This window comes from Lactuca saligna, chromosome 9, assembly GCF_052625555.1.
Source record: "Lactuca saligna cultivar CGN05327 chromosome 9, ASM5262555v1, whole genome shotgun sequence".
Classification (NCBI taxonomy): domain Eukaryota; kingdom Viridiplantae; phylum Streptophyta; class Magnoliopsida; order Asterales; family Asteraceae; genus Lactuca; species Lactuca saligna.
The window spans coordinates 144550260-144622348 of record NC_136425.1 but is presented as its reverse complement, the minus strand read 5'-3'; the positions used below and the strand labels follow the sequence as shown (position 1 = coordinate 144622348).

Here is a 72089-nt window from a genome sequence, read left to right as displayed (position 1 = left end):
TCTTTAGGCCCAAAGGATACTTGCTTACATGTAGTTGGGTCCAATACGACTTAACCGCGTGTAAAAGGACTTTCAATGGCAAACGTGCTGCTGGTTCCCAAGGGTCCTTCGGTGCTGCTAGTAAAGTCGGGAACTCACGATTGCGGGTTGGGCTTCGGGCCCTTCGCAATTGCAATGGTCTTGAACGACGTAGGGAAATACCAAGGGTTTCGCACCTTCTCTTTTTCTCTTCGGTCGTGGGACTACACAAGTTCAGGAGGGTTGAGTTATGTGAATAAGTGCGAGCGACGCCTAAGGGATCGCTAGTACGGTTGTCAATTGGACGTTTTCATTAACGTACGTTACAACAATTCACAACCCACTGTATACTCAATGCCTCCGGAGCTCAACGAATACCTCTAATGTAACAACAACAACACATAAACTAATTAAAGCAAAGTGATAGGAAAACGTCGGGTTTTCCTAGGGTTTTCAACTATTACACTTACGAATTACATGCGGAATTTTACAACTCGTACGCTTACATCTATAGAAAACAAACAAGCATACTCACGGATCTTCACATTTTTTTTACGCTATACTATTTTCAGAAAAATATCGGATTTTCTGGTGGTTTTCGAAACAATACAAACATTGGATTTCAAACATTACTTATGAACTCACCAACATTTCATATGTTGACGTTTTTCAAAATACTTGTATTCTCAGGTAACAAATAAAACGAAGGGATAAGTGTACTCAGTGACGTTTTGCTGCTTGTTTAATTAGCACCGAACAATCTACTTTTTGGGCATGTAATGTTAGGGAACAATGTGATGGGTTTTGGTCATAAGACATCCTATGTGCTCATACAAACCCTAATGCTTGGATCTAGGTTTCTCTATTGTACATGCTTTGAATCCAAGACTATAAACCCTAATTCTAGCATTCAAGTAATCATATTAACATGTAATTAGGTTTAAGAACATACCTTGATTGTTATATAGCAATAACAATCACAACTCCACCTTGGATTGACTTTGGAATTCTTAGAGTCACAAGTGTCACTCCTCTAATGGCTTACAAACACCATAAGCAAATGGAGAAGGTATAAAGAGAGAGGTGAGAGGTTAGAATTCGTATCTAGGACCTCTTGGGAAGGGATACACGAATTCATGACCCTAGGGGTGTTTATATAGGTGTAGAGATAGGGTTTCAGTCATTATCCTTATTTAGTTGATTATCCATTAAGCAACCAATAAGATAATCCTTGAATCCTTATCATACTCGAATTCTAAGGCTTTCCAACCTTAAATTCGTCCACCATATAAATAAGATAATCCTTACCTTATTTTGTAACTATCACATAATTACAAATCAGCCCCTCCTGTTTAATTAATTACATTTGATCACAAAACTAATTCTTAATTAATTATTGACCAATATTAATTAAACAAATATGATTTCTCCTTTAATATATTATTCTTATAACATATTAATAAATCATATTATCCTCTCTCTCTTTATTCATTTCTCCAATCAAGTTGCTTTGGTGAAGGCAACCCAAAAGGACCATGCACCATCAGGTCAAGTACATACCAAAATAGTTATGGACTTAGACACTAATCCAACAGTCTCCCACTTGGATAAGTCTAACAACTATTCTGCGTATGACTTCAGATCCTGATCTGCAATCGTAGCTTTCCAAAGCCGTTGTCAACTCTGATCATATCAGATACGCGTGTCCTTAGATAAGGGATCATATATTCCTCCATTCTAGATATCGTATGAGATATGATTTCAAATCATTCTCTTTGTACTATATCTCGATTTCCGATTTATGACGACAGACTAATTGAACAAATCAAATTAGCCCTAGCCCGGCCGACCATTTACGTATGTCATCACTAAACCATCGAGGGGCCCAAAGATATCGCTTTTATTCTTTGAATAAAAGGAACGGATAAACTTTGATACAATGCTCGCTTGCACTCACTCACCGAATTACACACAACAATATATTTTATAACACCAAGTTACTGGTGCGTTTACATATTATCAATGTGCAACCGATCAGCAAGATACAACTCACACATCTCGGTTTCAAGAATATAAGATGTTATCATCTCACTAATCACTCGAGATAGTGATCCAAGTGAGCGTGGGTTTAATCCAATGCTCAAATCATATTCGTAAGCACTCATGAACATTGCAGCAAACATTTGCTTATGTCTAATACTCTTTTAGACAATCCACACACCAATTCACGACAGTCTTCATTCATATCTACTTCCAACATATGAACGACTGTGGCCCGTTTGAATAATTCGATTATTCTTAATAAACTCAATTATTCTGGAAGTCAAAACATGCAAGGTGAAACACAAGAATAATACTAATCCCATATGGCCTCAACCCTTTGAGTATAAACAAAACACATTTTATTTATCACCATATCGATTACTCATTATTTGTCGTTTCGGGTAATCAACTTCTTACTTGAATTCCAACACTTGTCCCATGCTCCTAGCATGCACACAATGTTTACCTATGGTTCTTACTTTTGTGAAATAGACAAATTGAACACATTTCCAATCATTCTCATTTTACAACTCCAAATCCATTTTCTTAAGTGTAAGAATATCAAATTCTTGTTACTTATAGAATATACTAGATTCTAACACTTTATGGAACGATCCTTTTGTAATGTCACTGCACCAAAATCTCAAAGACTATTGCCAATGATATTACAAAGTCCTCTAACGTAGATTGTTAGAAGACAATTCCTTAGATATGATGTCTCTCACTCAAAGTACATTCCTTTTAACATCCTTTTGCATAAAAGTTTCTAATCTAGACATAGATTTTCAATATTCAATTCCCAATATAGATACATTTCCATATTTTCCATATGACAACTTATTTTTAATAGAATCTTATCTATTCCTTATAATATCGATATGGTCCATCCAATATGGAAACATTTCCATAATTTCCAATACTATACTTCCAACTACTCACAAGCGACCAATCCTCGTCGAACTTTGGATTGTCCTTTGATAGTTGTTTAATTATTTTAGTCAAAACCGATTCTAGTCCCTTTTCCCTTTCAATGCGCTAGACATTTGGAAAATTTTAGAATGGTCAAACATTAAGGCATTTGCAATCGATCCTATACCCGAAGCGTATGGGACACGACGCATAATGTTTTATTTGCTATGTTCTCAAAATTCGAATTGTGAAGAGGAATGCCGTAATCATAATCGAAATTTTAAGAACACACTATGTACCCTTGACTAAGTTTATTAACATTTCTCAACCTAATCCTTTAGATTTGAAATGAAGCATAATATTCTCTCCCTTAATTATAGCAAAACAACCTTTCAACTCTTACAACTTTGCAAAGTATGACTCTTGTTTTCTATAATTAATATTGCCAACTATGCAATACGTGCCTTAATAATCATACAATCATAACATTTATGCTCCCACTATCATGATGATTATTATAAAACATAACACTTATGCTCCCACTAGCGTCGACATGTATTCATAAACATCTTAACTTTCAGAAAAACAATACTTATTGAATTTCATGTTTCTAATACTTAGTGCTTTGATAATCTTTTATCAAGGCTTATTGAACTTATACACTTTTGCCTTAGATAGTTCATATGTGTGTCTTAACAATTAAGACTAATTGCCAAACCTCACAATTCAAATTATGGAAAGGGATGCCGTAACCATGATCGAATTCGAGAATGCAATTTTACAATCACTATCTTTTAAAATCTTTCTTAGTGAAAGCATTTTCTCACAATCATTTTCATGAAGGAGGAAATCTTATGACACTTAGATTTAAATGGTGTATGTGTTCCTATCCATGTGAATTTGTTAAAACCAAAGTTTACGACAAATTCAAACTCATATGGATCGAACTTTCTTAATCTTGATTTCTTGCCTTATGGTAGCACAGCTGCCCACCACGTCTTCCAAGTAGTTAAGCAGCTCACCTTTTTCCTATCAATGTACTTTCCATTGATCAAGGTCCTTGCCTTTTATGAATTCAAATGAGAACTCATAGGACTCATATGCATAATTAACTCGATTGGATTGGCACGGAAACAAAATAATGTCTTCACGATAGGTTGTAAACCTCAACTCGTGTGCTAGTGATGATCGATAAGGTTTATTTGATTTGTTCTTGAAACTTTTCAAGACTATTAAGACTCCCACTGACTCCTTGACATATACGATTCTCTTATCAAAACATTTCTTGACAAACAAATATTCAAGAGTTAGTGTAGCTTTTATCAAAACAAAACACTTCATAATTTTAGTCTTAGTTGGTCTTTGTCTTATCCAAGACATCACAACTTTCCACAATTGATGAATGTTATAAACCTTCTTAATACTATTCACTCAATGTCACAATCTTGACTTTAAGACTTGTTTTGGAACGAAGCATGATTGACTTCTTGATTTGACAATTTCTTCAATCTTTGATTCCTCTTCTTGGACATACAATTGTACCAAGACTCATTAGATGATCAATTGAGATATGGTTCTTAATCATTAGGACCTATCATAAAGCATAAAAGCTACTATCCCTTCTTCTTAGAATGGAGAAACTCTTATCTTTCTGCCTACTTGATTCTTCTTATTCGTTTTGCTATTGATCTAAACCCTTTAATCAATTCAAAATTCCACTTAATCTTATAAGTATAATCATATTTACTAAACCTTTAGTAAATCATGACGAATATCTTTGTTACTCTTATGGTGAACTTGATCAACACACAACTTTGTGTACTCGATCTCCTAGTCTTTCACTTGACACTTTGTCAACGAATTAGTCTAATTATCAAATATGAAATTTCTCATTCATCATGCAACCAAGTTGCATGATTCCAAGTTTCTGTCCAATTGAAACTTGGGCGATGAGAAACTCTCCCTATTTGGTAAATTCTTGACTTTCCATAACACAATAAGAAACAAATCCATTATTGCTAATAATTTTAACATCAATTTTTCATACACACCATTGTAAGGATAAATAAATAAAATTTAAAATCAAAAATTTATTTTATTGCGGAAAAATTTGTCCTTACAATGCAACTCATTGAAAAACTTATGCTAATACATCTTTCTTAGCAATCTAATTCTAACTTTAAGTAGTAGCTCAAGAATCTAATCTTCGAGAAACGCGATCGAAATCCATTCCTTCACGGTTAGATTCTACTCACTTCTTCCCTTAAGCTTCTTTTCTTTTCTTTGATCCTTCTAAACATCAATTGTAATCTTATCACATTATGTATTCAGAATCTAGAATAAAGCTTAAAAGAGTTAGTCAATGGATTTTACCTAAATTAGAGCCATACGTTTCGACTCTCCCATCTCTTAGATCTCTTAGGTAAATAGGGCAGCTTCGTCTCCAATGCCCCTTCTCTTGGCAATAAAAGCAAATTGACTCTTTTTGGAATAGGACATGGAACTACTTCAGACATCGCCTTTCTCTTATGATAAATCTTTTCAATCATAGCATGTCTTTCGTTGCCATTGTCTATATCCATAGAGGTCTCGAAGGTAGATTCACCAATCAACTTTGCTTTTCTATTGCGCCAAAACATTGTTGATTCAGCAGCAATAAGCATATAGGTGAGATCTATAAGGGTCACGTCGCGGTTCATCATATAGTATTCTCTTACGAACTCACTATATGAGTTAGGAAGTGATTGAAGAACCCAATCAACAGCCATCTCTTCACCGACAACGGATCCCATCATTCTTAACCTATCAATGTGTGACTTCATCCCTAAGACGTGTGCACACACCGACTTGCCCTCTTTATGTTTACTTAACAAAAGGGCTTGAGTGATATTGAACTTTTCAATTTTACAATCTTGTGGGTTAGGGAGAATAATTGGAGGAGGAGGAGGAAGTGAAGCATGATTTCTTGTTCCTCGATCGAATCGTGGAATATCATCTTCATGTGGAATGCTTGTTCCACGGGATTTGAGAAGACCATAGTTGTCGAACTTTGACATCGGGAGAAAAATGAATTCAAGTTAGTTGATTGATTGAGTCCTTGGTAAATCACCCAAATGAAATTCCAAGGCTAGGACCAAACACAATATCCTACAACTCGGGAGAGGGATGCCGTAACCCAAATTGCAGAACATTTGAAGGTAAGTGAATGACGATTCACTAATTTCCACCATGAAAAACGAAAAAGAAATTTAAGTTTTAAATTTATGAAAACTCCTAGATCCTTTGAGATTCATTGAACATTTCAATGGCATGTTTAAATCTCGATATGCCCCTCTTGTTTGTGACTGGGATGCCGAGGATCACAAAGCGGGTGTGAATAACCATACAAACTACATGGTGCCCTCACATGTTACAATCACCTATTCGATGTGCCGGTAAACCACACACGCTCCACCGAACTATGACAAACATTGAGTCACCCTTTGCTACCTTTGCTTAGAACCATTTAGTGTGCCGGTAAACCACACACGCTCCACTAACGTCTTCGCAAGGGCACAAAGTGTAATTTCATGGAATTGCATCAATTCACTTTTGCCTAAGTAACTAAGATTGGGAATTTGAAAAACATTTAGTTACTTTGTATTTCATTATACTTATAATGGAAGGTTTCGTCCTATCTTACCTGTTCGGCTAACGACCCTCCACTAGTCAAGAGTGCGGTGGGTAAGAGTGGATACCCATTCAATCGCCATTTTATAGGCAATTTCCTTAAACACCCCTTATAGACCAGTTTCGTGAATGAGGCCTACTAACGGTAAGACTGACTTTTACTCATACATATATATAATGTTAGACTTTTAATGTTATATATAGTATAGAGTGTATTTTATACTTTTAAAATACTATATGGTTAACTTTAACAATTACACTTTTAATTCAATTAAAAGGTTAACCTAAACTTTTATGGATTTATTAAACCTCTTTTAATTATACTCCTTAATTAATTAATAAAACCATAAGGGTGTGATTTGAACTTTTCAAAACATTACTAGAGTTTTAGAATTTAACATTTCTAATTAAACCTTTTAATCAACTTTTAAATTCCAAACTTGAGGGCAAGTTTTGAAACCTTTTTCAAAACATTAGGGTTTTAACTATTTAAATTTCAAAACTCCAAAACTTTTGGGTTCAAATTTAAACTATAAAACCTAAAGGGGAAAATATGAAACTTTTCATAACAACAAGGATCAAATAACAAATAATCTAAACTAACATTTAGTTACATAATTATCCATATTTGATTTGTTTAATGATTTCTTGCAAAACAATTTATCAATTTACTCAAAATAATTAATCAATTATCTTATAAGGAAACAATTATCTTGTTAATTGATAATTATCTTTAATTAGATCAAGAATATAGTCATATATATATCATAAAATCGGATTTATATTGATCTAACATGATAAGGTAACTATCCATATGCAAAAATAGCAAGAAATCCCGAGATAAGCATTATCTGACGAGTTGACTCATCGAGTCAAGCATGGACTCGTCGAGTCTGCATGGACTCGGCGAGTTCAGCCATGGACTCGGCGAGTCCAGCCTCCACAATCCAAAAAATCGAATTTTTTAGTTATACAATGCATCAATACAATTGAAACCAAGCTAGGCTCTGATACCACTGATGGGTTTTGGTCATAAGACATCCTATGTGCTCATACAAACCCTAATGCTTGGATCTAAGTTTCTCTATTGTACATGCTTTGAATCCAAGACTATAAACCCTAATTCTAGCATTCAAGTAATCATATTAACATGTAATTAGGTTTAAGAACATACCTTGATTGTTATATAGCAATAACAATCACAACTTCACCTAGGATTGACTTTGGAATGCTTAGAGTCACAAGTATCACTCCTCTAATGGCTTACAAACACCATAAGCAAATGGAGAAGGTATAAAGAGAGAGGTGAGAGGTTAGAATTCGTATCTAGGACCTCTTGGGAAGGGATACACGAATTCATGACCCTAGGGGTGTTTATATAGGTGTAGAGATAGGGTTTCAGTCATTATCCTTATCTAGTTGATTATCCATTAAGCAACCAATAAGATAATCCTTGAATCCTTATCATACTCGAATTCTAAGGCTTTCCAACCTTAAATTCGTCCACCATATAAATAAGATAATCCTTACCTTATTTTGTAACTATCACATAATTACAAATCAGCCCCTCTAGTTTAATTAATTACATTTGATCACAAAACTAATTCTTAATTAATTATTGACCAATATTAATTAAACAAATATGTTTTCTCCTTTAATATATTATTCTTATAACATATTAATAAATCATATTATCCTCTCTCTCTTTATTCATTTCTCCAATCAAGTTGCTTTGGTGAAGGCAACCCAAAAGGACCATGCACCATCGGGTCAAGTACATACCAAAATAGTTATGGACTTAGACACTAATCCAACACAATGTACTAAATGTAAACGCTACCAGTTGTATTATTCCAATGCTTGGTGATGATTGATGTTATGTTTCATGTATATTCATTGTGATGGTATTCGATTGAGTCACGACAGCCCCCGGACGTTTCTGCCGACTGGTTCGGGGGTGTGACAGGTTGGTATCAGAGCTTTGTTTATAGTGAACTAGCATATCTAGCCACACATTGATATGCAACTATAAACCAAAAGAGGGACTAACATAACTCTGAACAAAACAAGTAAAACATAACAATAAAACACCCTTGCTTGTATTAGGAACGAGAACCTAACCCCGAACCAAACAAGATAATGCTAGTATCTCGGTTAATCCAGGACTGTCCTCGGTTGTATCAAGGAGCGGATGTAGCCTGATCAACTACATTCCCTCCAAGGTACAACCATCACATGTCTGGAAGAAATCGTGATAGCTAGGGAATCTAAAAATATACCCCTTAATCTCCAAAAAGGGAACCCCAACTAAATCTATGCAATAGTTGTAGGATTATAGGAGTAATTGGTATGCTATTTGATTCTAGTATTCATAGTCCTTCGTGCAATACGCTATAGACAAGTATCATTAGTCAGGAAAACCCTATCTCCCTAGTCAATGAACAGTAGGGTGGCTCGATCCAGAGGAAGAACCGCAGGAGGTACACGAAGTAGAACTGGCCGGTGAACCCGCCAAGTCAATAAGTGGATCTCGAGGAGGAAGAGCCCAAGGGCAGAGATGATGATGATTCGGATGCAGAATCTGATGTCATCAACCATCCATGAAAAGCCATAGTACCGACTTATCGTGTGGGCCCCAGTGGCCCCATGTCCCCTTGGGCATACGAAATTTGGAAATAGAGTCACCAGCAGGGGATACGACCACTCTAGGGCAGGAACCGAGGTTTCTCTAACCATTAGCCATAAAGGACCCGCTGACCAGGCTCTCCCAGTCATGGCCCGATGCACCTGAGGTATTGATAACCAAGCTCAGGACACCCCAATTCGAACGGAACAACTGCGATTTGCTATTGAAAGATGAGAGGCAAACATTGGAAGTGAGTGGAGATTCCCGAGTGAGACAGTTAGTGTGAGAAGTATGCCTACGAGGTATCGGGCAACAAGTAGCTCGTCTCCAAGGTGCATCCACTTCACCAGCACCACCACCAGACACTTCCCGCGACGATTAGGATCAGCCTTTTCAAGTTTCCCCCCTACTATCCGACATGACTCTCTTTCGTGTACTGAGATGGTACTTACCCCTGAAACAATTTGGTGCTATATTGATTTCACATTACTGCAAAGACTCAATAATATGCACAAGCGAACCCTCGAGACCGCTAGACACTCAAGGATCTCAAAACCAGAACAACCTATATACTCTAAGGATAGACGCAACGATCATGCCAAATATGTGATTACGTACTACCGCAAATACATCATAGCGATGTAGATGGAAACACAGGAAAATACCATCCTGCAAGGATAACAAGCGCGCCCGCGAGACACCGCTCCTGCAGATGGTGTAACATCCGGATTTTTACCAGGTATCTCGTAAATCTAATTTTGTCATATTGTGAGAGGGACTCGGCGAGTTGGAGCTCAGACTCGCCGAGTAGAGACGCGGAATTGAACATTGGTGCGCGCCTAGACTCGGCGAGTCTGCGCTGTGTAATGAAACCCTAAATCTCCGGGTTTGAGGCCTATTTAAAGGACCTTATGGTCGTCATTTGTGCTCACCCAACCCTCAGTGAGTGACCCTTGTGTTCTTGAGCTATTTGTGAAGAGAAAGGAGCCATTCTTGATCTTGTGTGTGTTATTTAGCAAGAAGAAGGAGACCCTAGGCAAGAGGAAGCAAAGGAGGTTGCTATTTCGTGGATTTGGAGCTTAGATCATCACTCTAGAGGTATTATCTCGGACCATTTTCTGTTTAGTGAAGCATGATGCAATTTAGGGCTTGTGGTGGTCATTTATGGGATGATTTGATGCCCATTGGTTCCCTCTTTGAGTTGAGGCCATGGATCTGGATCCATAGAGGTCCAGAGAGCCTCACTCATCAAGCTTTATGAGTGACAATAGAGTCTTTGACCTTGTGTTGTAGTATTTGAGTCATAAACATCATATATGGTCATATAGAGGTTGTATGTGCATCAAGATTGTAACTTTACGTGCTAAATGAGCTTGGAGGGACTGGATCTATGGATTAATGAACTGGATCTGACCTTTAGAGCAAGATTGAGTCAGTGCATGGCATGGACTCGCCGAGTCCGAAGAACAGACTCGGCGAGTAGCATGAATGTTGCCCGACCACACTGTGAGTGGCCTCGCCGAGTTGGGAAAGGTGGACTCAGTGAGTCAAGGGGGAGTCAGAATGGACAGGTGGACTGAGTCTAACTGGACTCGCCGAGTTGTTCTTGAGACTCGGCGAGTTGAGTCGTGGTGGCCCCACAACTCGTGCCAGGTGGAACTCGTCGAGTTGAGGGAATGCTCGACGTGTCAATGGAGGATTCCAGGGAAATTGGTGTACACGCCCAGACTCGCCGAGTTGCCTGGGTACTCGCCGAGTCCGGTCAAAGTTGACTGTTGACCGTTGACCAGCGTTGACCTAGATTGACTTGTTATAGTGTGGTCAACCCTAGTTGGGAAAATGTTAATTAGAGATGTATTGTGCTATAGGGGGACGACAGCTCGACAGGTCGAGTGATTAGCGATTTCAGGTTTACGATTTACCGAGACACGCGAGGTGAGTCTTCTCACTATACTTTACCCTGAGTAGGTAACCAGAGTTATGTGATAGAGTATTTGTATGCTATGTATGTTATGTGTTGTACTGCATTACTTTTATGTGATTGATGCTGTGCATGTTTACAGAGTTAGAACCGGAAGGTTCACAGAGTTAGAACCTGAGGGTTCACAGAGTTTGGGTGCACGGACCCACAGAGTTATAGCCTCGAGTGGCTAATATGTGTTATATGTAGTATTTTGGGGAACTCACTAAGCCTTGTGCTTACAGTGTTGATGTTATTGTTTCAGGTACTAGTGACGACCGCGGGAAGGCACCGGCTTGATCCGTACACACACACATTAAGAGCTTGATGTCATGATCTTGGGATTTTTGTATTGTCTTGTTTGGATAATTAAAATGGTTGTTTTATGAATATCAATGGAATTATGTTTTATAAAAATTGAAAATTTTCGGTGTTACAGATGGACTCTGCTACATTTCAAGCTGTTGTAATGGCGGCAGTAACCGCTACTATGGCACAAATCGATGCAAACAACCCAAATAGAGGCGGGAATAGCATTGACAACTCCAGCCAAAGGGAGGAACATGGAAACCAACAAGTGACAACCTGTCAAGGAACTCCAAACCCCAAACTTAAGAGCAAGAAGCTGAGGTCTGGAAGTAAGAGAAAGGGACATCCCACTCAAGGGTTCTCAAGGAAGCAACATGTTGTTGCTATTCATGAGACCATGACCCCTATTACACCAACAACCAGGAGACCATATGTTGGAATCCTTCCAAAATACAACCAGTGCAAATTCCATCATAATGGAGCCTGCTGGGAGATGCACTGTGACAAATGCAACCGAAAGGATCACCCCGCCAAATTCTGTAGAACTTATCCATGCCAGAAGTGTCAGCCAAATGAAAACGACAAAATCGCAACGACCCTAACAACAACACCAATAATGAGACCATTCACACCTGCTATGAGTGTGGAGTAACCGGTCACTTCTGGCGTAGTTGCCCCAAGGATAACAATCAAGGTGCAGAAAGATCAGAAATGGTCCTGGCCTGGGGTCAAGGCGAAGCAGTCCAAGACCCAACGGTTGTTATTGGTATGATCCCACTTGACAACTCTTTCGCTTACCTCTTTTTCAATGGTAAACCCGAGCAAAGCTTCGATTAGTAACATATTCAAACACTTACTAAAACAACATTCCCAAAGCTAAGCTAAGCCTTTTCAATGGACATGGCCAACTGGGAAAAACCGATTTAACCTAGGGTACTTATGTGGAGTACACCTTAACACTAAACAACCATTCATGACGAATAAATTTCATGCCAGTAAAGATTAGGAGTTTTAATGCGATAATCGTCATGGTTGGGTTAAGCCCCCACCGTGCCGATACTATGTGTTGCGAGAAGGTCGTTTGCCTTCACCTTCCTAATCACGAAAACTCTAATAATCCATGGTGATAAACCTAGCGCCAATCCTCTTCCTATCTCGTGCATCAAGGCGCAGAAGTGCCTGCACCAGAAGAACTACGTTCAACTCACTCAGGTTGTGGACAAGACCAAAGAAGAGGTAGGCATACAAGGTATTCCAGTAGCATGTGATTTTTACAAATGTGTTTCAGGAATATCCCAGAGAGACAGGTCGAATTTCGAATCAACCTCATATCGGGAACCACATCAATTGCCAATTCACCCTATAGGTTGACTCCCGCCAAAAATTCACAAGTTATCCTGTCAACTGAGTAGAATTGTTGCGCAAAGGATTCATTAGACCAAGCTTCTCATCCTAGAGAGCTCCGGTCTTGTTCTTCAAGAAGACGGATCCTTCCGAAGGTACATCAATTTTAGGAAATGGAATAAACTCCCTATTAAAATCGATACCTACTTCCACGGACTGACGATCTATTTGGCCAGCTCCAAGGAGCTTGTTACTTCTTTAAAATAGATTTAAGAATCGGTTATCATCAACTCTGAGTCCGAGAAGGCGACATTCCAAAAACTGCATTCCGAACTCGTCGCGACAATTTCAAATTCATTGTGATACCCTTCAGTCCAACGAATACCCCCACGGTATTCATGGACCCTACAAACCGAGTTTTCCCAACCATGCCTAGTCGTCCTTTTCATTATTTTCATCAATAACATACTCATCTACTCACGAGGAAAGAACAAAACGCTGTCAACATCTACGACCAGCCTTGAAAGCATCAAAGCTGGAGAATATCGTAATGAAAGCACTGCAGGGATGGATAAAACCCTCGAAGTCAAAAGACAAAGCTTATTATTATAAGAGTTGAGATGGGCGCTATCCGGGTGATCGTCGATAGGTTAACCCGATCTGCCCATTTCCTGCCAATACAGATCATGAGACTCCATGAAGTATCAGTAACTACCATCTCGGACCGAGATAACATGATTACATCAAGACTTTGACAGTCATTCCAGAAGGCTATGGGAACATAGCTAAATATGAGCATTGTTTGCTACTCTCAAACCGCTAGCCAAAGCGAACAAACCATTCAACCACTCGAAGTCATGCTATCAGTCTGGGTGTTTGAATTCAACAAGTCAGGGGATACCCAGTTTCCCTTGACTAAATCCTCATACAATAACAATTATCGCACAAGCATCAAGATTGTTCGTTTCGAAAATATTTATAGTCATGAATACATATCACTCGCCAGTACTCTCATGAGACTAGAAACCATTTGCAAAACAACAGAGAAGTTAATCCAAATCAAAGCCTGACTTCAAGCATCGCGAGACCGACAGAAGAGCTATTCCGACAAGCAGCATAAGCCAATAGGATGTCAAGTCAGGGATCGCATGTTATTAAAGGAATCTCCTTGGAAAGGAATGATTCTCCTTAGAAAACAAGAAAAAAAAAACAAACCCACGATACGTCGGGCTGTTCGAGATTCTTGCTCAGATTGGTCCAAAGACTTACAGGCTGCAACTGCCCGCAGAGCTAAACAGTATACACCTCGTGTTCCATGTCTCTAATCTAAAGAACGGTCTATCGAATAAAACATTCGTCATTCCCCTTGACGAAATTGAAATCAATGAGAATCTCCTGTTCGTTGAAGAACTAGTTGAAATCATGGACAGGGAGGTGAAGCGTACTAAGCAAAGTCGCATCCCGATCGTGAAAGTACGGTGGAACGCGAAGCGTGGGCCGGAATTCACATGGGAACGCGAAGACCAGATAAAGCAAAAGTACCTTCACCTATTCTAGCATTCTCAAATCTAGCTTTCAAACAGAATTTCGGGACGAAATTCCCTCTAACGGGGGGATGATGTCACAACTAGAAATTTTGTGTCATGTAATCTCTACACTCAAGTAAAATGTAAAATCAAAAACATAAAGAGCATGTATGATGCTTACTCTATGACATCGAATTTTCAAACAAATACACCATACAAGTGCTACCAATAGTCAACTAGCAATTGGAAACCCTAGAAGTTCTTGTTAGGTCCATTTTGGACTAGAACATCCTTATTGGACTCATTGGGCCAATAAGCCTCCAATTAGACTATCATGGGATTAGAACCTTTAAATGGGCTCTAATCGGACCCATATTCATTTATTTCAACATTTTGGGCCATATTGGGCCTAGAATGAAATAAATTAAATATTATGAATCATAATTAACCTAAACTAGCCCAACAAAGTGTAAAAATCATATTATATTTTTTTGGGGCCAAAAATCATCCAACTTAACTCCTATATGGGCTTAGGGGCTATAAAGCCCAAAAATCTTTTCTTCTTTCCAAATTCTCGGCCCAAAGCCCAAACCCAAGAAGAAAGGAGTTGACTTTGTACTTGCCACCTCACCATTATACATGGGATTGATGGGTTTTGAGCATTCTAACACTTCCTAAGTGTACATGCAACCCTAATAACCTTGGATCTATGTTTGTCTAATTTGTCATGCAAAGTTGAATTCCAAGGTTATATCCTATCTAGCATACATGGGGAACAATTTTAACATAAAGTATAGATAGAATAACTTACCTTGTTGTTGCTTGTGTTCCTTGAAACCTTGTGAGCCTAGCACCTCAAGTGGTGATGCCTCAAATGCTTCACACAACACCAAATACTCTTGGAAGAACTTATGAGAGAATACACACTCTTCAAAATCGGCCAAGCCCTCTTTTTACTTAGTGTAACCGATTTGGGAGGAGATCATATTCCTTATATAGTGTTGACACATCTAGGGTTAAACCCTAATGTGTCAAGACTCTTCATTTCCATGACCCATGGGTTTGTAACTCCCATGGAGCATCCATGGAGCATCCTATGGGTGGAACCCAACTTGATGATCCATGGAGCCTTTTAGCCCACTATACAAGATATGGATGATTTACTTAATCAAACCATATATTTAATTAGTTATCTTTTGATCACTTAATTAATTCTAAATTAATTCTTGATCAAACTAATCAAATAATATTATTAATATATTAGAACTTATAATATAATAATAATCTCCAAGCGTTATTTCTCTCATTTAGTTTATCCAATTGCATGGTGCCATGCAACCCAAATGGACCATGCCGGGTCGGGTCAAGTACATACCAGAAATAGTTATGGACTTAGACACCTTATCCAACAGTCTCCCACTTGGATAAGTCTAGTAACTATTACTGCAAGTATGACTTCAGGAACCGATCGGCAATCGTAGCTCTTTACAAGGTTTCTCGAAACTTGAGAAGATGATGGTACGCCATTTAAGATAAGTGATCATATAATCCTCTGTTCTAGATATCAGTCGGACAAATACATGGAACAATGTCTTACTTATTGTCCAACATTTGTTTCCCGATTTCTGATTTGTTTGACAAAGAACTTTATTGAACACATCAATCTAGTTCTGACCGGGCCCGGTACATAGGTCAAAACAAAATCATCGAGGGGCCCAGATATCAGCTTCTAATCCAAGAAGGAACAGATAAACTTCGACTCATATGTTTGTTCTACTACTTATTGAATTACACATAAGAGCACGATTTTATAACATCGAGTTACCAATGCGTTTTTCGTACAATCAATGCATAACCAACTCGTAAGTAACAAATCATATCTCTAGGTTTAAAGACTTATATGATATTACCGTCTCACGATCACTCGAGGTAGAATTCCATGAAGTGATTCCAGTGAGCGTGGGTTGAGTCCAATGCTCAGAACTTATGAGCACTCATGATTGTTGTAGCCTTGTCCCAGACCTCTACAATCAAACATGACAGTCTTGATTCATACCTACTTCCGACATATGACCGACTGTGGAGGTTTGAATAATATGTTATACCAAACAAAATTATTCTGGAAGTCAAAACATGCAAAATAAATATAGTAAACGATCGACAAGAGATAGCAACACTTTACTCATAAATAAAACACTTTTATTCATCATCAAATGTCAATTACACTTTACAAATTTCGAGATTATCTAACTACTAAATCTAATATCATCCTTCAGCCCTATGCTCCGAGCATGCTGGAGATGCTTAACCCGAGTCAGTCCCTTCGTGAGGGGATCTGCTGGGTTCTCATCCGATGATACCCTCTTTGCCACGAGGAGTCCTTCTTCGATCCGATGTCTGATGAAATGGTATTTTCTGTCGATGTGTCTGGATCTCCCGTGATCCCTTGGTTCCTTGGCTAAGGCAACAGCACTTTCACTATCACAGAAAATTTCCATCGGCTCTTTAATAGCTGGTACAACTCCAAGGTCTCCAATGAAGTTCCTCAGCCATAACGCCTCCTTTGCCGCTTCGCTAGCTGCAATATACTCTGATTCACAAGTAGAATCTGCCACTGTCTCTTGCTTGGAACTCTTCCAAGAAATTGCTCCTCCATTTAGGGTAAAGACCCAGCCCGACTGAGAGCGGAAGTTATCCCTATCAGTCTGGAAGCTAGCATCACTATACCCTACAACTCTCAAGTCATCACTCCCACCGAGGGTAAGGACCCAGTCCTTAGTCCTTCGTAGGTACTTGAGAATATTCTTTACCGCAGTCCAGTGTGCCTTGCCAGGATTCCCCTGAAACCTGCTAACCATGCTCAAGGCAAAGGCTACACCAGGTCGAGTACACGTCATAGCATACATGATTGAACCTACAGCCGAAGCATAAGGTAATCGACTCATTTCTGCTATCTCAGCCTCAGTGCTAGGGCTTTGTGTCTTACTCAGCTTGGCGCTACTCTGGATGGGCAACTCTCCTTTCTTGGAGTTTTGCATTCTGAATCTCTTCAGAATCTTCTCCAAGTAGGTACTTTGACTAAGTCCAATTAGTCTTTTACTCCGATCTCTCAAGATTCTTATCCCCAAAATATAGGCAGCTTCACCAAGGTCCTTCATAGCGAAACACTTTCCAAGCCAGGACTTTACTTCCTGCAAGGTTGGAATGTCGTTTCCTATGAGTAGTATGTCATCCACATACAATACCAAAAAGCTAACTATACTCCCACTAGCCTTGACATATACACAAGATTCATCTTCACTCCTAGAAAAGCCAAATTCCTTGACCTTTTCATCAAAGCAAAGATTCCATCTGCGAGGTGCTTGCTTTAATCCATAAATGGATTTCTCAAGCTTACACACTCTATTAGGGTACTCGTTACTGACAAAACCCTCTGGCTGACTCATGTAAACATCTTCAGCCAACTTCCCATTAAGGAAAGCGGTTTTGACATCCATTTGCCAAATTTCATAGTCATGAAATGCGGCTATGGCTAACAGAACCCGAATAGACTTAATCTTGGCTACCGGAGAAAAGGCCTCATCATAATCCACTCCAGGAATTTGAGAGAAGCCCTTTGCAACCAGTCTAGCCTTATAAGTGTGTACTTTACCATCCATGTCGGTCTTCTTCTTGAAGACCCATTTGCACCCTACAGTCTTTCGACCCCAACCAAGTTCCAAACTTGATTGTCATACATGGATTGTATCTCGCTATCCATAGCCTCTTTCCATTTAGCAGACTCGGGGCCTGCCATGGCTTCCTCGTAGCTGTTAGGGTCATCTTGACTTACTAGTGTCTCATCACTAATAAGTGTCTCACCTTCTGCAGTAATATGGAATCCATAGTAATGCTCAGGTGCACTCCTAACTCTCGTGGAACGCCTCAGAGGTACAGATTCGTCAATTGGCTCAACAGGAGTTTCCTCCTCAAGTTGAGGGCTAGAGTTTGAAGTTCCTTCACCACTTGACTCTTGAATTTCTTCAAGATCAACTTGCCTCCCACTGTCTCCTTGGCTTATAAACTCTCTCTCTCGAAAGACTCCTCTTCTTGCTACAAAGACCACATTGTCACTAGGTCTGTAGAAGAGGTAACCAAAGGATTGTTGTGGGTAGCCGATGAAAATACACCTCTCGCTTCGGGGTTCGAGCTTATCATGAGTCTCGCATCTCACGAAAGCCTCGCAGCCCCAAATCTTGATGTGGTCTAGTTTAGGTACTTTACCAGTCCACATCTCGTGAGGAATTTTGGCAACTTTCTTTGTAGGGACTAGATTAAGGATATGGGCGGCAGTCTCTAAGGCATACCCCCAGAATGATATTGGTAGCGAAGCTCGACTCATCATGGAACGAACCATGTCCAACAAGGTTCGATTACGCCTCTCAGCCACACCATTCAATTGCGGTGTCCTGGGAGGTGTCAATTGTGAGACAATCCCACATTCCTTTAGATAGTCGAGGAACTCTGAACTAAGATACTCACCACCTCGATCGGATCGAAGCATCTTAATGTTCCTGCCCAATTGATTCTCGACTTCCTGTTTAAATTCCTTAAACTTCTCGAAAGTCTCTGACTTATGCTTGATTAAGTAGACATATCCATATCTACTGTAATCATCGGTAAAAGTCAAATAATAACGATTAGCATCTCTTGTGGCATGTTTGAATGGTCCACACACATCCGTGTGTATAAGGTCCAACAAACCTTCACCCCTTTCACATGAGCCTGTGAAGGGTGACTTTGTCATTTTTCCAAGTAAGCATGATTCGCAACTATCGTTTGACTTTAGATCAAACGACTCCAAGACTCCATCCTTTTGGAGTTGGCCTATGCGTTTCTTGCTTATATGTCCAAGACGACAATGCCATAACGATGCTTTATCCAAGTTATTATTATTAGTAGAATCAATACACAAAACATTATTTCCTAAGTTATCTACAATAGATACAGCTTCATACACACCATCACAAGGTAATGCTTTAAAATAAAGTACATTATTAAAGAAATCATTAATCGAACCAACTTCATTATCAAATGAAAAGGTGAAACCTTGTTTGTACAATGCATGAAAGGAAATAATATTTCTTGCCATTTCTGGCGAATAACAACACTTATTCAAATCTAAATTTAACCCACTACTTAGCGATAAAGTATAAACTCCAATCTTGGTGACAGGTGTAACTTTCCTATTCCCCATGATTAAGTTTATTCTTCCTTGCTCCACATTCTCACTTCTTCCTAGTCCCTGCAAGTCACAGCAAATATGAATTCCACAACCTGTATCAAGGACCCAAGATTTCGAATGGGGTGAGTTATTAGAAATGATAGTGTAAATACCTGCATGGTTGGGTTTGACTTTCCCATCCTTTACATCTTGCTGGTACTTTGGGCAGTTACGCTTCCAATGAGCTTTTTCGTGGCAATAGAAGCATTCAGCCTCTTTTGGGTCAGAAGAAGGAGTAATGAAACCTTTCTTGGTTCCACTTGAAGAAGAGCCATCAAGGGTCCGAGCCTTGGTACCCTTTGAAGATCTCTTTCTCTTCCTCCCTCGACTCTGCCCGATTGCCAAGACCGGAGTTGTTTCTGGAGTAGGAGTGATAGCAACCGACTTCCCTTTAAGACCTGTTTCTGCGGTCTTGAGAAGTCCCTGAAGTTTGCTGAGGGTGACCTCTTCCTTGTTCATGTGATATGTCATGCGGAATTGATCATAGCACGATGGTAAGGAGTGCAAAATGATATCTATTGCAAGCTCCTCAGGGAAGTTCACATTGAGCTTCAGAAAACGATCCACATACCTTTGCATTTTCTGCATGTGGCTCGTGACGGACTCTCCGTCCTTCATCATGGTTGTTATCATGGAGCAGATGACTTCGTACCTCTCTTGTCGTGCACTTTGATGGTATCTTTCCATCAAATCTTGGTGCATTTCATAAGGGTAGAAGTCTTCGTAAGACTTTTGGAGTTCAGCTGTCATGGTGGCTAACATGATGCAAGCCACCTTGGTTGCATCTCTTTCATGAGTATGAAAGTCAGCGATCTCCTGGGGAGTTGCAGTGGACTCGTCAATTTCCTTAAGCTCCTTGTCAAGGACATATTCTTTGTCCTCGTAGCGAGTAATCATCCTGATGTTTCTGATCCACTTATTGAAGTTGGATCCATCAAAGGTGACTTTCCCACATAGACTCATAAGAGTAAAGGAGCCATTAGGATTCGAGCCAGAAGCATTAGATGAAGACATCTGAAAAGAAGAACAAGTTTAGTTTAGATTTAAGAGAGTCCTTAATAAAACACCCAAATGTAATATTAAGGCTAGGATCCAATCACAATATAATATAACTTAGAAGAGGTATGTCGTAATCTAAGCTATACCATATTTGAAAGGTAGGTGAATGACGATTCACCAATTTCCACCACGAAAACCGAAATATTAAATATTTAGTTTTTATTGGTTTTAGAAATTCCTAGATTCTTTGAGATCCAATGAACTTTTCAAAGGCATGTTTCGATCTCGGGAGTGCCCTCCAGGTTTTGTGACTGGGATGCCGAGGATCACAAAACGAGGTGTGAAGTAACCATGCAAATCACTTGGTACCTTTAAAGTTTATCACTCAATCGATGTGCCGGTAAACCACACACGCTCCACCGATACTATAATAAACTTTTAAGTCACCCTTTACCTACCTTGTTAAGTCCAAGTTAGTGTGCCGGTTAACCACACACGCTCCACCAACGACTCAGACAAAGTGTAAAGTGTAATTTCATGGATTAGCACCTTATTCACATTTTTCCTAAAGTAACTAAGATTGGGAATTTAATAAACATTTAGTTACTTTATTATATTCATCATACTTTGAATGAGAATTTATAAGTCCTTGTCTTACCCGTTCGGCTAACGACCCTCCACCAGTCAAGCAAGCGGTGGGTGAGAATATACACCCATTAAGTCACCATTTTATAGGCAACAACCTTATACCCACCTTATAGACCGGCTTCGTGAATGAGGCGTACTAGCGGTAAGACGACTTGTTCTTATACATATATATATAATTATTAAATCATCATAATATAAGTATAAGGGTTGAATTTTAACTTTTAAAATTCTAGGGGTTGGAACTAAAGTTTTAACTTAACTTTACTTGTTCCAAAACTTGAGGGCAAGTTTTGTAACTTTCAAAACTTTTCATTTCTTGTAACTTATGAGTTTAATAGAGTCATAAAATGAAGACTCTTAATTTTTATAAGTCTTGTGTTTTCTTAATGGTTTTTAACTCAAGTGACTCTTGGTTTTCCATAACTTAAGGATAAGTTATGGACTCCATTAAAACACATTATGATCAAGAATTAAACTACCAAATAGGTTACAAATAATTCCTATGATCATCTAAAACATCATAAGAACAAGAACATGAATATGAACATAATCAAAAATTACATAAAACTTTGTAATTTTGATAACTAGGTGTTGTAAATGAATTAGCAAAACATTACACCACCAAAAACAAGTTTATATTTACTAAAACAGTTTAGGGTAATGTTTCTAATTCATTTTCCAGCAACTGAATCGAAATTCTGCACTCATTCGACCCTACTCGCCGAGTGCATGAACATGACTCGCCGAGTTGGTCGAAGATACACATGGACTCGGCGAGTCCCCCCTATGGACTCGGCGAGTCCGATCGCAGACAGCAAATTTTCGATTCTGTTTTCAACTTTTAAGAACAAATAAGAACAAACAAGCCTAGGCTCTGATACCACTGATGGGTTTTGAGCATTCTAACACTTCCTAAGTGTACATGCAACCCTAATAACCTTGGATCTATGTTTGTCTAATTTGTCATGCAAAGTTGAATTCCAAGGTTATATCCTATCTAGCATACATGGGGAACAATTTTAACATAAAGTATAGATAAAATAACTTACCTTGTTGTTGCTTGTGTTCCTTGAAACCTTGTGAGCCTAGCACCTCAAGTGGTGATGCCTCAAATGCTTCACACAACACCAAATACTCTTGGAAGAACTTATGAGAGAATACACACTCTTCAAAATCGGCCAAGCCCTCTTTTTACTTAGTGTAACCGATTTGGGAGGAGATCATATTCCTTATATAGTGTTGACACATCTAGGGTTAAACCCTAATGTGTCAAGACTCTTCATTTCCATGACCCATGGGTTTGTAACTCCCATGGAGCATCCATGGAGCATCCTATGGGTGGAACCCAACTTGATGATCCATGGAGCCTTTTAGCCCACTATACAAGATATGGATGATTTACTTAATCAACCCATATATTTAATTAGTTATCTTTTGGTCACTTAATTAATTCTAAATTAATTCTTGATCAAACTAATCAAATAATATTATTAATATATTAGAACTTATAATATATTAATAATCTCCAAGCGTTATTTCTCTCATTTAGTTTATCCAATTGCATGGTGCCATGCAACCCAAATGGACCATGCCGGGTCGGGTCAAGTACATACCAGAAATAGTTATGGACTTAGACACCTTATCCAACAGGGATATCCATGCAATTCCTCCCATGTTTCCATGCACCACCCTTATCTCCCATCTCTTTCATAATCATGGCCATAGAGCTAAAAATCACCACCACACACTCATTTTCACTTACAAAATCTCTTAAGGAAAGCTCTCAACAAACCCCTACATCCTCCTTCAAATTTCGAGATCTTATGTGTATCTTCAAAGAGGTTTTCATCTAGATCATCATATTTGGTAAGTGTTGTCATACTTAAGTCTTTGATTTTCATCCTTAAGCTAAGAACACTCCCTTCTAAAGCCTCATTTCGTGATCTATGTTTCATAGAGCCCAAAATCATTCAAGAAGCTTACTAGGGCCGAAAACCACTTCTCCTTATCTTCATCAAAACCGAAATCCAAACCCTAAGGTGAGTTCATACCCCCTTGATTTCTGTTTTCACTTGTTTTTGGGGGGAGAATACAAGTCATATGTGTAGATCTATGTATTTATGCTTGATTATGTGTGTTTTCTTGAAACATTTGGTGATTATGTGTTGATTCCTTCACTAATCTAAAAAGATGTTAAGAAACTTGAAGTGTATCACTAGGATCTCCATATGAATCATGAGAAAAGTATGTTTTATCACATATAATGCATTTAAACTTTTAGATCTGGGATTTGTACACTTGAAATAGCAAAAATGAGTGTTGTATTCAAAGATCTATAAGCTAAACTCACAAAACAGCCCTTGATAGGAAAGTTTTGGTCCAATCTCGGACTGTTTTGACCATCCAAATGGAAGTATTTTTCAAAACTGTTTTACATGGATAAAGTTCAGGTTTATACCTTTAAAATGACTACTCTCACGTTTTCATATGATTTTTCTACAATTTTTGGCGAATTTTACAAAACTGCCTATCATATTTGAAATAATTTCGGACCAACCTGTAAAGATGAACAATTTCACACTTGTTAGAAGCCATCAAAAATTATGAGATAATTTTGGAACAAAATATACAAAATTTCTAAACTTTGAGAGTTTACGGATCCAATTTTCGACTTACGATGATTTTTCTACAAATTTTCAAACAACTAGGTCGGAAAAGTTCAAAAACCATAAAATATGCGTTTTCACAAAACTCAAGTTAAGAATGTTATTTTTGACAATAAGGGATTTCAAAATGTTGTTTTCACTACAAAATAGTTATTAAAACAAGTTTTGAACAAAATGGAGACCAAAGTGTTATTCTTATAAAAATTGGGCCTTAATCCTAAATTTTTGGCTTATTGGGCCAAGAGCATCATTTTACAAAAAGTGGGTTTTAGATTTCAATCATGTAAATAATCATGCCAAAACAAACAAAACAATAATAAACACGAACCCGACACGATGAAATACTAGTACCTCGACTATCGGCGATATACAATACACCCTCAACACCAAAATCGTTATCAAACGAATTGATTCGGTCTCGAATCAATAACAAATCCGAAACTACTAACACTATGACGCTCAATATACATATGGAACTCTCGGAACTCTATACTCCCGTGGAATTACTCAATACGTCGACGTATCTTCCTTAGGCCCAAAAGTTTCAAATCATGCTAGTTGGGCCTAGCTAGCCCGATGACATGATCTTTAGGCCCAAAGGATACTTGCTTACATGTAGTTGGGTCCAATACGACTTAACCACGTGTAAAAGGACTTTCAATGGCAAACGTGCTGCTGGTTCCCAAGGGTCCTTCGGTGCTGCTAGTAAAGTTGGGAACTCACGATTGCGGGTTGGGCTTCGGGCCCTTCGCAATTGCAATGGTCTTGAACGACGTAGGGAAATACCAAGGGTTTCGCACCTTCTCTTTTTCTCTTCGGTCATGGGACTACACAAGTCCGGGAGGGTTGAGTTATGTGAATAAGTGCGAGCGACGCCTAAGGGATCGCTAGTACGGTTGTCAACTGGACGTTTTCATTAACATATGTTACAACAATTCACAACTCACTGTATACTCAATGCCTCCGGAGCTCAACGAATACCTCTAATGTAACGAAACAACAACACATAAACTAATTAAAGCAAAGTGATAGGAAAACATCGGGTTTTCCTAGGGTTTTCAACTATTACACTTACGAATTACATGCCGAATTTTACAACTCGTACGCTTACATCTATAGAAAACAAACAAGCATACTCACGGATCTTCACATTTTTTTTACGCTATACTATTTTCGGAAAATATCGGATTTTCTGGTGGTTTTCGAAACAATACAAACATTGGATTTCAAACATTACTTATGAACTCACCAACATTTCATATGTTGACGTTTTTCAAAATACTTGTATTCTCAGGTAACAGATAAAACGAAGGGATAAGTGTACTCAGTGATATTTTGCTGCTTGTTTAATTAGCACCGAACAATCTACTTTTTGGGCATGTAATGTTAGGGAACAATGTACTAAATGTAAACGCTACCAGTTGTATTATTCCAATGCTTGGTGATGATTGATGTTATGTTTCATGTATATTCATTGTGATGGTATTCGATTGAGTCACGACAGCCCCCGGACGTTTCCGCCGTCTTGTTCGGGGGTGTGACAAAAATGCACCCTATATATATTCAAAATTTGGATGTATATATTTTGTTTCTATTTAAAGTTTTTAAGTATAAAATATCATATGACGGATTTGGAGAGTTATAGGATATATTATATTAAAACTTTGGATTTAAATTAATGAAACTGGATTGCGTCTCCGACATTACACTTTCTTGAGTGTACACTTTAAAACTTTATGCCATGTGGCAAAAAATTTCTTTATTTATTAGGGAAGAAGCATATCGGTTATTAAACCAAACACCTCACGGAATGGAATCTCACATTCCAATTCCTTCAAACACCTCCGGAATCCATAACCATGATGTTTATGTCCATAAAGTTATTTCATACAACATTAAAAGTCTAACATTATATATATGTATGATTAAAAGTCAGTCTTACCGTTAGTAGGCCTCATTCACGAAGCTGGTGTATAAGGGGTGTTTAAGGAAATTGCCTATAATATGGCGATTGAATGGGTATCCACTCTTACCCACCGCACTCTTGACTAGTGGAGGGTCATTAGTCGAACGGGTAGGATAGGACGAAACCTTCCATTATAAGTATAATGAAATACAAAGTAACTAAATGTTTTGCAAATTCCCAATCTTAGTTACTCAGGCAAAAGTGAATTGATGCAATTCCATGAAATTACACTTTGTGCCCTTGCGAAGACGTTAGTGGAGCATGTGTGGTTTACCAGCACACTAAATGGTTCTAAGCAAAGGTAGCAAAGGGTGACTCAATGTTTGTCATAGTTCGGTGGAGCGTGTGTGGTTTACCGGCACATCGAATAGGTGACTGTAACATGTGAGCGCACCATGTAACTTTGCATGGTTATTCACACCCGCTTTTTGATCCTCGGCATCCCAGTCACAAACAAAAGGGGCATATCGAGATTTAAACATGCCATTGAAATGTTCAATGAATCTCAAAGGATATAGGAGTTTTCATATATTTAAAACTTAAATTTCTTTTTCGTTTTTCATGGTGTAAATTAGTGAATCGTCATTCACTTACCTTCAAATATTCTGCAACTGGATTACGACATCCCTTTTCTAGGTTGTAGCGTATTGTGTTGGGTCCTAGCCTTAGTATCTCATTTGAGTGATTTACTAAGGACTCAATCGATCAACTAACTTGAATTTGTTTTCTCCCGTTTTGTAGATGTCAAAGTTCGACAACTATGGTCTTCCCAAATCCCGTGGAACAAGCATTCCACATGAAGATGATATTCCACGATTCGATCGAGGAACAAGAAATCATGCTTCACTTCCTCCTCCTCCTCCAATTATTCTCCCTAACCCACAAGATTGTAAAATTGAAAGGTTCAATATCACTCAAGCCCTTTTGGCAAGTAAACATAAAGAAGGAAAGTCGGTGTGTGCACACGTCTTAGGGATGAAGTCACACATTGATAAGTTAAGAATGATGGGATCCGTTGTCGGTGAAGAGATGGTTGTTGATTGGGTTCTTCAGTCACTTCCTAACTCGTATAGTGAGTTCGTAAGAGAGTACTATATGATGAACCACGACGTGACCCTTATTGATCTCACCTATATGCTTATTGCTGCTGAATCAGCAATGGTTTGGCGCAATAGAAAAGAAAAGTTGATTGGTGAATCTGACTTCAAGACCTCTATGGATATAGACAATAGCAATGAAAGACATGCAATGATTGAAAAGTTTGATCATAAGAGAAAGGCGATGTTTGAAGTAGTTCCATGTGTTGTTCCTAAAGAGTCAATTTGCTTTTATTGCCAAGAGAAGGGGCATTGGAGACGAAGTTGCCCTATTTACCTAAAAGATCTAAGAGATGGGAGAGTCAAAAGTATGACTACGCTTCAGGTAAAATCCACTATCTAACTCCGTTAAGTTCCCATTCATTGATTCTTAATACATGATGTGATAAGATTGCATTTGAATGTTTTGCAGGATCGGTGAAAAGAAAGGAAGCTTGATAAGAGAGCAAGATGAATCTAATCACAAGAGATGGATCTCGATCGCATGAACTTGAAGATTGGATTTTGAGCTTAGATAGTTATGATAGAAAATTTCCTTTTACATAGTTTTCAATAGATTTTGCATTGAAAGGACAAATGTTTTTCCGCTGCTTTTATAAATAAAATAAATTTTGACTTATTTATTTATTTGTTTACTTCCTTGCAATGAAATCGTTATGAAAATTGATGTTTGCATATTTCTACAACGAATGGATATGATTCTTAGTTATTTATGGAAATGTCGAGAATTTACCAAATAGGGAGAGTTTCTCATCGCCCAAAGTTTCAATTGGACTGAAATTTGGAATCACGCAACTTGGTTGCATGATGAATGAGAAATTTCATTTTTGGAAATTAGACAAATTCATTGACAAAGTGTCAAGTGAAGGACTAGGAGATCGAGTACACAAAGTTGTGTGTTGATCAAGTTCACCATAAGAGTAACAAAGATATTCGTCATGATTTACTAAAGGCTTAGTAAATATGATTACACTTACAAGATTAAGTGTAGTTTTGAATTGATTAAAGGGTTTATATCAATAGTAGAACGAATAAGAAGAATCAAGTAGGCAGAAAGATAGAAGTCTCTCCATTCTAAGAAGAAGGGAGAGTAGCTTTTATGCTTTATAATGGGTCTTAATGATTAAGAACCATATCTCAATTGATCCTCTAAGTAAGTCTTAGTACAATTGTATGTTTAAGAAGAGGAATCAAGAATTGAAGAAATTATTAAATCAAAAGGTCAATCATACTTCGTTCCAATAATAAGTCTTAAAGTTAAGATTGTGACAATGAGTGACAAGTATTAAGAAGGTTTATAACATTCATCAAATGTGGAAAGTTGTGGTGTCTTGGATAAGACAAATGCTAACTAGGACCAATTTATGAAGTGTTTTGATAATAGCTACACTAACTCTTGAATATTTGTTTTGTCAAGAAATGGTTATTGACAAGAGAATCTTATATGTCAAGGAGTCAGTGGGAGTCTTAATGGTCTTGAAAGGTTTCAAGAACAAATCAAATAAACCTTATCGATCATCACTAGCACACGAGTTGAGGTTAAGAACCTATCGTGTTGACATTATTTTGTTTCTGTGCTATTCCAATTGAGTTAATTATGCATGTGAGTCTTATGAGTTCTCATTTTGAACGCATAAAAGGCAAGACACCTTAATCAATGAAAGGTACATTGATAGGAAAAGGTGAGCTGCTTAACTACCTGGAAGACATGGTGGGCAGTTGTGCTACCATAAGGCAAGAAATCAAGATTAAAAGAGTTCGGTCCATATGAGTTTGAATTTGTAGTAAACTTTGGTTTTAACAAATTCACACGGATAGGAACATATACACCGTTTAAAATCTAAGTGTCATAATATTTCCTCCTTCATGAAAATGATTGTGAGGAAATGCTTTCACTAAGAAAGATTTTAATAAGATAGTGATTATAAAATTGCATTCTCGAATTCGATTATGGTCACGGTATCCCTTTCCATGATTTGAATTGTGAGGTTTGGCAATTAGTCTTAATTGTTTAAACACACATATGAACTATCTAAGGCAAAGGTGTATAAGTTCAAGGAGCTTTGATAAAAAATTATCAAAGTACTAAGTATTAGAAACATTGACTTAAGAAGTTCAATAGGTATTGTTTTCTGAAAGTTAAGATGTTTATGAATACATGTCGAAGCTAGTGGGAGCATAAGTTTTATGTTTTACAATAATCATCATGATAGTGGGAGCATAAATGTTATGATTGTATGATTATTAAGGAAAGTATTGCAAGTTGGGAATATTAATTATAGAAAACAAGAGTCATTCTTTGCAAAGTTGTAAGGATGGAATAGTTGTTTTGCTATAATTAAGGGAAAGAATATTATGCTTCATTTCAAATCTAAAGGCTTAGGTTGAGAAATGTTAATAAATTTAGTCAAAGGTACATACTGTGTTCTTAAAATTTCGATTATGATTACAACATTCATTTTCACAATTCGAATTTTGAGAACATAGCGAATAAAACATTATGCGTCGTGTCCCATACGCTTCGGGTATAGGATCGATTACGAATGCTTTAATATTTAATCATTCTAAAATTTTCCAAATGTCTAGCGCATTTAGAGGAAAAAGGGACTAGAATTGGTTTTGACTAAAATAATCAAACAACTATCAAAGGACAATCCAAAGTTTGACGAGGATTGGTTGCTTGTGAGTGGTTGGAAGCATGGTATTGGATGGACCATATTGACATTATTATGAATAGATAAGATTCTATTAAGAATGAGTTGTCATGTGGAAAATATGGAAACGTGTCCATATTAGGAATTGAATATTGAAAATCTATGTCTAGATTAGAAACTTTTATGCAAGAGGATGTTCAAAGAAATGTACTTTGAGTGAGAGACATCATATCTAAGGAATTGTATTGTAACAATCTCCGATAAAAGACTTTGTAATATCATTGTCAATAGTCTTTGTGACTTTGGTTAGTGATATTACGAAAGGATCAGTGCATAGAATGTTAGAATCTAGCATATTCTTTAAGTAGCAAGAATTTGATATTCTTTCACTTATGAAAAAGGATTTGGAGTTGTGAAATGAGAATGATTGGAAATGTGTTCAATGTGATCTATTTCACAAAGTAAGAACCATAGGTAAACATTGTGTGCATGCAATGAGCATGGGATAAGTGTAGAAATTTAAGTAAGAAGTTGATTACCCGAAACGACAAATAATGAGTAAACGATATGGTGATAAATAAAAGGAGTTTTATTTAAACACAAAGTTTTGAGGCCATATGGGATTAGTATTATTCTTGTGTTTCACTTTGTATGTTTTGACTTCCAGAATAATTGAGTTTATTAAGAATAATCGAATTATTCAAACGGGCCACAGTCGTTCATATGTTGGAAGTAGATATGAATGAAGATTGTTGTGAATTGGTGTGTGGATTGTCTAAAAGAGTATTAGACATAAGCAAATGTTTGTTGCAACATTCATGAGTGCTTATGAATATGAATTTGAGCATTGGATTAAACCAACATTCACTTGGATCACTCCATGAATTGTATCATGAGTGATTGGTGAGACAATAACATCTTATATTCTTGAAACTGGGATGTGTGAGTTGTATCTTGCTAATCGGTTGCACATTGATAATATGTAAACGCACTAGTAACTTGGTGTTATAAAACATATTGTTGTGTGTGATTTGGTTAGTGAGTGCAAGCAAGCATTGTATCAAAGTTTATCCGTTCCTTTTATCCAAGGTAGGATAAAAGCGATATCTTTTGGGCCCCTCGATGGTTTAGTGATGACAAACATAAATGCTCGGCCGGGCTAGGGCTAATTTGATTTGTTCAATTAGTCAGTCGTCATAAATCGGGAATCGAGAAATAGTACAAAGAGAATGATTTGAAATCATGTCTCATACGATATCTAGAATGGAGGAATATATGATCCCTTATCTTAAGGACACGCATATCTGATAGGATCAGAGTTGACAACGGCTTTGGAAAGCTACGATTGTGGATCAGGATCTGAAGTCATACGCATAATAGTTATTAGACTTATCCAAGTGGGAGACTGTTGGATTAGTGTCTAAGTCCATAACTATTTTGGTATGTACTTGACCCGATGGTGCATGGTCCTTTTGGGTTACCTTCACCAAAGCAACTTGATTGGAGAAATAAATAAAGAGAGAGAGGTTATTATGATTTATTAATATGTTATAAGAATAATATATTAAAGGAGAAATCATATTTGTTTAAGTAATATTGGTCAATAATTAATTAGGAATTAATTTTGTGATCAAGTGTAATTAATTAAACTAGAGGGGCTGATTTGTAATTATGTGATAGTTACAAAATAAGGTAAGGATTATCTTAAATATAGGGTGAACGAATTTAAGGATATAATGCCTTAGAATTCGACTAGGATAAGGGTTTCTAAGACTTATCTTATGGTTACTTGGTGGGCAAGCAACTAGATAAGGATAAGGACTAAAACCCTAATCTTTACACCTATATAAACCCCCTAAGGCTCATGAATTTGTCTAAGCCTTCCCAAGAAGTCCTAAGGACGAATTCCTACCTCTCTCCTCTCTCTTTATACCTTATCCATTTGCTCTTGGTGTTTGTAAGCCATTAGAGGAGTGACACTTGTGACTCTAAGCCTTCCAAAGTCAATTCAAGGAGGAATTAGGATTGTTATTGCTACATAACAATCAAGGTAATATCTTAAACCTAATTATATGTTAATATCGATTTCCATATGCTAGAATTAGGGTTTATAGTCTTGGATTCAAAGCATGTACAATAGAGAAACCTAGATCCAAGCTTTAGGATTTGTATGAGCACATAGGATGTCTTATGACCAAAACCCATCAATTCCAACCCGATGATTGTGGGCCGAGGGTATAGCATCCCGAGGATGATTGGACCCGCAATATGTTGGCATTCCAACCCGATGGTTGAGGGCCTGGGGCATTCCAACCCGATGGTTGATTGGGCCCGTAGTATGTTGTTATTATATGTGTGTTATTGTTGTGCGAGTATTTTGTAGAACTCACTAAGCTTCGTGCTTACAATTGTGGATTTTGTTTCACGTACTTCAGATGATCGCGGGAAAGAGAAGGCTTGGTCGTGCACCTCATCATATTTTATGATATGATTTCTGGGATTCTCTGATGTTATACTATTTCGAAAACAATTTTTAAACAACGAATGGTTTTTGTGATGTTTAAAAAGTTTAGATTTTTCATGGATTTTATGGATGTTACAAATCTAATGTATTAGTTTCAATAAGTATTGCAAATTATACAACACAACACTAGATATTCTAATATCTGGTCTTTGACATTAATACTAAAATTAAAGATTTATGTGACCAATACATTACAGAACCTATAAACATGTATTAATTAACTATATAGAAAATGTAATGTACATACTATACATACCTTCATCACACCGAGGTGGCCCTATTGATATGCGGATCATCCCAAGTAAATAAATTGCCTCAAGATGATCCTTATCTCCTGCATCACCCAAGAAACTCATTTCTAAATCAAAATTGCCCTTACCGAAGCACTCCTTCTGTTAACAGATAAAAACAACACCAATATTAAGACTTATGACACTAAAAATAAGTTCAATCAAATTACATAAAATTACTCAAATTACACATTCCACTCTTTATCTATACATAGATTCAACGTTTTTATGCGTTGCACATTTGTGTGTAAATACATCATCCTTAAGATCTTTGGGATCCATCCCTTCAAACATGTCGAGGGATGCTTGTTTGAACACATCACATTCTTCCCCTGCTGCATACATCTTTTTCGAACTTCATAAATTAAAATATACAATTAATAACTAATAAAAAAAGTTATATTTCATCAACTATACACTCATAGGTTAATGTTTATTGAGAATTATCAAATTATTGTAGATATGATGTCTTTTGCAGATTCATACCCTAATATTACAATCATCCGAGTCAAAATCTCTATTGGTAGATCATCCAACGAACTACAACATCTTGTATTCGACATTCTACTTACGAAATACACATTGCATAAGTTGATTTCAGTTTTTAAGAGAAAACAGGCATAACCGTGAAACACGGTGTAATATGTAAAGAAAATAATTTTTTTTATTTTGTGTAGACCAAAAAGCTTGTTACCATTTTTATTCACTTTCTCTGTATCTAATACGAATAAAGACTTAAAAGAGTAATATATTTTTTGATTTGTATACATTTGGTCATTGAGTTTTTGTGTCCACATTTAACTATTTTACTTATTTCTTTGTCCACATTCAGTCCTTATAACCGAGTACTCTATATTAAGCAAAAAAAGACTTAATAGGGTAATATATTTTTTCAGTTTGTACACATTTAATCCTTAATGTTTTTGTACATATTTAGTCATTATGACCATTTTTTTTAGATTTTGTTCATGACATCATACATGGGACCATCATTAACAATATGTTCTTATACGTGGCTCGTCCTTCACTTATATTGATATCCTAATTCACAAATCGGTTAAATAATGTTGGTTCCCAAGATTTCTCCAAGTGGAAGATGTTTTTGTCTTCGATTTCATCTATCTTCATAACAAACAACGAGTTTTTTTTTATGATTGTTTGCTCTTAACTCGAATTTGCACTTCCAAGACAAAATAAATTTAGGAAGATGCTAAAAGCATTTGCACTTCCAAGACAAAAGAATACACTGTCAAAAAGTTTCATCTATCTCCATAGTAGACAACGAGATTCATTTGTGATTGCTTCCTTTAAACACAAATTTGCATTTCCAATACAAAAAATATCGTTATCCACTATGAAGATAGATGAAACCGAAGACGAAGACATATTATGTTTGGAGAAAACTAAGGAACCAACATTATTTAACCGATTTGTGAATTACATTACTGATATAAGTGAAGAACGAGCTATGTATAAGAATAACTCATTAATGATTATCTCATGTAGGATGTCGTGAGCAAAATCTAAAGAAACCGGTCATAATGATTAATCGTATACAAAAATATTAAGGATTAAATATGTACAAACTAAAAAATATATTATCATATTAAGTCATTTTCCGAATCAACCTGACCAGATATTAAAATGTGGAAAAAATATCAAATGATAGAAAAGAAAAACTTAATAATCAAATGACAAAACTTCATTTTAACAAATGATCCTTTTCGCTAACACCGTTAACATTTAACTGTTAAGTGAAGGGCATTTCAGTCATTTCACAACCACATGGACCATTTATGAAGTTTGCCATATTTAAAAAAAAAAAAAGAAAAAATATAATTATTTAATATTAAAGGGCCCCACCCCCTCTCTCTCTATCTCTCTCTCTCTTTCTCTCTCTCTCTCTCTCTCTTGCTCTCGTTTTTGGAGAACATATGCATCCTCATCTTTTTTGGGATCCACTAAAAACAACACATATGCATATCTCTATCTCTTTCTCTCTCTCTCTCTCTCTCTCTACACCATTGTTTTTGGAGAACGTATGCATCTTCGTCTTCTTTGGGATCCACTAAATACAACACACATACAAACACTAAATCATCTTAACCTTCATCCATATCATCTGCATCTTTCAGCCAGATCACTTGAAACCCAAACAAAGCTACGCTAAATTGACATCTCTTGTTGAGTTTTTTTTCCCCTATATTCAAACACAACTTATTGGCTGATGAGTTTTCCGTTTTGAAGTCCTACGAGAAGAACCCAATAAGGAATTAGGTTGATTCATCACATCCGATGAGATCTGTAGTGGAGATCAGACACCAAACCTTTCTCTCTTATTTTCCTACGAGTTGTTGGCTAGAAAAAATGGCTGTCGGAGTTGGACCAGGAACCATCTTCCAGATTGGGATTTAGGGGAGAAAAAAATGAGTTGCAGAAGATGGAAATCAGTTATCAGTTTCCGTCTGTTTCTTCATGTTTCTTTTTTCTTTTCTTAAACTGCTAAAATATACCAGCTTCCTTGGAATGTAGATGGATTTACTAGAGAAAATCCATCGAATTTGGAGCATCACCGGAATGAATATGGATTCACCCAAATCAGCTTCACCGGACGTGTTCTCAAATTCTTCACTCATGTACAAACCAAAAACCTGATACACCGAGTTTTGATTCCCAGATTTAAACAAATCGATTTCGATTGTATATTCAGTTGTTCATAGATGAACACGATGGACACAAATAGACCTGCAAATTAAATTTTATTTATTTATTTTAAAAAAAGTAATAAAAAATCTCATAAATGGTCCCTGGGTAGTGAAATGATAAAAATACCCCTTACTTAACGACCAAAAGCTAACGGAGTTAGCGAAAAAGACAATTTGTTAAAAGTTTGAAACCACATTGACCATCTGTGATGTTTTTGAACTTAAAAACTAAATTTGATATTTTCGAAAACCAGAAAGACCATTTTGAAGTTTTGCCTAATCAAATATATACAAATTATATACAAATAAAAATATATTTTATCACGATACATAGAACCATATTAAAGGTAATTTGAATCTTTTGCAACTGAAAAGATCCCGCTCACTCAAAGCCTCATCTGAACACCATCGTTTCCCTTTTTGCCCTACTCCTACCATCGTCTCTCTTCTTGCATATGATCGAACACCATAGCCTCCACCTCTTCTGCATCTGCATCTCCGATTTCACATAGCACCGCGACGCCCTCGCACATCCGGCCGACGCCGCACATCGCCGGAGCTTCTGTCGCACCGCACACCGTAGACTCTTTCTGATATCGCTCCCACCTCCTTGAAATCGACTCCCACCATCAAGGTCAGACTTTCGACGCCAAGCTACCACCTCCAACGTCAAGCTCCGACAGCGCCGCCCTCGCCAGTGCCGGATCTAAATATTTAAATTCAAATTCGCGCTTCAATAACAATTCAATCAGAAAAAAAGAGTGCGTTAATGGATTTGGTTCATCGCCGGTGAACATGTCGTTGGAGAAGTTGTTCATTCAATTCTTCGAGCGCAAAGACTGGATCATCGAACAAGCCCAGCAGCAAGCCGATGCGTACACCGAGCAACTTGCTTCTAGGCTCCTTATCGATGGAATTACACCTCCTTCATGCCTTTTGAACCCCAGATTTAACTCTGGCTCTTCGCATCCCCATGGTAGGCATTCACTTATCGTTTTAAGTAGGCACTGGCTGTTAAATTTCAGATTAAACTAGGGGATTGCAGTACTTTTCAAGTTAGAAAATTAGATCATACATGCATGCTTCTCCTTTTTTGTCTACATACATCTTCATCCTGTTGTTTTCTCATTAACTTCATAGGAGGCCATTATCATAATGCATATGTCTACTTATATTTGTGTATTTTGAAATTTAACATCACCGATTTTGAAGTGTTTGTCACTTGGGCATGCGAGATTGGTATTTATTGGGGAAAGCTCTTGAAAGGAGCTAACAATCATTCAGAAGTTTTCTCCATATGGATAATACCTAGACGGCCTTCTAGAATTTTTTAGGGTTTTTCTAGATGAATGGGGGTTTCTTGGAAGATTTTCTGGACGTAGGAGTACAAGTTGCTACTAGTTTATCATTTATGAGTATAAACCCTAAACCCACGAGCATAGTAAGAACAAGGAGCATCAGATTTTTACACTGTGTATTATATATTTTTGACTCCTTCCTGGTTCTATTGTATGGTTTCATGATGATTAATTGTTGAAAGATTGGTGTTATTTTGCAGAGTTGAAAAAAGAAGAGATCATCTCCAAGCTCTTACTTCAACATCCACGGGAGTCTGTTCGCTATTCAACTGGTGGCCCTTTTCTGTATGACAGACCAGTTGTTTCCAGGGGTAATGGGCAGTTACCAAATGAAGTGTCCATGGAAACCCATGCTCCTAACAAAGGTGGCAATGTGACCAATGGACAACCTGTGACACTTGCTTGTCCTAATGTTGACATAGGATGCAGCTTAAACAGAGTTAATGAGCAAGATGACAGTGTTAACTCTCCTCAGAAAGAGCATGAGATGGATGCTAGAATATCAAGCATTTATGCTGCACCAGACACTTCACTTGCTAGAATTCAGAGGTCCAAGTCAAGGCAAAAAGCTCTAGAGCTTCGAACTAGTGCAAAAACTTCAGCCAAGAGTTGTTTAGGTGATGAAAGTAGAACCCGTATTTCTTTTACTGGAGGCGAAGTATCCAAAAGTGATTTCCATCAAGTCACTCAAGATAAGCGCCCTTCAGAACCAGGCATATGCAATGATATCAGTGGAGCAAATTCTGTGGCAGCAGAAGGAAAGGGTAGAACCAGGTTTAGTAGTAGACTTGCAGGGTCTAGCACTTCTGATGAAAAACATAGTTTTATGAATGATCTTTCCAAAACCAATGATAAGGAAGAATTAGATGGTGGTACTCTGGCACAGTCAACAGGTCAACATTCTGGTCATGCTGATGGTGTTATGGAAGGGGTTAGTATTCTTGACATCTCTTTGGGAAGTTATGGAGCCAAAAAGTCAGTAACTGGCAACACACACGATACACAAAGGCAAAGCAAACCTTATTCTGGCAGAATTACCAGGTCTAAGGGTTCAACCCAACAAACTGGTGGGCTAAACAAGTCCTTAGAAGTGGGCACAGCTGCTTCTTACAAACCAAAGGAAGGTAGTATAGGTGCACTTTGTTATTCTATTGGTGATTTGAAGTATGGAGTTGATGCCTCCAACAAGTTACTAGATGCAGTCAAAACTTCTCAGGGTTGCAGTGATAGAGTTGGGGAGACACAAGTTACTTGTAACAGTAAAGATGTAAAGAAGTCTGTAATTTCCTCCAATATTGCTACTTCTCGAGTTACAAATTCCAAGTCTGAATCTATGAAGGAATGTCCACATGTTGCTAACCACAGAGAAGATGGTGAAACTGTTGTGGGAAATGGGCCCATAGATGCTCCAGTTGCAAAGCAGCCTGTAAATTCTGTAAAGAAGTTGGATCCTGTCACCATGTGCACTGAATCAGATGGTTTAGCCTTAAACCAATCTTCTGAGTGCTGTATTCTTGTTAAACCTAAGCAACTGAACTTTGATGAAATGGATGGATGCGATTCAAATAAAGTTAGTAGTCTGCTTTCCAAGAAGAGAAGGCTGGATGGATTGTTGGGACATGAATGCAATCCCTTAATGGATTCAGCTTCATTAAAAGATCAGAAATCCAGTGGTACATTCTTTGAGCAGCAGTCAAGCCAATCGAAGTCTGCAAGGATACATTCTCAAGAGGATTTTGATGTGTGTACAAATATGGAGACAATGAATATTGGTTTGGATATGTTTGAGAATCCAGTGGTGGAGGATTGTATGCTTTCCAAGAAGAGAATGTCAGATGGATTGTTGGGACAGGAATGCATTCCTTCAATGGATTCTTCTTCATCAATAGATCCTAATTTCAGTGGTACTTTCATTGAGAAGCAATTACCAATGGAGAATGTAGAATCAAGCAAATCAAAAGCTTCAATGACACATTCTCATGACAATTTTATTGAGTGTGCAAATGATGAGACAATGAATATTGATTTGGACACGAATGAGAATCCAATGGTGGAGGGTGGTATGCTTTCCGAGAAGAGAATGCCAGATGGATTGTTGGGAATGGATTCTGCTTCATCAATAGATCATAAGTCCAGTGGTACTTCCATTGAGCAGCAGTTACCAATGGAAGATGTAAACTTAAGCCAATCAAAAGCTGCAAGGACAAATTCCCATGACAACTTTGATGAGTGTGCAAAAGATGAGATGATGAACATTGGTTTGAACATGGATAAGAACACAATAGGGGAGGATGTTGAACACGACCCTAAGGTTTCTCCACATGTTGATGATGCTGCTGTTCTTTGTGAGGTAAGTGTCACTTCTCAAAGACCCAAAACTTGCATTTCAAAACTTATACTCATGATATGTAGGATTTATACTTGAAATTCATTCCTTTTAGTTTTTTTCAACAAACATTTTAGCACGCATTGAGGTTTCTCATCATAATCTACCTTTTGACCCCAAATTTACAAACCCTATTTGCATTCCAACCATCAAGAATGTAACTGGAAACCCATTCCATTGAGATGTTACTTGAAATTGGACAGAATATATGTATATAACCCATTTCTAAATATCAGTGTAAGATATACCAAACATGGATGGATATATCTAAAGAGTTTACACACATCCCTTACATAACCAATACCATATATGCTTTTCATTTCTCATTTCGGTAATATAGTTGCAAAAATAACACAAAACATTCCGTTTCCAACATTATTCAAGCCATATTCATCTTTTGTGATAGGTTGATGTTCATGATGAAAATGCTTCTGATGATTATATACCTGTCTCTGAAGATCTCAAGCAATCTATTACTTCATGTTTATCCAAACAAGGAGAGAAGGATTCTGAGGATTGCTTGGATCTTGATCCTTCAAAATCCAATTGTAAAATGAATTCTGCCAAAGTGAATACGTGGCCACAGGACCTCCACAGAAATGCTGATGACCGAAAAAAATGCTTCTCTGATTCCAGACATGTTCAAGGTGATGCTATTCATTGTGATCTTGAAGCATCTGAAAATGATTTCCATATCTCCCAATCAGATGGCATTATTCAGAGCTTTGAAAAGCGAGTTCATGATGAGATGGAGGTTCAAGCTACAGAGGTATGAATGTTCTACTAATTCCAACTTATGCTTAAGTGAACTATTAAAGACATTTCCCTTTATTTAACATTTTTCTCTTGAATTTTCTTATCACAGGCAACTGTTGCTGAAGTGGAGGATGATACACTCAAACAGTCTAGACTAAGTTTGATCAAAACAAGTAATGATGATGTTGGTGTTCCTGTGGTTGACTCTGATGAAACTATGCCTGAGTATGAGGGTTTTACCATAGATGAAAAGGAGCTGGAAAATGCTGAAGGAGGTGGTGGAATAGATTTTGACAGGCTGGAATTGCCAAGCTCCCCAATCAAAAGAGCCAGCCTTCTAGCACAAATCTGCAAATCTGCTAGCATGAATACACCTTTTTCCAAGTTTTCATCTGCTACATTTAATCAACATCAAGTTCAAGACCTGTATGGGATCATCCTTGATGAGGATGATTTCAAAAAGGATACTGATATTTCAGGAAGTGATTGTGGTTACTCTTTTCCAACACAGCAGCAGACTTTTGATTCACTTCCATTTTCTGGCACTCCATTTAATTGGGAATCAAAGAATTATTATTCCTCTCCTGTTGGTATTGGAAAGCTCTGGGACAGGTCAACATCAAGTTCAGCCAGTTCAGAGAATCGATTAAGCTCAAATCCTGAACATACTTGCTTCCCCATTGAAGAAGATGAAGATCCTAACAGTAATGAAGAAACTGAAAATGATGAACTTCAAGCAAATGAACAGACAGAAATGGAGATTGTAACAACAGAAAATGATGATGAGGTGGAGGTTAGAATTGTTCCGAAAGTAGAAAATCAACTTGCTGAAAGAGAACCACCCTCTGGGCCCATGAAATATCGCGATAGATGTAGTTCAAATTCTGTGAATATACAAGTGAACATCCCTAGGACTAATGATAAGTTAAAATACAAGTCCAAATTTCATCCTGGAGTTAGCCGGACCCCATCAGTTTCCACACGTGCCAGTATTAGAAGGAATGCATCCCTTCAGACTCAAAACAGTAAAAATATGAGAAGTGCAATAAAAAGGCCAACACAGCGTAACAATATTGTATCAAATGTGACATCCTTCGTTTCTATTGTCCAACAAAAACAAGCAGCTGCAGTTTGCCCAGGTAGATAAAATTTTCTCTCTATCCCAAAGCACGTGAAATATAAAAAAAATAACCTAATGTCTGTGTGTGTGTTTGGTTGTTTTTGAAGGTAAGAGAGATATAAAAGTGAAGGCTCTGGAGGCAGCTGAGGCTGCAAAACGACGTGAACAGGAAAAGGAAAATGAGAGGAGGATGAAGAAAGAAGCATTGAAGATTGAGAGGGCAAGAGTTGGGAAGGAAAATGCAAGAGAAATGGAATTAAATAAAAAGAGAAAACTGGAGGAAATGAAGAAAAAAGAAGCTGACGTGGCAGCAAGGAAAAAACAAAGGGAGGAAGATGAGAGAAAGCAAATTGCTAAAAAAAGAAAGATTGCTGAAACACGAAAAGAGCAGAAAGCACAACAACATGAAAAATCACGACATGTTGGAGTTGCTGGTGGTGGAAGTAAAAAAGGATCTGAAAATAAAAATGCTTTTGATGAAAAGGGTTCTCAAAGACATGAGAAAAGCTTAGCAGCAGACGTCATCTTCCAACAACTTACACCTTTTCCTGAAAAGGTATGTATCCTTTTTACCAATATAGGGGCATTATTATACTGTATGAGTAAAGTAGGCTGCAATTTATAATATATTACCTACGATGATCAACGTTATTAATTACAGGATAAGGAAACAAACGTACTTGAAAAGTCACCTGGACATGTGGGATCGGTGATGTTGACTAGTCAAGAAAAATCATATGACATTTCCCCATATCAATGCTCTGATGAAGAAGATGAAGATGAAGAAGAACTACCCACCAAAAAGTTTATTCCATCATGGGCCAAGTATATCTTTCTATCATTATATCTATGCTTTTTTTGTGTGTGTGTAATGAAAAGATATTCATTTTTTTTTTTTTTTTTTTACTACAGTAAAAGAGCTGTGGCGATGGTTCTGCCAATGCAGGAGAAGGTTGACCCGGAAACAATATTTCCAACAGGAAGCTTTTGCAGTATGGATGAAGGTAACTAACTATAAGAAGTGTTGAGTATCTTTTTATGAGACTTGGTTTGGTTAGATAGATAAAGAATTAAAGATTGTTAGCTAATGGTTATTGGTTATGTGCTTGCAGTTGTCCTTCCTCGGAGGCTACAGCAACAATAGCTTGCTGATAACAAAAGGTATTGTCTTTCTTTTTCGTGCTTTAGTCAAAATATTCGAGTAAAATGCAAATTTGGTCCTTGTGATTACTGATTTCTCTTGGTTTAGGTCTGAAGGATTTTTTTTTTTCTTTTTCAGGTTTCATTTCCGTTGTGCTCCATACCTTGAGTTTAAGTCCGGCAAGCCCTAGTAAAATGACCATATTACCCTTATTATATAAGTTTTTACTAATAATAGTAAAAAATAATGGAAAACACAAGATGGAGGGTACAATGATCATTTTACCAGGAGCTAATTGTCTTAAACTGACGGTGTGGGACTAAACCCTAAATGAAACCTGGAAATAGGGACCAAAAGTGAAAAAAAAAAGGTTCAAATTTTGGACCTAAAGTACAGAAAATTACTAAACCAAAGGACATTGGATTTGCAGGTTGTTTTCGTTCTTTTATCAGTTTATGAATCATGACATGCATGCTTTTGATTGTTTGACAGATTTTGATCCTGCAAGCATTCCTGTAGGAACTATATTGTGTATTTGAGAAAACTTTCATGCATACAATTCATATGCAGATTGATCATCTATACATTTAACTTTTGTTTATCTTAATATGTCAATATATATGTATGTGTAGGATTCCATTTCTAGTATTCATGGTGGTGCACGTTTTTCTTTGCTTAGTTGTTCATTCTCTGAAGCCCTATGAAATGAACGTCTGTAGTTGAATCTTTCTCAAGTTGTAAACTTGTAATTACTTTCATCCAAATGGTTATATCGATGTGGATTGTTGAAATATCGTTTTATGTGTCATTGTATTAGAAAACTGAATGTTTTTAGGAAAATAAATGATGGGGATAATCACTAAAATGATCAAAATTGGAGGATATAATACCATTTTTAGTTGGTAGACTAGAGTTAAAGGCGTATAGTTGCAGGTTATTAATGATCCTAAATTATAAAAGAATTTATTTAAAAATAAAGATATTATTAATATCCTAAGTCCTAACACAAAAAGTAAATAACCATAAAAAAAATTAAAATAGTGTTTAAGCATTTAAGTTATGAATTATCATATATTAAGCTCAAAGTGAACAATAATGTGGATTAAAAAAGTACTAATCAAAGTGACATGCTTTGTGTGGATTAAAGAAGTACCAATCAAAGTGACATGCTTTGTGTGGTGGGCAAAGTTAGGATGAATCCCCACTACCTCGACTCTATTCACTCGAGGTATCAGTCTTCCCTCTACATCTTGCTACCAATGTGGACATAATGATGAAACAAACATCCATGTATTAGTGCAATGCCCATTTGCAAAAACTCTTCTGAAAAGGATATTTCACTGGTGTCAAATAGCATTGGTAGACTTTTAGTCGGTAAATGAGGTTCTAGATTATGCTTCAAACTGGGGAAATTGCCCAAAAAAGAAGAGGAGACTAATGGCCATCTGTTATGGGACTTTATGGTCTATATTGAAGACAAAGAATGAAAGAGTATTCAACAACAAAAAGGTGTGTGCCACGAAACGTGTCGATATCATTATATCATCGACTTTGTAACACCCAAAGTCAGGAAAGCCAAGAAAGGAAAGAAAACCCTAAGTTTAAGGGACGACTCGACAAGTCCAAGGAGGAACTCGGCGAGTCCGAGCGGGATCTGGGTCAAGGAGTAAGTGACCGACTCGGCGAGTCGGCTAAGGAGACTCGGCGAGTCTGGTCTAAGCGAGGAAAACCCTAAATCCGGGACTTGGAGCCCATTTAAACGTCTCATTCTCTCCTCTAGGGTTCCTTTACCGCCTCTTTCACCCAGAACACCGAACCCTAAGCCCTATTGTTGCTCTTTCAAGCTTCCAAACCATTTTTGGGTGATTTGAAGGAAGAAGAAAGAGGAGAATCATTGAAACTTCAAGGATTGACCTTAGATCTGGAGTTTGTGGAACCTTTCTGAGTTATTGAAGGTACTAAGTCGTTTCCTTCATTTAGATCTTTTCTAGTTGTGAGTTTTGGGGCTTTTTAGCCATGATTACTTATCCATTTGAGTTAGAAGCCAGATCTGAAGTTGCTACTTCGGATCTAAGCACATTTTGGCCTTGTGAAGCATAAAGTGACTGCCCTTGAGCTGATTATGGAGCCTCCTTGCCTTAAACCCTAGTTTATGGTGTATTTAGCCTAGATCTCCTTCTTTACACGTAACGTTTGCAACTTTACGTGAGGAATAGGCTTGGGAAGGGCAGCTCTACAGTTTGGAGTCCATGCATGACTCAAAAGTCCTCTGCATGTATGAAGATCTGAATGGACTCGGCGAGTAGCATGAAGATTAGGAGGAACTCGACAAGTGGGATGAACAACTCGTCGAGTAGGATGAAGGTTGCCTTGGACTCGACGAGTCTGTTCTTGGACTCGGTGAGTCAGGACACGAAACCCCAAACCCTTCGAGTTGAGACTCGAATCAGTGAGTCGAGTGGAGACTTGGTGAGTTGGAAAGGTCAGGACTCGAAAATCGGTAGACTCGGCGAGTCATGGACTTACTCGGCGAGTTGAGTCGCGAATGGAAGTACTCTGAGCATATGAACTCGGCGAGTCAGTAGGCAGACTCGGCGAGTAGGGTTGACCAGGAAGGTTGACTTTGACCAAGACTTTGACGTTGACCAGAGTTGACTTATTTGACTCTCGGGGGACAGTTAGACTAAGTGTTACATTGATTTTGGTAACTCGGGGAGCTAGTGGAGCAGGAGTTCAGACAGTTACTGGGCAGCAACTAGAGGGGTTATCAGCAAGTTCAGCAAGAGCAGGTGAGTTTCCCTTTGTGTGAATAGGTCTAAGGCCACAATACTGACCCATGTAGTTATGAGTAGAAGGTCCGGGGGTTAGCCCTAGGCACAGTATGCTAGTATGATATTCAGGACGAGGTCCATTAATAGCAGGCGGGTGCCTAAGGATTTGTTTATATGATAGTTTATACTTGTTGTCTGTGTGATACATGTATGTGCCTGGTAGGGAGGTGAGTGTGGGCGATGTCCTGTATCTCACCAATAGCAGAGTGTGGATGGTGTTCCACAACTCATTAGTAGCAGAACAGGGGCGAGGCCTAAGTTAGGGAAGGAGTGAGAGTGGGATGGGCCAGTATCTGATTACCAGTAAGAGCGTGGACGGGATTCCATGACTCATCAGTAGCAGGACAAAGGCGAGGCCCAGGATAGGCGAAGCCCTAGGACAAGATCCATTAGTATATGCTAGCTTATGTGTTGCAGTATGTTTATGTGGTATTATATGTTAGTGGGCGAGGCCTAAGTGAAACAAATCTGTATCTGAGCGGGGCTCGAAGCCAGGCAGGGCCTAAAGCGGCGGGGCCCGAGGCAGGGGGCGAGGCCCAGGATAGCGGGCGTGGCCCAGTATGTGCAGTACGTGGTTATGCATGGTATGTGGTAGGGTGGGGAACTCACTAAGCTTCGTGCTTACGGTTTTCAGTTTTGGTTTCAGGTACTTCCGGTAGCGGAGGGAAGAGCTCGGGGTGATCGCATGGCACACACCATAGATTAGATAGTCTGAGAAAGTTTACTCTGATAACGAACATGTGTTTGGAAATTAATACTCTGATTATGTTTTGGAATGATGACTTTGCTTTAAGTAATGTTTTATTAAAAAGAAATTTTTAGTCTTAAATTTTGGGTCCTTACAGACTTTGTTATGGTTTAAGCATAGAAATGAAAAAAAAACGATGTCATATGGCCAAAATGGATTTCATATCCATTTAGTAACATGTAATGGTCTTTGTATTACTCTCTTAAACTTGTACTCTGTTTCCTCTTAGCTTCTTGTCTTAGCTTCTTGCTGGGTGGGGTTTGCTTTTCATTTATTTATGACAAAATTGCAAAAATGGTCCATGTGCTTGGCAAATTTATGCGATTTTGGTCCAAAACGATACCTTGATGCACCACTAGTCCAATTTTGGATCTTTTTATTGTTTTTGGTCCCTACACACTTAAAAAGATAGATTATGTACATTTTTCATTTTTTTAATGCTGAAGTACATAAATTAATTTAATTTATATTTTATTTATATTTTATTTGTCTTTTCTCTCTCAAACACACACACACATACAAGAAATATATCACCCCTAATGGATGCCATCATCACCACTGACTGCAACCACCAACAGTTACCACCGTCCGCTACCATCTTGCATTCCTCAGACCTCGATGAAATTTACCCACCGACACCACCCTTCTAATCGGAGTTGTCCCCACCCAAATACCGCCACAATGATCTTTCAATGAATTGGGTTTTTAGCCGTCACAACCACCGTCACAAAAGATGATGCCATCGTCATTTACCACCATCGTTGTTCTCCACTACTATTTGTTGACAACCACCTCCATCTCCCCCCCACCCTCAACTTTTCTTCCTTAACGAGATGATCTTTCACCACTGACCACCAAACCATCGTTCATCGGATTTCTTCCAACTGCCTCTCCCTCCAAGAAAACCTAAAGCACCAGACGATCGATGGTTTAAAAAAAGACGAATTCGATTTGAAGGGTTTTATCACCTCCCTCTTCTTCCTCGAGTTTAAATCTGTAGATCGATATGTTTAAAGAACAAATCAAGTATGCTGCTCTCGTTTGCAGATCTGGAAACGAACATTTAGAGCTACCATAGAAGACGAAGAGGTGGTGGTAAGTAGGCAAAGTCGCTTGAATTTACATCTAAGTCACAATCCATCATCATGGGAGTTTGCTAGGGGTAGGAGGTTTTGCATAAGCAGGGGGTGGAGAGAGGCATGTGGGTCTTCGATTATCAGGAACAGAGAGAGACGTTATTGCTAGGGTTAGGGTTTGAGAAAGATTGATGAAGACGGGTGGTGGGTTCTGTGGAGATTTGAATATGGAGAAGAAGGGGTTGCTTCCGATTCGTAAACAAATTGCAAATCCAAAATTGGCAAAATTTCATTCACATTTATGTACTAATCAAAACGACTTTCGTTTGGGAACAAGGATATGGGTCATGGGGATGAAGAACATAATAACAGGAGAGAGAGAGAGAGAGAGAGAGAGAGAGAGAGAGAGAGAGAGAGAGAGAGAGAGAGAGAGAGAGAGAGAGAGAGAGAGAGAGAGAGGATGAGAGGGGTGGTTTGCTTTTTTTTTTTTCTCTTTTTTTTAATTAGAATAATTAGAAAAGAAATTATAAATTAAAAAGAAAATTATTTAAGACCAGATTTGTCATTTCAGGTGGAGTATAGACCAAAACTACATATAAATGCCAACCAGAGGGACCAAAACCACACAAAGTATCCAAAATTGGACTATTGATGCACCACTAAACTTTTTTGGACCAAAACTGCATAAATTTGACAACCATAGGGACCATTTTTGCAATTTTGTCTTTATTTATATATATCTCTTTTGCCAGTTCAAAAAAAAAAAAAAAATTTCACGAATAGAATAAACCATTGTTTATGAAGCAATGATAAATGTATAAGCTTTACAATACCTTATAATTTGGAAAAAATTATTAACTATAAAGTTTCTGTTATGGTACTTTTATAAGGTCCTTAAATTTTTTTTTTAACCCCATTAAAGTGGAAAATTACCTGCTAAAAAAGGCAACTCGTGGTGTTTTAACCGGTTATAACGTCAGTTAACAAAAGTTGTTGCTTACATGTATGATTAGTCTACATGTGTGTTTAGTCAGCTTCCTATATAAACTATATAAGGGTTGAAGGCTAAGAGATCAAGCCTCACAACCTTATTTCCCTCGTACGAACACTTCCAATAATGTCATCGAGCTCATTTGAATTAGCTAACACGCTTTCCATTTATCGTGTTGATGAGACTCATCGTTGCTTATGTCGCGATAAATTGATATCAAAGCAAAGAGAATCATGGAAGCCGGATAATCCAGCTTGCCGATTCTACAACTGTGAAAAATCAATGGCAAGCTTACTCTGACACACTACACTTTCTTTACAGTCAATTTGTGAAAACATTTTTCCCGAAAAATCTTGATTTTTGTATAGAAAATCCTCTAGATTAAGAAAACCTAAAATTGTGAACGGTAAACCCTGATTATGCAGTTGATTGTTTATTTTGTTAAAGGTAACGATGTTTCGATGCTCACATTTGTTTTTATAAACCCATTAATCGATCAATCTTTTGAAAATCATATGCAATTTTTTTTTACACGCAACACACACGGAGATTTCATTGAAATAATGTTGTTATATATAAGTTTTTATCTTAGCTCATATTAATTTGAATTTGACTTTTATGAATTATTTTCAATTATAATAACTATTAGAACTCTAAAATTCCAATCTTATAAGAGATGTTTTTATTTTACTATATAGTTGATTATAATGATAATGTTCAAGATCAACTTTTTAACTCAATTTAAAATCATTATTTCGTAGATAATAACGACTTAGTTATTTTTAACATTAAAGTTTTTTATATTTTAACTATATAACTTTTTTATATGTTGTGCAAACGTTCTCCTAGTTTATATATATAAATCAAAGGCCATAAATGAAATATATTATTTTAAAGTTTAGAGAGAAATAATTTAATCTTCTCAAATGGATCAATTCATCATGTAATTAGAATACGAATCTTGTATTTAGAATTACAATTTTTATGTATGAATAAAAAAATGTTGTACACTTCCCATATTTTAATTATTTTTCTATTTCCAAAAGGAAAATAGAGTATTTGTTTAATTTATATGTAGTATGTACAAATACATATTTTTTTTCTTGAAAATGTGTTACTTACTAAGTGGTTGAGGGTTTGAGTCATGTGGTGGATAAGATATCATGTTCGTTTGTGGCTCTACCACAACTTGATGAGTGTTCGTAAGTATAAGAAGTTTGGAATTCTGTCATCTATTAACCCTTGTAGTTAATGTCTCTTTTGTGTTCCTCTACCGCACCTGGCATTCTGGCAAAGCTTTATGATGTCTAATTCATTGTTATTGCTTCCTGCATGTTGAATTACTTTGCTTATATTAGCCGGAAAAAAGGCCTCTAGAACGTGTAAGGAATTAAATCATATAATTTTATTGCATTAAGCATAGCAAATAGCAAAATCATAATATTTTATCGACTAATGACATACAATAATAGCAAAATGACGACTCGTAAAGCTCCCCTAGCATTCTTCATTAGTTTCGATAAGAATTTCTAATAATTTGAAATCTGATTCAAAATAATATAACGTCATGTTTCTGTTTAATTATTTCAAAATAGGGTTAATAAATAATACGGATAATTATATAATTAAAGATTATTTTTTGCACTTTTGGCAAATGAGTTATTTAAATAAAAGACATTACATAGATGTAATAATAATAATAATAATAATAATAATAATAATAATAATAATAATAATAATAATAATAATAATAATAACTAGATAAGTTGCCCATGCTTTGCATGGGCTGTGTGCGTCTGATTTGAGTGCCGTTTTTGTTTATAGATTAATAGACGTTTGACTGTTTTAGTTGACTTTGGTGAGGGCAGACAAAAACAAAATAAATAAATATGACGAGCAATATAGAAAAAATATACCAAAAGAAGAAAATGACAGACGTAGAAAGTGCAAGGATGAAAAGTTCGGGCTTTGCTTTGGGCCGTTTTTTGTGTTTTTATGAATAAATGTAAAATTTTTGACTGTAAGGATCAAAAGTATCAAAATGACCATAAAACAAATATGCACAATATAACAAAACTAATATAAAAAAAAGATCATTTTTACCAAAAAGCTAGAAACTTCACTGTCGCTAAGGAAAGAGAAATTTAATAATAATAATAATAATAATAATAATAATAATTTGGAAAATATAAGTCTAGGGACTAATTTTGTAATTTTCGGTACTAGTTGTGTTGAGAATTCAGAAGTGGGGTATTTTCTAACAGTATGCCAAACTTCAAGGCGCGAAACTGCCAAAATCAAAAGGAAGGATGTCTTCTTTTCCTTGCATAGACGCAACATAGACGTCGCTTTCTTTTCTCTGTAGACCAACAAAATTTGATTTCCTTGCACTCCATTCAATTCTCATCCCTTATTACACTTAGTCTCGAACTTATGAAGCCAAATTCTCGGGATTAAATAGATAATATATATAAAAAATAGGCCCCAAAAATATTGGACCTTGTGCAGCCGTCCACTTTGCCCCTTTCAAATCCGCCTTATATATTGTTGTTATTGTTCTTGTTCTCCCCCTTAATGAATGTACACATATGATGGTCCTTAATGAATGTACACACATGATGGTCGTTTGTGTTAGTGTATATTTGTATTCAGCCCATTTGTATAGCTTGTTTGTAGCTTAGTTTAGCAAGCCCATCTCATTATACTCGTGTATTTATATTGTGTTGTACATTGTAACAATTTCCGGGTATTTATGCAGTGAGATCTTTCACATGTTTATTTCTCTTTGTCTCAGGCAAAGCATGCCTCTGACATTCTGGGATGTACAAACATACAAAATTGCAACCCCTATCGAACCCCTGCGGACCAATTCACTAAATGGATGCCACCGGTCCTCTAGTTGCGGATCCTACCATGTTTTGTAACCTTGCAAGGGCTCTTCAACATCTTACATTCACCATACCCGACATTACATTCATGGTTCAGCAGATATGCCTATACATGCATGATCCCAAAGAGATGCATCTTCATGCTCTCAAATAGACCCTTTGATATATTTGAAGCACTCTTGACCATGGGCTTCAACTTCACGTCTCCCCATGCATGTCCATTGTCCTTAGTTGCTTACTCTGATGTTGACTTGGGGATGTCTAGCTACACATCGATCAAACTCCGATTATTGTTTATTATTGGGGGACAACTAATCTCTTGGTCCTCCAAAAGACAGGGCACCATTTCCATATCTAGTGTGGAGGTGTAATACCGGGGCGTTGCCAACGTTGTTGCATAAACATTATGGATTCGTAACTTGTTACTTGATTTGCGTTGTCGTACTCCAAAAGCCACCATCGTTTACTCTGGCAACATGAGTGTTGTTTATATGTCATGTAATCCGTTTCGCCATTAGAGAACCAAACTATCGAAATTGACATACATTTTGTTCCCGATAAAGCCGCTCTCGGACATATTCGAGTTCTTCATGTCCCTTTATCTGCTTAGTTTACCGATATATTTACTAAAGGGCTCCCAACAAGTTTCTTTTTCGATTTTCAATCCAGTTTGATGTCCATTATACATCTCCCAATAAAACTGCGAGGGGATGTTAGTTGTATTTGTATTTATCCCGATTGTAACTTATTTTAGCAAGTCCATATCAGTAATCGTGTATTTATATTTTGCTGTACATTGTATTCTAATGAAGAAATGATATTGAATATTAATTTGTTGGTAAAGGAATAAAAGGATAACCTCATGGTCATTTGAGTGAATAACTCAATTTTTTTAAAGAATACAATTTTAACTATTCAAACTATATAATTATTAATTAATATTATAACTATTGATTATGATAGAATGATAGATTTTAGGGAAATTGAGTAATCTAACCATTATAAATGAGGTTTTCAAAAAAATAAAAATTAAAAAAATAACCATCATTTTTTAGTTTTTGAAAAATAACCATTTTCTCCGGAATGTCCCCATTTCATAGTACTGTTCATATTCCAGGTTTTTTTTTTATATAATTTTCAAAAAGAAATTGGTTTTTTCTTTTGGATTTCAAATGTTACATTTTGTAATGTTTATGTTATTGTTTTTCAATCAAAATATCTAATTTTATGCACTAATATAATTACGTTTATTTTACTTTTTGTTAAACTAAACAAAAAAATGATTTTTTTTCTTGAACTTCCAATGTGGTTCTTCGGATTTAGGACTTGTTCTTAAAATTCTGAAGATTTTTCTTTTCTTTTCTGAAATCCGACATTTTAGTCCGGAATCCGAAATATTGTTTCAAAATCGATCAAAAAAATGTTTTTTCTTGGTCTCAAATACCCATTTCAGAAAAAATGGTTATTTTTGTAAAAAAACAGTTATTATCTTCAATACATATAGATTTTTTTTTTTAATTTCCGTTGATTTTATCTAAAAATATTCCGTCAAACAATTATACAATACATAAAAAAAATGGCTTATGAAAAACAGCGGTGGACGTAGACTGTTTTAGTAGGGGGTATCCCTTGTACTTCAAGCGGATGCACCTAATAGAAAAAACCAAAATAATAATAATAATAATAATAATAATAATTTTACACTGCGTGCCGGAAATTGAACAGTGGCCTGGGACCCCAAATGCCCTACTAAGGTCCGCCACTGATGAATGAGCCGGCTCCATTATGGAGATGGGAACATCTAGTCCTTTTGTATGTATAAATTGGCTATTCTACCACCGGCTTTTTGCACTTTCGTTTACCATCACCACTAGTAAGACCACCTTCTTCAGCCCAGCTCCACCGTTCACACCTCTAAATATCTTCTGGGAAAAAAGGCTGCCATTTTCGTTCCAGCCAACCATCGGAACCCATAGCCACATGTACAAACGACCTTCACATGTCGAATTCCACAACCTGCTGGAAACTTCACATCAGAACACAGTCTCCACCGTGAATTCTAAACCCACCAGTTAACCGAACCACCTGATTTCCACCATCGAACTCAATTAGAAGCACGACCTTATACCAATTGCCACCTTATATCACCACCATCACTCGTCGAACACACCCAAAATAGTCACCATCATCAAATTTTGATGTGTAAATATATGTTTATTTTCGAATTGCTTAATGAAATTAAATCAAATTTCATGTATTAGTTATTTGTTTTCAATGATTTTTAGAAGAGCTTTGGTTAGAAAATCATTTTAAGATAAATATATGATTTCTTGATTGCACTTAATATCAACATAGACATATTGATGTCTTTTTAACAAAAATCATTGAACATAATATTTTTTAAGATCATGGGCTCCATAGATATATGAGTAAGTAGATTTAAATTTAATCCTTTTTAACAAAAAAACATTGACATGTTTGCAAGTTTGGTTCTTAGACTTTCATAAGTTCTCAAGTTTGGTTCCCCGCAAATCATATACACAAAACGATAAAATGATGAATAATAATACTCTCTTTTTGTGTGACTAGAACATATTAATCAGACCTTTGCTTGCGTCCCCTATGAAATGGGGATGAGTCAGTTTCTAGTTTTAAATTTTATATTATATTGTAAAGCATATTAATCATATCTTAAATTTTAAGAGATATAATAGATAATTTTTTTGTATAAATCAGTTATGCATAAAAAGCCATTAATACTTACTAAAAAGTTTGAAAACTTAAATTAAGGAAGGTTATTAAGAAATTTAACTTGGAGCAAATTGACAATTTTAAAACATTAAATTCGTGTATATCAATTAATGACAAAATTGCAAAAATGGTCCTCGTGGTATGCATTTTTTTAGGGTTTCAGTCCAAACCTCGATTTTTTTGGATACATGGTCGTTTTGGCCTAGTTTGTACGTAGAATTGGTCCCCCGACTTAACTTCCGTTAAGTTGTTGTTGTTAACCCCCTCATGTGACTCCCACATGAGGGTATATTTGTCTTTTCACTTCTAAGGGATTATTTTTGCACTTAAAAAAACATCCTTTTTTTTACTAAAAAAAGTTAATACCTATTTATTTATTTTTAATAATTAAAAAAATAAAAAAGTATCTCTCTCTTTCTCTCTCTCTATTCTCTCTCTTTCTCTGATCGTCTTCTTCATTACATCTTCCTTCTGCAAATGAAACCACATACAAACACACTTAAAACAAATTAACACATAACTGATGAAACTGGGATGAATGATCTAAGAATCATCTTCAATTTGTTCCTTTGGAGGATAAAAGACACAACCCCACCAAGGATCCATTCCGACCACCAACATCCCTAAACTAACCATCATCTTCACAACAACCTCAATCAAAAATTATTTCTCCATTCCAGCCACGATTATTGATACCTGTGTGAAAGAAGCACTAAACAACCAGCACATGTTCCCTCCCCCATCTCGTTATTCGTTTTTCTTTTTTTGTCTTAAATTGGACCTACAAATTCAAAACAAATAGATCTATCTTGATTCTTAATGAGTTATTGGGCCGACTAGAGAGAAAAAACACACACACGCACACCTGCAAGCCGATTGAAAGGGAAGGGGTTTATATTGATTTTTTTTTCGTGTGATTGGAGGGAAAAAATGAAAGAGAAAATGGTTGGATCAACCTTGAGAAAAAGGGAATGCGCATCGATCTTGAGAAAAAGGGGCACCCCCATCCGGTTCTTAATTTCACACATATTAACTGTCAAACCAATTAGGTCATAATAGGTATATTTGATGACATAGTTGCCTGGTGGAGAGGTAGGAGGAAGATGTAGTTCAAATGGTGAAGGTGCAGGGTAGAGGAGATGCAGTGGGGATTGAAGAGGATGAAGTCGATGTCATTGCTGGTGAAGGCTTAGCCAGAGGCAGAAGATGGTCTCATTAGAGAAAGAAAAAAAATTAGGGGAAGATGCGATTTAGAGGGGACATAGGTATGGTGAGGGAGATATGATTCACAGTTCTTCACCGATCTTTAGATGTAGGTTAATGAACTTGAAGAAGAAGATGGGTGGAGTGTTTTGGGTTAAGGGCTTATGTGTGTGTGTGTGTGTGTGTGTGTGTGTGTGAGAGAGAGAGAGAGACGTTTTTTATTTTTTAATTATTAAAAATAAATAAATAGGTATTAATTTTTTTTAGAAAAACAAGAATATATATTTTTTTAAGTGCAAAAATGGTCTCTTAGAAGTAAAAATACGAATATACTCTCATGTGGGAGGCACATGAGAGGGTTAACAGCAACAATTTAACGGAAGTTAAGTCGGGGGACCAATTCTACATACAAACTAAACCAAAAAGATCATGATTCCAAAAAAGTCGAGGTTTGAACTGAAATCCCAAAAAATGAATACAATAAGAACCATTTTTGCAATTTTATCTAAATTAATTTATATTTCTTATACTAGATACCATATTAATTAATTTACATCAAATATATAAATAATCAATATAAATATAAGGTCTAAATATAAATATTTTTTTAGATATGGTAATATTTTATTACAAAATAACTAATAATAATATGTAATAATTATTTCACCGTAAGAAAACTATTTACCAAAAGACTATTTATCATCAATTCATCATCGCTTTGCACGGACAATATTCCAAGTGTTCAATCTTTTAACAAAAACATTATATCATAATGAAATTTCAATAAATAAAAGTGGTACTTCTATACAAAGAATCACTATACATACAATGCTTCGAACAATTACTATGCATGAAAAATATGAAGCTGACATAAACGAAATTACTTAACTCCGTATTGTCTTGACAATCACACCCTAATTGCTTATAATCAAACTATACACGTAGCAATCATATATTGGAACCTTTACATGTAGAATGCGGAATACCTAATATATTATTTGTTCTTCATTGCAATACTATCTCTCTATATGGTAGTTTGGAAATAACTGATGGGCTTCAAAGTTGTAGCATATGCTAGTTTTCCAAATAAATATATGCGGCCAATAAAGTTACATGCAACAATGGCCAGAAAGAGTACACATACGATTGAATATCCGATCCATATGAGCTTTGTAGGGATGAATAATACCAACACAAGGGATAGAGGCGCAAGAAGTGTCGAGAACCAAGCAATGTTTATTAGGATAATGTGATGAATAGGAGAGGAGCATTCGTTTTCAAAGCGACTATTGATGTAAAACAAAATCCTAAGAGTCAGTGTGGCCATGACTAATGCAACCACAGATATGATCATGAAGAAACTATGAGTTTTAAAAGGAGACATATTTCCATTTTGGAACTTCACTTGAATCAGCCCTATGAGTGGTGTATATGTGACCAGAAGAGTCCCAACATATACATAATACAATATCTCTGAACATTCACGAAACCTGAGACAAGCAACAAAATCAGTAGACATTTTAAATATAAAATAACACATCTCAAAATAGTATATATAAAGTAACATTTTGATTTTTGAGTTAAATATGTATTTTTTTTTTTTTTTTTTCATTTTACGCGACAAAGTGATCTTTAGATGAAATATGCTATCACAATTTATTGTAGGAACCAAATATGCATTAACGTTTTACATGTAATATATTCAATCAATTGAAATATGATTGGGTAATTATGTAAAAACCAATTCATTGCATAAATTGGTAAAATATAAACCTTTTACTGTAAAAAAATGTTGGCACACTATTAAAAGATTAGCAAGAAGATAGATCATGAAATTTTGCATAAACTTATTTGACTCATTTCAGCTAATATTTTTAAGTTTACTAATCCAAAACACAATATAACAAAATCGACATATTGATAGGTAAATGAGACAAAGTTATTGTTTTACCACTTTATTTTTCCATTTTTTTCCAGAAACTTATTTTTTACATCTAGTTTTTATATATGCCTTTTAAAAAGTTTCTGTATTAAATTATTACTTTTTAAGAATTTGTTTTTTCAATTATATAGGGATTTAAAAGAACATATAAAAATAGCCTTCTAAATAATCATTTTCACAACACAGAAATATACGTACTCTTACATATAGTTAAACTTAATTATTCAGTAAATTATGTCTTTTCTATTTAACATACGCAAATTTTCCGCAACATCACACGGAATAGTAACTCTAGTTATAATTAGTTAGGAACGTTTATTAGTAGTTAATAACTTTTTTATTAAAAAAATATATCTAATTATGACATGTTCATATCTGATTCTTGTCTTCATGAGGCTTGTCAACCAGCCACAGCGCCACCATCTCAATCACAACAATCATTCCATCAACCGCCAACATCTGCCATTTTCTTGGCATGGATTCCCTCACCTCTTGTCCCACCAACCCAGCCTAAGCAGTAATCCTCTACCCACTCACATGTAAAATTGTGAAGTATATATATTCTTCTTATAACCCGATTATGAAACATATAAAAGCAAGACGTTGATAGATAGTTACATGCTCATTTAAATACTGGTTGGAGATAGTATCGAGTGGCTAAAAGTAAAGAATACCAAATTGGATTATGGATCGTTCGTTATATAAAGGTAAAATTAAAACTAACTGGACGTACCAAAATCACGAAAAAAAATACTTGAAAGAAAAGGACGAGGTGGAACTCACCGAGGTGCATGCCAAGGTTGTTGGGGAGATAATGTTGCATGTTCTTCTTCATCTATACAAGCAACAGCAATCTGTAAATCCGAATACGTTGCTAGAGCAATTGCCATGTCTTTTCGGTATATATCTTGGGGTTGCGATTCTATATTTGTGATATATAAAGGCTAACCTTCACAAGAACTTTAGTGGACAAGACGTCAGCGCCGGCCAGGCAGTCACCCCTACCCGAGAGAAATGACGTGGTGGTAGTCGGTAGTCAATATTGTGTTATTTTAGATATATATGCATGAGCGACCCTTCGGATACGAAATGGAGACCTGCTATTTAAACATATAGTTAAAGAAGGCTATTCAAAAAAGTCTTCTACAATATGTATTCCGGTTGTTGGGGGTTCTTTTATTTTATTATTATTATTATTATTTTTTTAACAATTACTAAACACTTTTGGTGTTATTTGGACGAATGAATTCGGAAATTAGCCTTGAAAATATCAATATATGATTAATATGCTCATTGATTCTTTCCATTGCATATCAAATAAACACAACTTTAGTCCTTTTATTTAAAGTTTATTTTCACTTTATATCCTTTTTGGTTTTGAAAAATTAGTTTTAATCCTTCTTATCAATTAATACCAAATTTAATCATGAACCTATTTTTAAACCATTTCATAAACATAAACTTAAACCATTTTTTTTGTTAACACAAATTAAACTCACCCCATAATATCCTACGTTTCTAATTGAAAAAAAACAAAAAAAACAAAAACAAAAATACAACCTTTTCCCTAAAACCAATTTCTATTTTAATGGATCGATATTTTCTTTCAAATCAATTCCTTAACTTTTTTTTCTATGTCTTAACATCAATTTTTATTAAAACCAATTTATACTGACTACCTCCTTAGCCACGTTTTATTAAAAAAGAAAAAGAGTTGATTTGTTTAAATTGAAACCATATCAACCCCACTCCCTCTTAAATTTTCGTCCATGGCAAAGAACAAGAAAAAAACATTTGAAGTGTCAAGTTGTTTTTGGTAGTCAATTCACCCTTAGGACCTTATATCATATGTGCACTTATTTCCCATGCAAACCTAGTATTAGCTTTCCTATGTATCTTCTATAACATCCATACTCATTTGTGTAACACCCAGTTTTCGACATCGGATTGATTTAGGGTTTCAATGAGTCAAATACATGATTTTGGGTAAAACGTGCTCACGTCGTGAGCCATAGAAGGGCCACGACGTGAGGAGTGATTAAATGAAAATGTTGAATTATGTTGAGCTCACGACGTGAGTAATAAGAGCTCACGATGATGCGCTGCAGCCCAAGCCCATGATTTTTTAGGGTTTTCTCCGCATTTAAACCTCATAAACTTCATTTTAGGGTAGTTAAACAACCTCCTTCGTACCTAAGCTCAATAAAACCCTAACTCTAGCCTCTCATTGTGATTCTTGAGCTTTTTGTGGAGTTTTGGTGGTTTGAAGAAGAAGAGATCACCATTGAGGCATAGTTTCAGCTTGGGAGTTCCATTTGCAACCATTAGCTACACTTCTCGACCATTGTGAGTAACCAAGATCCAAACTTTATGTTTCCTTGTTGCTAAATATAAGGTTTTATGCATGTTTAACCATAACTTAAGAGTTAGAGTGTTTGGGACTCCATAAAGTTAGCAACTTTATGGGTCCTTAGGGTCCCTTGGTGCTTGTATGTTATTGATATGAGTTTTGGAGGATGTTATAGTTCATGCTTGAGGATTTATCTCCTTTTTCTTCTGGAATGACCTAGTTTGAGCTCAAGTCTTGTATTGGACATACAAGACCTTAAAGCATCATTTTTTATGACCCTTAAAGTGTTAGGAAGCCTCCTGGAAAAGATGGATTAGTGGCTTAGTGGATTAAGAAGTTTTTGGATCAAAATGGCATTCAGACGGATCTCATGACGTGAGGAGATGCATGTCACGTCATGAGGGTTGTGAGACTCAACTATTTTGTCCTGTAGTGGCTCACGATGTGAGCCATAAATGGTCACGTCGTGAGGGTCTATTTATTGTTGACTTTCATTGGCCTTGACCAACTTTGGGTCAAATTTGAGGGTTTTGGATTTTTTATTGAGATTCTATCTGGTTCTGGTGTTAGTGGATTTGCGGGAGCAAGCAATTCTAAAAAAAGGTTCATATCGCAGTAGTCAGAGTTCTTCGATTCAGGTGGGTTTCACCTCATTGTACCGTGGGCTGAAGGCACCAATTCCGACCCAATACTTTTTGTTATCTTTATTAGAGGAATGTCATAGAGACTGTATATAGTAATATAGGATAGACTGAGAACTCTTGATCTAGGCTTTCTTGTCTGTTCCTTTTTTTTTGTAGCTCTAGAGTAGGATCACCTGTTTGAGTGTCTATCTCACCTTTGGGTATATACGGTTATGCATTCCTTGGATTGTTAGTATTTAGGATGTTGCTATGATGTAGTGATCTGTTAGTATCCTGGTATATAGGATGTTTATATGTTGTAGTAATCAGTTAGATCTATATCCTTATATATTGGATGTTGCTATGTTGTAGTGATCTGTTAGATCTATATCCTGGTGTATACGAAGTTGATATGTTGTAGTGATCTATTAGATCTATATCATGGTATATATGATGTTGCTATGCGGTAGTGATCTGTAGATCTGTATGTCTACATGTACTTGCTGGTTATCATCTAGTGGAGAGCCCTAGGGACTGTATGTGGTCGTGTAGGATAGCATGAGAGCTCTTGATCTAGGATTTCTTGCATGTTCCTTGTTTGGTTGTGGCTCTAGAGTAGGATCATCTGCTCGGGTGGCTATCTCACCTACGGTTACTTATGGTTACACATTTCATTGAGGATAACTGGTAGCGGGACATTGTGTAGTGTAAGGAATGGTAGGCGGTAGTGAGTTATATGATTTTTGTTTTCATGTATTATGTCCCTACTCAATCCTTGATTGTTTATATGTCGACATATGGTGGTAGTGGGTTGAGGCGGTCCTGCTTTGTGTTGTAGGCCAAGATACTCAGTACGGGCCGATTGTAAGCCGAAGGCAAATAGACTTATGAGGAGAGGTTGGGTTGAGGCGGTAGGCCAACAAACCCTAGGTATTCTAGCCAGATGGCGGATTGGACCCAATGCATGCTTGTATGTTTATTGTATGGGGTATTTGTGGGAAAACTCACTAAGCTTTGTTGTAACGTTACAAAAATTATAAGGTAAAAATTTCATTTTTAATTCAACCAAAAACAACAATTATCTTTTTCCAAACATTCAAAGGTATATCATAATAAAACAGTTATAAGAGTACAATCCTAAAATCATCAAGTTGCGGAAACTTGGGTGGATGCGTTGCGATCAAGTCGGGCCCTTCCCTTTCAAACTAGAAGTATCTGAGACCATAACTATAGAACCGTAAGCACAAAGCTTAGTGTGTTCCTCAAAATATCACATACCATACATATCATTGGGCCTAACCCACATATTGGGCCCAACCCACCATAATGGGCCTAACCCTGCCAAACAGATGGGCCCAACCCGACATACGAATGCAAGAGTCACAGAGATAAATAGCACCCTACATAACATACAATGAGACTAGCCCTTCTCGATTCATGGGCCTAGCCCAACATACAAGTAGGCCTAGCCCATCATATAATGGGTCTAGCCCAACATAAAATGCAAGAGTCACAAATACAGTTAGTATAACATATCCTAGTGGACCGACATTGGTGCCTTCGACCCATGGGTACAAATAGGAGACTCACTTCAACCGCTGATAACCACAAAACGACTTGGGTTGTTGAACCGGATAATCTCACACTGGTTAACAATAAATATAACCCTAATTAATAATAGGATAATACCCCACAAACGAGTCAAATATTCCAAAGATGGGCAAAATACCATTTTGTTGTAAATAAGTCCCAAGCTAATCCACAGTTGACCTAAAGTTAACAGGTCAACAAAAGTCAACGGAAGTCAAATGACTGAGTACGCCCAGCGTATGCCACCTTTGGCCAGTATGCGCTGTGTACGAGCTGGGTACGCCCAATGTATTCTATGGTAGCCCAATCTCACTATTAAGTGCTTAAATGGTTAAGCCACTAAGTCCACTTCTCAAATTTGATCCTAAATAATGTCTTAACACATAAAGTTGTCAAATTTATTTCTTTACATGACTTAATTGGACCAAATACTTGTTTTTATCCATCTATATCCATAATATGAACACTAAAACTTGCATGGTTCATCAAAATCCCTCAATATGACATTTTTATGACTTAAAGACCTCACCAAAGACCAAATATGAGCCTCACATGTTCTGGAGTAACTTCTACTCACAGAACCATAATTATGGGGCTAAAACATGATAAATTACCACCCAAAACCAGATCTATACAAAGAAGCTATCAAGATTGATACTTTATATCTCCAGAAGATGTAGAAAGGAAAACCAAGACTGGATCTACAAGCTCTAGGCAATCCAACTCTCCTTCAAGAAACTCCTTCTTCAATGAGCACCGAAACACATGAAATCACACCATGAACTCAAGAATCATTCTAATGGGGGATAGGTTTTGTATTTAGGGTTAAATGAGATGGAGGCTGAAGGTAAGATGTTTTGGAGTTGAGTTAAGGCTATTAAATAAGGTCCAAGACACTAAATTAAGGTTTGCACCTGACTGGAGTACGCCCACTGTACTCCTGGTACCCAACATACTCCAAAGGGCATCTGTGATTCTCTTGCTGATGGGTATTAATCATATCTACATTTCTATGTGATCATGCAACCCTAATTGCTTTGGATCTAAGTTTTTCACTAGTTACACACGCAAATAGAAATTCCAAAGCAATAACCCCAATACTAGCATACAATTTAGAAATTCATATGAAAACTAGGGTTAGAAGATTACCTTGCTTGCTATCTAGTAATAACAAGAATTCCTTGGTTAATCTTGACTCTCGAAAGCTTAGTGCCTCAAGTGTTGCACCTCTAATGGAGTCACAAACACCAATAATAGAGGATGAAGGAGAGAGGAGATAAAACACTATGAAAATCGGCTAGGGTTTTCAAAGAAGGCATAGGGCCAAAAATCATATGCTATGGGGTCTTTATATAGCTGAGGCTGCTAGGGTTTACAGGTGGAAACCTTAGGGTGCGTTTTAGTTGTGGAAAAATTTCCAATTTTTTAGGAAATTTTTTCAAGAAAAATGAAAATTTGAAAACGCGTTTAGTTCGTTAAGTTTTCCAAAATTTTCCAAGAAAATGAAAATTTTCAGTTTTTCAAATTGTATGTAAATTAGAAAAGTGATTTTTACAATTTTCCAAAGTTTTCCAAATTTCTAAGATGAAAAATAAAAACTCTATCGGTTTCAACCAAACGCGTTTTCTAAAATTTTCATTAAAAATTGAAAATGAAAACTCAACTCTATTTTTTGAAAATATTTTCTTAGAAAATGAAAACAATTTTCCGATGGAGTTGTGGAAGATTCTTAAAGATGAATATATATATATATATATATATATATATATATATATATATATATATATATATATATATATATAGAGAGAGAGAGAGAGATATTACACCCCCGAACCAGACGACGGAAACATCTGGGGGCTCGTGTGACTAACAATTGAATAATCATCACAATGAATATATATGAAACATAACACATTCATCACTAACATTACATAATACAACCAACATTGTTTACATCAAGTACATTGTTAAATTACATAAGTTCAAATTGTTAAAAATGCGACAAGTGATCTTACATAAACAAAACCAAACACACTTGCAATTCTTCCAGCTTAACGATTACCTGACAATACAAGTTATTTTGAAAATGGTCAACATATATAATATTGGTGAGTTCATAAGTATGGTTGAATAAAAGTCTTTGTATCTTTTGTAAAAAGCCAGAAAATCCGATATTTTCTGTATAATGTTTGAAAATGATGTGAAAATCAAGTATAAATGCATGTGTGTGTTTCATAGTTATAACATATATGGGTGTATTTTAAATTCATTGTATCGTGAATAAGTGTTAAATGTATATGAATATTTTTCCCAAAAAATCCGATATTTTCTGTCTTAATGTCTAGGTTCTTGTCTCGTTGATTAAGTGTTTTTGTGTTGACACAATTAAAGAATTAATCTTCTACATGTTTAAGTGGTGTTGAATCCCTACATAAATCGTTGTAACCATGCATGATAATGACTAAGTCGCTAGTCTTGGCATTTTTCTAAACGCGGGTCTTGCTAAGGATGTTGTCGCCCTAGACTGGCCTAATCTAGCTGTAGCGAGCAGCTAAGGTGTGGGGGTCACCCCGTATAGATCTATACACAAACTTCCGCTTTCCATCCAGGAAACTCTAATTATAACTACAGGCTACGGTTGTACACTCAGAGGTGCCAACCGACAAGTCTCACTAGATTCTCAACCTTTCCCGTTTGATAAGATTTTTCCATGTTTAATGTTTTACGCGTAGGTTATAGATTTTTCCTTTCCAAAGGTAAGTATACAAATTCATAAACTATGTAGAGGTATAATTACGATCTATAAAGTATGTGAATTTTCATTTCAAGCCCAATTAACATGTAAATGGACCACAAGGTCCAATAACATAATAAAAGGGTAATTTAGGCCCAATAGGCATGTAAATGGGCCATAAAGGCCCAATAAACATGTAATCCATAACTTAGGCCTAAATTAATATGTAGGTAGGTCGCAAGGCCCAGTAAACATGTCATGGAAAACATTGGGCTCAATATACACTTAATTGGGCCCTTAGGGCCCAATGACCAAGATCGTGAATATTAGGTCCAATAAATAGTTATCGACGTGTTTCGTTCGTTTGTTTTACTCTGTTGTTTGTTTTAGCTCAAGGTTTATTAGATTGATAATAAAAATATCATTTTCTGTAAAAACGACATTTTTGGCCAATAACCTTCCAATGTTTAATTACGGCCCAAAGTTTATAAAAATGACACTTTAGTCCATAATTTATAAAAATTTGCAATTTTGTCTCAAACGTCTAAAAATTTACGGTTTTATCCCAAAAGTTATATTTTCACTTTTAGAACCCTGTTTTGCATAACAGTGCATTTAACCCCCTTGTTTGTAAAGATTTACACTTTCAGCCCAATTTTGGAAAAATTTACATTTTTGGTCCAATTTGAAAATAAATGTTATTTTCACCCTTAAATTTGGCTTATTTGAATTTATGATCCAAACTTTGGCTAAATATCATTTCTAACTCCAAAAACTTCATTTTTTTTTTCGCAATTTGGGCCCTAAAAACCGTGAGGCCCAAATGTTGGACCATTAAGCTTAAATTTTCATTTTTGACTCTTTTTAAAGTATGATTAACATAGAAATACCATTTATATACATGCAGGACCTGTTTGGCCCTTATGAAAACTTAAATGACACTTTTTACCCTTATCTTTTGTTTTCTTGATAATTTTTGACTTTTTACAAGGTTTTTGTTGGAATCTTTTGTATCTTAAACATCTGATTACTTTTGGCTTGACCAAGTGATGTTTAAAATGTCATAGTTCATAGATCTTTGCTCAATATTACTTAAATTTTCGAGATCTACAAAGATCTGACATATTTTTACCAAATAAACTAAGAAATCACACAAGACATGCATATAACACATAGATCTACACATTTACTTGTATTCTCCTCCAAAAATCATATGAAAATAAAAAACAAGGGGGTATGAACTCACCTTTGCTTGATGTTTCGGTTTTTGAAGAAGTGGGAAGAGATGAAGTGATTTTCGGCCCTAGCAACTCCCTTGAGTAGATCTCGAACTTAAGAAGATTTCTAGGAGTATGATCATTAAAAACTTTGCTTAAAAGAGTGATCTATCATGAGAATGGAGTTATAAAACTTGGATGTGTAAAGACTTACCAAGAAGTGATGATTATCTTGTGAGAAAACTCTTGAAACACAAGCAAATTTCAAGATTTTGGAGGGAAGGAGTAGGATGATTCTTGAGAGTGTTTGAGAGAATTTGGTGTAGTGTGTGTTTGTGTGTGTTGTGGCTCTTGGCCGAGAGTAGAAGAAGAGAGGGGAGAGAGATAGTGAAGTGACTAGCATGGGAATATGAGAGTCCTTGCATTGATATTTGCTGGACATTATGGAGGTGGCACTTCCAAGGTCAACTCCTCCCTCCCCCCCCTTTCACTTCTTTTCCTTTTTTTATACACGGGCCGAGATTTTTGGGCCAAGAAGAAAGGGTGGAGTAGTTTGGGCCCATTGACTTTAGTTAGGATATTTGGATCCTGAACATAAAAAATTTCGGCCCATTGGGCCCTTGGAAGCATTCACGACCCAAATAGAATAAAAAGAATGGGCTTATGGTTCACTAATGTTAATTGAATTAGTTTTGGCCCAATAAGGCCCATTAAGGTTAGAATGAATCATTTTAAGCCCAAATGGTCCAAAATGTTATAGATTTTATGAATTGGGTCCAATTAGGATCCAATTAGGGCTTCTAAGTCCAATAAAGTTTGAATTGGGTGCTTATTGGTCCATTAGGCCTAATAAGGAACTCTTAGTCCAATATGGACTCAAACTGGGATTATTAGGGTTTTTAGACTCTTTGATGAACATAAATGGTGAATCTAGATGAGCATTAAGTGAGATTTACCTAGAATATATGTTTTACAATAGTTGAATGGTTACACAGGAATAAAATTTCCTAGCTAGAATGCTAGGTGTGACAATATATATATATATATATATATATATATATATATCATTACCTATATGTTGTTGAAGATTTTCATTTTTGGTCCACGTCGATGTGCTACTTGGCTGCCAACTTCATCCACCGCCATCAGAAAAATGTTATATATTGCTTAGGTGTTTGGCTGCTTCCATTCTTGTCGCCTCAAGTAGCTGAGTCATCCATTACCTATGCGGTGGCTTCGGAGTTCCTTGCCACCTCCTGCTTAGATTGAAGCGCCAATATATGCGTTGTCACTTAGTTGATCTTATTTAAACCTATGCAATAAGAGAACTGCCTTAATTTTAAGCCCAATGTTGAAGCTCCTCCATGTTCCTTACTTGTAACTTGAACTATGAAGTAGGAGAAACGCCTTAATCGTATGCTTTGATATGAGCGTCTGCCCCACCTTGAAGCTCCTTCAGGTTGCGTTGTTAAAACGCTTGCCATATTTTTTGTGGTCGGTTTATCGATAAAGAACATACGAGCTAACCTGGTGTACTCAGTGTTTTAAAAACCGGTTCGAACCGGCCGGTTGAACCGGTCGAACTGGGAACCGGAGGTGAGGGCGGTTCGATTTGGACCGGTTTTCTAATGATTTCCTGACCGGATTGAACCGGCCGGTTTTGGTAAAAAACCGGTTCAACCGACTGAATTGAACTGGAATGGACCGGGTTGAACCGGACATTCTTGGATTTCTGTGTTTGTTTTGGTCTTCTTTGTGACAACCCGATATTTCGAGACAATGTAATGTAAAACCAATCAAATTTAGGTCAAAATATAACTTTCCTAAAATCTTATTTGGGTTAAATAAAGTAGTAGGAATCGTATCAAGGTTTTCGTACATATAAAGAACCCTAAAATCCGAGTTATAACGAAGAAGTTATGACCAACCGAAGATTCTCGGCAAAAACCGGCAACACCGATTAAACGAAAAACGCCCCTATAAGTAGATTTCAAGGGTTCCGAGCTCCATTGCTCAGTTCCTTTCTTTCTCGCGCCGAAACTCTGCGTTTAAGCCCCTGAGACCCTCCCAAAGCCCCGATTTTTCACTTTCAAGTCCCGAAGGAAGGTTTTGTGTTCCCGAGATTCCCGAGAATCCCGAGATTTTCCCGCGTTTTCAACTCTTCCTGTCGAAGTTCTGCTCGATTCTTCTCTAGACTATTTCAAATCAACCACTTCAATCAAGTGAGTTCATACCCCTTAACTAACGTTTTAAACTATTATTAAATGTTTTATGGGGGGGGGGGGATACAAGTAGAAACATGCTTATTATGTCAATCACAAGTGATTTGTAAGTAGGATTATATTTACTTATTACATCAATCACATGTGATTAATATACTGCATTCAAATGATTTGGCTACTCGTTAGCTGTTTTACCAAACCGTTTCCTTCAAATGACTTTTATAAACATTTTATATGTTTCAAACTACTTATTACACTGTACATCTTACTCTGTACATTACCTTTTAAACTTATTTACAACTATGTTTCAATCAAATGTTTCCTTATACTCAAAACTGTTTTATCATACTTATGCCTTCAAATTGTTTTATAGATCGACATCAAGTCGATCTTTTCTTAAAATAATATTTATGTTTCAAATGTCTTACAAAATTTATTTATGCTTTTATATTATAAATTGCATGCCTCTATATGTATAGTTATATAAGAAATGTTTAAAAGACTTAGGAAGGTTATCCACCCTATTTCCTTTTCGCGCCTTGAGATGTGGTCTGGTGGGATATTGGGTATTCGTCCAAAAGTTGTTTAAATATTAGTTATATATCATGTGTACATATATAGTCATAAAAGATCTTTCCAGTTCATCCCATGCCCTTAGTTAGTAAGGGTATACATCCATGACCATACGTACCAGTTAGACTGCTAGTAAACTACCATATGGGTAGTTTAGGAAGGTACTAGAACCGTTACTAGAACACGATATCATACAATGAGTCAGTTCATTCATGAGTCAATACTTTCTAAAACATTACATATACAACTATACTAGAACGAGAAACATTACCCTTACATTAATACGTTAACAATTGTGATCCACTGTATCGGAGCATGCCTTAAATGTCATGGCCCGAGTTGTAGCCATAATTCTCTTGGAGGGAGAGCGTTGAGTTTGCATATAGATCTATATTGGATTGACAATCCTACACCTTGCTGCTAGCTACAGCCGGACCTGCAGGTCTGCGGGTGCCAAACGTCATTCCGTTACTACGACCGTTCTTTATGTCGTTGTTATCAGTCGATAGTATGGTGCAATTATCACATTATACCTTAATATAAATCCGGTTTAAGGTAGTTAGTACAGCAGTAGTTCCTATAATACAAAACTACAGTACTACAATGATTTACCCATTACATTTTTAGTGATACCCTCACTTAAACTTTAATGTACAAACTATATTTTGATAATGATAGTTACACTTGGGAAAATTACACACTTTTACAAGAAACGAACATTTAGAACAGTTAGGTCTTGGTAGAAGACGCACTTTATATAATAGTAGGAATCATAGGGATTTCTAAGGTTTTTCAAACGTTTACAGTTGTTTTACAAACATTTTCATACTTACAGTTCACTTACAAATTCTTACATACAAATTAAGACACTAAATACTTATGATCTCACCAGCTTCAAAGCTGATACTCGCTTTCAAAATTACTTGTATCCTCAGGTCATCATAGACAGGTACCAATGCAAGGAGAAAGGAAGATGGAGCTTGTTCAAGACTTATCTTTCATTTTGATTTAGGCTTTAGTGTTTATCAAAATTTGACAGAATACAATTGTATAATAATTATTTTATTAATGCAATGGATGATGTTGTTGTTTGTTTACTACTTTACATTGTTGTTGATATTATACATGACGTCCTCCGCCCCAGAACGTTTCCGCCGTTCTCGGTTTTGGGGTGTGACAGATTGGTATCAGAGCATTGTTTATAGTGAATTAAGTATATCAACCCATAAAAGATATACTAACTATAAATACATAAGGGATTAAAAATTCTCTGACAAAGAGTTTATACTTTAAATAGTAATATATTTAAGTAAGTATACGTGCTGCATTCATACTAAAATCAATGTCACTAGGACAGTACAAAAGAATTACGATTGTTGGACAACACAAGTGGGCTTAGAGACATATGGTCAAAACTGGGAAGATATAGCCTAATCACCTATATTATCCGAGGGTTGACTAGCATGTGCCTAAGCTTAAGTGTGTGGTTGCAACAATGCTAAAATCTTACCAACCCTACCACACTGAGAACAATAGAACATAACATTAAAAATTTAAAATACTATAGGAGTATTTGGTGTTACTAGAAGTACTTTATACTTGAGAACTAAAATGGGATCTTCATTTCTAAGTTGATAGTTGCTAAGTGGATACACTAAGGCTATATGTAATTAGGATGTTATAGACTTAGAATCTGTGATAAGTTTGCCTTACCCCTATTATGTGTGAATTTGGAAATTAAGGTCACTTATTCGAAGGTCTATCCTGTTTAGATTACACATAGCTGGTATGCACTTCACAAATAGCGACGTAACTAATGAAGGTTTTCTAAATAATTATCTAGATAGCTCGTTTAATAATTATTCTCTTCCCTTAAATTCTCGCATAGAAAACATAACTGGGCTCCATCCCCTCGACAACCAGTACCTTCTAAATGAAGTCATAGCTGGTTGGTTTGGAGAATAACCAGAGAATGATCATCCTTTTCCTCTTGAATGATCACCATGATGAAGACTTTTCGTATGATGCTAACTCCGAAGCAGAGGTTGAAAACCTACCCCGAGCAGCTCCCTTTCCAATTCCTAACCCTCGTCCGGCTTTTTCATGGCCTGACCCTGAGTGAGTGGAATGCTTGGAAATATGGAGCCAAGGACAAGATCAATATATGCTATTTGATGGCGACCGAAGGTTTTCCGACTTGAGCAATGGGGGCTCAGCAGATAGAGTCTTGCCAATCTTGGTCCGCAGAATGTCCCGAAAGGAGATTCAAGGCAGGACAACCCTAAATCAGATTACAGAAGTAGTCGCCTATGCTAGAATGCATACCCTCCGCACCGTTCGTCTAGAAGATGCTCACGAGAGGTTAGAGAGAAACCATGAAACCCTGTTGCAAGCACTGGCTGAATCACGAGCTGAAGTCATAGGGCTCCGAGTACGCCAGATGGTGTACGAAAGACACCTACTTGACATGGAATGTCAATTGGCTGAACTAAGACTTCACCAGAGTGATGACCGTCGCCAGTAGTAGACGCTTTACTTTATTTCCTTATAAAGAAGAATCGTAATTTTCTGTCTATACCTGATGTGGCATTTTCTATGAAATTATCTTGTTCCGTAAGTACTTTAGCTAGGTCTTTATGCTGTCAGGAACTATCTTCTCCGGATATGATGTGAGACCTTTACAAGGTCATTTTCCAAAATCTTTACATCGTGAATATCAAAGATATTGACAGCCGGCTAACTTCTGTGTCATTCTTCATTTAAGTACTCTTATCATTCTTTCATTAGAGTATATCTGAATCATGCTTTAGTCAAGTCATTGGACTATAGTGATTTATCTCCGGAGACACTTCCAAGCCTCTTTCCGTGGTTGGATCTTGTTATTCACCAACCCATGATACCTCAGCTCGAACGACAAATGTCTTGCGACCATTCTACGAACATATTCCCATTCCGTACTAGGACTGCATCATAGGGATGTAGGTCAAACCTTCGCGAACATATTTTCATTCTTTACTAGGACTGCATCATAGGGAGGTAGGTCAAACTTTCGAGATCATACTCTTACTCTTTTCAAGAACAATCTAAGTACATCAAGGGTCAACCAGAATTGCTCAAAAAAAAATCTTTATTCTTTCGTGTTAACAAAATCATGTCGTCATCCGGAAACAACCAGCCAAGCAACGAGACCTCTACTTTTCCTATGGACGCTGCTACCTTTCAAATGGCAGTTACAGCTGCCGCAGTGGCTGCCGTAACCGCGGTTCTTGAGCACCGTAGCCCTAACAGCACAGTCAATGCTACTGATGGGAATATAGTTTCCAATCGTGGTATCCATCCAGGAAGTCACCAAACGGTAACGGCCTCAGGCCCGCAAAGCCAAAAACCAAAGAACAAGAAACGGAAGCGTCAAACTCAGAAAGAACGCGAGAAACCCCGAAAACTTTCCATGCAACAACAACAAGCGGAAACCTCTGCCATCCCAGTACCAAGCAGACCATACAAAGGAACACTCCCGAAGTGCGACCGGTGAAATTACCACCACGAGGGAATCTGTCGAGCCTTGCAATGAAAAAAATTGCAACAAAAAGGGGCACACCAAACGTTACTGCAAGAGCCTATCAAAACCGATCAACAATTCGCCCAACGCCGATGGGAACCAGACTTGCTATCATTGTGGAGAGTTTGGGCACTATAAGAGAGATTGCCCGAAAAAGGAAATAACCTGCATCCCCATAACTCCTACTCGACGTTTCACTTCCACCACCAATGTGGGTGCTATCCATATATGTTACCAATACGGTGAAATTGGACACCTCCAGAAGGATTGACCGATAACACAAAACTCTGGCGCAGACGGGAAGGTTCTCAGGATCACAGCCGCAGGAGAGCCTGCTCCGGAACCACGTTAAATGTAATTTAGGCGTTTTGTTATAATAGACTTATAAACTATCTAAAACTAGTGCAACTAGAGTCTTACCTTTTGCGAGATCCTGTCTGTATAGGAATTCTCGTGCTGCGTATACTTGTCTTTTGTAGTATATCTTATTCGCAGCAATAGTCTTATGGTAAATCTAAAGTACTGTAACTCTGTTCATGGTTGCACGGTTGTGCTTTGTCTGTAAACGTCTTATGTTCAAATCCAATGTCTTTAAGTTTCAGTATGATTTCGACATTATCATACGAATTGATTCAGTTTGATCCTCACGAAAACAGCTTCATACGTACATCTCTTTCTTCTGGATCACTTTTCCAGCGAAACCGTCACATCAGAACACCGAAGTACTCATTCCAGGAGTACCTATTAGTTATTTTCTTTCCAAAGAAATCCCCGAAGTACCACTCGTGCAGTACGTCAAGTGTAATCCAGGGAT

The 72089-nt window shown here is 36.8% G+C and overlaps 1 protein-coding gene across 4 annotated transcripts; it reads left to right on the top strand.

Moving 5' to 3' along the window:
• Positions 1-35577: 35577 nt before the first annotated feature.
• On the top strand, positions 35578-42741 carry WYR (inner centromere protein, ARK-binding region protein). 4 transcript variants are annotated; one of them, XM_078973183.1, is made up of 9 exons: positions 35578-36192; positions 36775-38924; positions 39367-39729; positions 39826-40855; positions 40944-41392; positions 41498-41661; positions 41749-41840; positions 41949-41997; positions 42610-42741. In XM_078973183.1, exons 1-8 carry the CDS (start codon positions 36012-36014, stop codon positions 41978-41980), a joined length of 4461 nt encoding a protein of 1486 aa, XP_078829309.1. In that variant the 5' UTR covers positions 35578-36011; the 3' UTR covers positions 41981-41997; positions 42610-42741. The 4 variants fall into 4 exon arrangements, with proteins under 4 accessions (XP_078829309.1, XP_078829307.1, XP_078829310.1 ...); XM_078973181.1 differs by having other exon boundaries at positions 42470-42741; XM_078973184.1 differs by lacking the exon at positions 42610-42741 and adding an exon at positions 42408-42463.
• The last annotated feature ends 29348 nt before the right edge of the window (positions 42742-72089 follow it).

Coding starts and splice junctions, on each gene's coding strand:
- WYR (XM_078973183.1), top strand. CDS start 36,012: ATGTCGTTGGAGAAGTTGTTCATTCAATTCTTCGAGCGCAAAGACTGG. Junction 36,193..36,774: donor TGGCTCTTCGCATCCCCATG/GTAGGCATTCAC, acceptor GTTATTTTGCAG/AGTTGAAAAAAGAAGAGATC. Junction 41,662..41,748: donor TTTATTCCATCATGGGCCAA/GTATATCTTTCT, acceptor TTTTTACTACAG/TAAAAGAGCTGTGGCGATGG.